The sequence below is a fragment of the Eschrichtius robustus genome, chromosome 2 (genome assembly GCF_028021215.1).
Source record: "Eschrichtius robustus isolate mEscRob2 chromosome 2, mEscRob2.pri, whole genome shotgun sequence".
Taxonomy (NCBI): Eukaryota; Metazoa; Chordata; class Mammalia; order Artiodactyla; family Eschrichtiidae; genus Eschrichtius; species Eschrichtius robustus.
The window spans coordinates 454,228-515,606 of record NC_090825.1 but is presented as its reverse complement, the minus strand read 5'-3'; the positions used below and the strand labels follow the sequence as shown (position 1 = coordinate 515,606).

Here is a 61,379-nt window from a genome sequence, read left to right as displayed (position 1 = left end):
TTCCTCAGGGAGAGGCTTGCTGGCTTAGCGCCAGGGCTATTTATAGCTGGTGATGTTGCTGTGAGGCCAGAGGAGCACGTACAGGAGACGCCATCTGGGGCTACTGGGGCCATGAGGCACGGCCCCCTCTGCACCTTGAAGTATCAGGTCCTCCCTGGGTCGGGAGGTCCGTGCCCTGGGCCCAACCTGGCACCATCTGGAAACCACCCCAGACTGAGGGTGCTGGGCACTGTGCAGAGGCCACCTGAGCCCAAAGCCCTGGACCAGGCAGATGCTGGGATTAGGCAGGAGAATCGACACACGCCCAACTCCCTACTGCTTCAGCAGCAGGTGTTTCCTGGGAAGGAAGGTGGGGAGCTGCCTGGGGGGGGGGGACCCAGCGGCATCTGGGGCTCAGACGTGGTCTCCGGCGCCCCGTGTGGGCTCGCCCCACTCTTCAGCCCCTCCTGGGGAGACCAGCCTCCTCTTTGGGTGGGGAGGTAACCATGGTGTCACAACCCGTGGAATCCCCAAACTCGGCACCCCCAGGCCACAGCATCCGCGCCACGAGCCCCAGCTCAGCAGAGCCTCTTCAGAGGGGGAACGCCCTCAGCGGCATCCACATGGCACTTCCTGGAAATGGCTTTGATTGGCCCTGCTGGGGTGACAGGGGAGGGTGCGGGTTCTGTGATCTGCAGCCCCCAAGAAGGGCATGTGGGGGAAGGGCAGCTCCCCACAGGGACGTGGCATGCTGTCTCCAAATCTCGTTTGCTGACAGGGAAGCAAGACTGTTCTCAGCTTGCAGATTTCCCCTTTAACTGTACAGGATGTGCAGTGACATGCAGTGAAGCTCAATTGTAATTTAATGTCTAAATGTCCAAATGTAAGACCTTCTTGGGTGAAGAAATGTAAAACGTCTTTCACGGGGTGTGAGGAAACGATGGTGTTCTGACTTTGGTACGAAACCCAAGTGTCTTCTGCGACCCCCACTAGCAGGGGGGTGTGAGCTCACCTCGGAGGAGCGCGTTCACGCCCACTTTTCCTTTTCGTAATTAGATTTGTGAAGAGGAAGGACTGGTCCTTACCTTTTTTCAAGCGTAAAAGTTAAGAACACCTGGAGCCCTTTCCTGCCCATCGCCTTGTGTCCCGCAGCACAGTGTCCCCCTGTGTCCCCAGCGTGTCCCATGTCCAATTGTCCCAGCACAATCTCCCCTCTTTGGGCCACGTTCCCAAGGTCTCATCCTGTAACCCTGTTGCACCCATCTGTTCAACAGACAGCAGGTGCCAGGTGAGCCCGGCCAGGTCAGCCCTGGGAAGCTCTCGCTCCAGCGGGAATGTCACAAAGGCCAGCATCCTCCGGGGGCCTCGTTCACGCCTCCCACTCCCACTGCCTCTGGGTGCGGGGGGCCATGGCCTCGGAGCCTGGGAGGAGCCGCCAGCACCAAGCTGCCTTCCTGGGAAGGCGGTTCCCGCAGCGCATCTGGGCCTCGTCTCCCCCGCCCTGGCTCTGCTGGCTGTTCGGCCCCCAGGCCTCCAGATGTCCCGAGGCTGCTCCTTCGTCCTCCTGCCAGGGGTTGTGGCTGCCCCCCCCCCAGCCCGTTCCTGGGGAGGGGCTCTGCTTTTGCTGTGGTTTTACTACCTGAGCCTGTTTCCCCACCTCTCCGGTTTAGTGTTCAACCTTCCTCCCTCCGAGCACGTGCCCTGCCACGCTGGCGCATTTCGGGCAGTGCCGCGTGGAGCCGGTGCACGCTCCGTTCCGTGAACCCGTCACCATCCGCTGATGTCTTGTGTGGGCCCCGGGCCTTGGGGTTATTTCCACGCTCTGGCGTGGCTGCCTGGAGCCCCCCCTGCGTGTTCCTCGGAGAACACGTGCGAATGTTTCTGCTGGGCCCTCGGCGCCCCGTCCCCCTCCAGCCGTAGCCGATGGTACCGGCGGCTCCCCGGGGTCGAAGCCCCTTGGCGGCCGCGCTCCACAGCCGCCGGCAGCGGGCAGGGCGCAGTGGCCTCTTGGCGGGTGGCCGTCTGGAGGGTGCGTGCCAGAGCCTGCGTTTCCGGCCGAGGTAACGAAGCCCGGCGTCCCCGCCAGTGACTGGGAGTCTGGATGTGCTGGGCCTCCTCGAGTCCCTTGCCCATTTCTCTGGAGCTGTCTTTTTCTGGTTGATCCACAGGGTTCCTTCTAGATTCTGGAGACAGCAATGTGTGTTGCATGTAAGAGACACCTTCTCTACCCCGCAGCTGTCTTTTCACTCCTTAACGATATCTTTTGATGAATGGAAGTTCTGAGTTTTAATCTGGTGCCATTTAAGAATCTTTTCCTTTAGGGGTAGTGGTTTTTGTGTCCTGTGTAGAGAGTCTTTCCCACCCAGGACATCAGATGCTCTCACGCATCCCCTTCCTGAGGCTTAATGATTTTGCCTTTCCTGCTTCAATCTGTTCCTGAATTAATTTCCATTTTTCTCCGTGTGTCTGTTCAGTCAGCCCGTCTCCTTTTGTTGAAAAAGTTTTCTTCCCCGCTTTTCCTGCAGGACCACCTTTGTGGTCCACACTGTCTCTGCACATGTGCGGGTGGATTGGGGGCTCTCTTCTGCCCGGTGGTTTATTTTCTGTCCTTGTACCAGGACCACACACCACACCACACTGGCTTCATTTCCAGAACTTTCCATCAAGTCTCGAAACCGCTGGGCAAATCCTCCACCTGTTCTTCCTTCAAGATCGCTGGTTAATTCATGGTTCTTTGCCTTTTCGTGTATATTTTACATTCAGCTTGTCTCACTACCCAGACATAAAAAGTGTTAGAATTTTTATTTGGATTAAATTAAAACTGTGGATGAATTTAGGGGTAATTGACATCTTTGTATTTCAGACTTAATCCATGTTCATAATATCACTATTCTTTCAATAATGCTTCATAGTCTCTGTGTCGACGGTCTTGCACATCTTTCGTTAAATTTATTCCTAGGTAATTCATATTTCCTCACTTTTTTTAAAATGGTATATTTCTAAATACCTTTTATTGTCTGGTTTTGCTGCTACATGGAAATAGAATAGATTTTTGTATGTTGACCATGTATCCAGAAACCTTGCTAAACTCACGCTGATTCTAGTAGTTTTCCTGGGATCCCTTTGGATTTTGTATGTACACAGTCATAGAAACTGCAAATAATGCCAGTTTTATTTCTTCCTTTCTATGTTTATATCATATTTATTTCCTTTCCTTATCTTACCACACTGACACAGTGAGTAGAAGTGTTGATAGCAGACAAGCGTCTTTCTCTTACTCCAGTTTGAAAAGAAAAATTTTCAATATTCAAAGTGTGATGATTTTGTAGCTTTTTGTAGGTACCCATTATCAAATTAAGGAACTTATTTCCTTTTCTAATTTGCTAAGAGTTTTTACGGTGAATAAATGCTGAAATCCATCAAATGCTTTGGCTGCAAGATGATAATATGATTTTGGTTCTGTATTGTGTTATGTGATGAATTATATTAAGTTAATGTTAAATGAACCTTGCATTCCTGGCATAAACCAAACTTGATTGTAAGGTATTGATCCTTTTTATCTATTACTGGATTCAGTTTGTTAATATTTTGTTTAGGGTTTTTGTATCTGTGTTTGTAAGTGAGATTGGCATAAATTTTTCTTTTCTTGTAACGCCCTTATCAGGTTTTGCTACCAGGATTATTTTAGCCAGAATGAGTCGGGGTGGGGTGTTTCATCTTTTACTCTTCTCTGGAAGAATTTGTGTAAGACTGACATTATTTTTTCTTTCAGTATAAGGAAGAATCTGCTGGTAAAGTCTTTCAGGCCTGGAGTTTTCTTTGTGAGAAGGGTTTTAAATAAGAATTCAAATCCTCAATAATTATAAGAATTAATAATAAATACAAGAGCAATTATAAGAATATATTTCTTCTTGTTACTGTTTGGTAAAATGGCTTTTGTTTTGTTTTTAGGAATTTGTCTATTTCATTTAAATCATCAAACATGTTGGTCTAAAATTGTTTATAATATTCTCTTATTACATTTTAATCCTTTAATATCTGTAGAGCTTGTAGGGATGTCCTCATTTTCCATTCTGGTATTGGATATTTGGACCTTCTCTATTTTTTACTTGATTAACGTCCCCAGTGTTTGTCAATTTTATCAGTGTTTTCAAGGCATTAACTTTTGATGTCGTTGGTCCTCTGTATTATAGATTTGTTTTCTAATTTATTAATTTTTACTTTTATCTTCATTGCTTCTAACGCCTTTGTCCTTAATTTGCTGAGGGTTTTTTCCTAACTTCTTAGATGGCAGCTTACCTCACATATGATGGTGTACCCACATACGATTTTCCTATGTGTGTACACCATACACATGCACACATGTATGTACGTGTGTGCACACACACACGTTGCCACCACATCTAGCTGTTTTCTGTTGGGTATTTCTGATCCACGAGTTCTATAATCTGCTCTGCTGTGAAACCCATCCACTGAGTTCTAAATTTTAGTTATTGTGCTTTTTAGGGCTAGAATTTCTAAGGTGTTCTTTTTGCAGATCTGCTTCCTGCATTCTCACAGCTCCCGTTCTTTGCTGGAATTCCTCATCTTGTCCCTTTTCTTCTTTGCACACGGTGCACGTAGTTACTTCAGACTCAACGTCTGATCGAGCTCCCGGAACTGGAACCTCTAGTCGTTTCTGCTTCCTGTTGTTTCTGCGAGTTCTTGGCACTTGTTCCCCCTCTTGGGCCTGGTTTTTTTTTTACCATGTGTGGATATTGTGTTTTTCCCTCTCCGATGGTCGTCTCCTCCTCAGGAGTGCTTCTGTGTGACCTGCCGGTGTTTGGGGCGCCCGCGATCCAAATCCCCGCATCCACGCTGGGGGTTGAGAGGAGCCGACCTGGCCGCCCGCCCCTGCCAGACTCCCGGGCGCCGTCCGCCACCCCCAGGGCAGGGCTGGTCTGTTCAGGGTCCCCTGCCCTCCAGGGTGGGAGGCCTGGGGCTTTTCAGTCCCCGTGGTTGGTGGGAAGCCTCCCAGCCATCTGGCGGAGGGGGAGTGAGGGCTGGGCTGCAAACCGCTTCGGAGACCCTCGGGCTGCCTCTGGGTTTGCGCTTCGCACCTGTGCCGGCTGCTTTCCTCTTCGGCTGCTTTGGGGCAGGAGAGGCTTTGCGGCCTGCGGGCGACACTGTCCCCCACCTGCCAGCCGTCAGACCCAGGCAGCGGCCCTTCCCCGCAGGCCCCTCTGCTCCTCCTGGCCCTGCAGTTGGCTTCCCCGCCCCGCCCGCCCTCCCCGGGCCCCGGGCTGCCCTCCACGCTGTGGGGTCCGTGGGGCCTCGGGCGGCCTGAGAGGCCTGGCCCCAGGACCTGCCGTGCGGGCACATGGTGGCCGCAGGGCGCCTGCCGTCGGGGAGAGGCCAGGCCATCCGCGGGCAGCTCCACGTTCCTGGAGCCAACAGACTTCCTGTTGAGGGTCTCACGTGCACGCCAACTCGAGGCCAGACCCTGTCTGCGGGGAGGGTCCTCTGCCCGCTCTCGCCTCTGGGTTCTGTGCCGCCGCCCAGGCTTCACTCCTCTGGGCCTTTGCAGGCGCTTTTCTCTGGGGCAGGGACCCCTTTCTGGTGTCCCTGCTGTGTGCGGGTCCTGGGGCTGCTGTGACAAAGGACCACAGACTTTTGACTGAAAACTACAGAAACGTGTCCTCTCCCAGTTCTGAGGCCAGACTCCCAGTCCGAGATTGAGGTGCCGCAGGGCCGCGCTCCCTCCAGAGGCACCAGGGAGGGTCACTCCTGCCTCTTCCAGCTCCCGGGGCTCCGGGCATCCCTGGGCTTGTGGCCACATCCTTCCCGTCTTGGCCTCCGTCTTCACGTGGCTTCTCTGTGTCTGTGTGTCTCCTCTTCCGTCCCTTGTAAGGACACCTGTCAGTGGACTTAGGGCCACCCTGGTCCAGAGTGGACCCATCTCGAGATCCTTAGCTTGATGACGTCTGCAGAGACCCTTCTTCCAAACAAGGTTCCTCCACCTTGCGAGGACGTGGACACACCTGACTCGGGGCCACCATTCACCCACTACACGTGCCCTGCACAGGGCCCGCCCGACCCCAGGTTGGCTGACGTGCCCTGCACAGGGCCCGCCCGACCCCAGGTTGGCTGCAGATGCCGTGTTCTTGGATTTTGTAAGAAACATGCTGACAAACAGTAGAGACCGGCTCTGGGACCGGGGGACTGGGGCCCAGGATATGGTTCCTGGGAGGCCAAGGGGTCCCAACAGAGTGAGTCCCCCCAAAGCCCCCAGCTTCGTGGTGACCCAGAGAAGTTCCTGCTGTCCACATCAGTTCTTCTGAGGGGCAGGGGTGGCAAACCTGTCCTGGCCCCTTCCTCCCGCCGTGCCCGTCCCCTCCCCCGCCTGCCCCACCAGCAGGAGCCCCCAGGCCCGAGGGTGCGGCTCCCACGGTGATCTCACTGCAGGGCAGCGCGGGACGCAGGATGGCCACGGCCCCCAGGAGGGCACCCTCAGCTACCCACTTTCTTCTCTCTCATCCCAGAGAAACCGCGTTTGACTTGGGCGCAGGGGACAGTGTGGGCTGTGACTGGTTCCCAGGCTGCCCCGAGGGATGGCCTAGCCTCAGTGCAGGAGGTCCCAACCCCACGGGCCGTTCCGGGCCTACGGCCTGAAGCATGTGACCCGGGACCTGCGTGGCACCCTGCTCGGACGGTGCGGCCGCTCGTCGCGTCCCGTCGGGGCCCCTGCAGGGACGGGAAGGGGGCAGGGCTGCATCCACGCCCGACACTCCCGGGGCCGCCTGCTCTGCGGGGCCGGCGCTCAGAGGCCACTCTGTGCCCGCCTGGGAGGCTGCCGCTGCCTGGGACGAGTGGTCATTCACATCGAGTGTCAGGCCGCCGAGGAGTGGTGGCCGTATTATGATTAAAATGTGAACAGTTGCCAAAGGGCTGTGTTGTGTTCCAATGGACGCTGAAATAAGGAGCCAGAGCTGCGGGCCGGGGAGCAGGCCGGGCCAGAGGCTGTGCAGGCCCGGACGCCTCTGTTCCCCTCGGGCTGTTCACTCGGAGGCTGTGCCTTTTCCAGGGGCTGTGCCGAGGGCGAAGCTGGACCCCGACCCTGGGGGCCTGAGCCCTGGTGGACGGAGGGGAGGAGGGGGAGGCGACGGCATCCATCCCCCCGGCTGCTGGCCGCTTGGTCTTTTGCACTTTCTGTCCTAACCCTCACCCCGCCCACCTCATCTTGGCTGCAGGGGTACAGCGCGCCCACCCGGCAGGGGTCAAGGAGGTTCTCCCCGGGCCCAGCTGACCAGGCGCCCTGGCCTCCTGTGCGGCCCCGGAGCAGCTGTGCTTGGGGCCTACTTGGGACTGCTGCTGTTATTCCCCCGCCCCTCCGTCCGCATCAGTCCTGGGACCGGCCCCGGTGGGCTGAGCCATCCAAAGGGGCTGGGCCGCCCTGGGAAGCGCCTGCTCCCGCTGCACTTCTCCCCTCCTTCCCGCGCTTGGCACAGAGCCTCTGGGCTGCCTCTGCGCGTCCAGCAGCATCCGGCGAGGGGCATTCTGTGGCCAGGCCCTACACGGCCGAGGTCAGGTGCGCTCAGCAGACTGTCAGCCCGGTCGGCCTCAGGCACTCCATCGAGGTCCAAGGAGGGCTAGTTTGTCAGATGCTCGGGAACCTGGCATTTCCAGGGCCCCTGCGGTTCTTGCGCAGAAGCGAGGTCTCAGCTGGACCCCGGGCCTTGGGGGCACATCCGCGGGCGCAGCCACGGCCCAGGGACTTGGGCTCTCGGCCCTGGTGGAGGGTGCCGCCCCTGGGCCCAGCTTGGTGTAGACATCTGGAGGGCGCTGGCACCACGCCGGCCCTGAGAGCGCAGGAGGGCGGCACGTGGGGTGGGCCGACGGGGCTGAGGACCAGGGACGCCTGAGCAGGAGCTCGAGAGCCCAGGGCTCCCACCCCGGCTCGCGGCTCCAGAAGATTCCTTCCGGCATCCGCTGTCCCGGGAGCCCTTTCCCACCTGCGGGCCGGTCTCCCGGTCCCGAGCAGCCTCTAGGACGAGGTCGGTGACAAGAACCCCCGTCAAGCTCTAGCGCGTCGTCAGCGACACCCCAGTGCGCCCCGGAGGCCACAGCGCGCTGAGGCCTCTGGATGCCCCAGCTCCCCGACCCTCCAAGTAGGGGGCTCGCCAGTGGGGCCGCTGTGTTGCGGGGAGGTTCCGGACTTGGGGTGCGATGCCCGGTGACCCGGCAGAGCCCGTGCTAGGGTCCGGGCGCCATGGCCAGGCCATGACCCGCGTTGCCCCCGTGCCGCCGGCCCAGCTCGCTCGGCGTGAGGTGGAGCCGGCTTCCGAGTTTCAGGAGGTTTGGCGTCAAGGAGGCCGGCGGGACGGGCCTGAGGCCTGAGCAGCGCCCCTTCAGGGCCTGGGAGGAGAGGGGTCAGACCCAGTGTTTCCCAGACGGGCCCCAGGAGGCGGGGGTGGGGATGTCACACGGCCCCCAGGCGGGTGCTGGGAGCGTGTGGCGTGGCAGGGCTGGGGGCGGGGGGTCCCCTGTGCGGGTCCCAGCTCCCAGACATGCGCATCTTCTGGCCCCCATCCTGCCCCCCCGAGGCACGCCATCCCCGACCCCCCACCCCAGGGCCGGCAGCTTTCCCAGGCCTCCCTCCAGCGAGCCTTGGCTATCCTGGTGCACTCAGCACCCGCCCGGGGCTTCGGGCCCAGAGGACCCAGGAGGTGGAAGGGGCCCCGGGGGCTGAAGGCACCTGGATCCCAAGGGGCAAGATGCTTGAGGCCTGGTCCGATCGCAGGAAGTGCCTGCAGCTAGGGTGTAGATTATGGGCAGTATGAGGAGGGGCATTGGGAATGAGGGGCTGAGAGCTGGTTTGGGGGAGTCGGGGTGGAGGTGCGGTCACACCTGCGGAAGCAGGAACACGCACTCCACCTTTAATCTCAGTGCAAACCTGCGTTCTGCTGGAGGAAGGGGAACCAGGAGAGGCAGGGTTGCTGTCGCCTTTAAAACAACACCTGGCCCAGCTCACATGCACACCTGGCCCAGCTCACATGCACACCTGGCTCAACTCACATACACACCTGGCTCTGCTCACATACACACCTGGCTCAGCTCACATGCACACCTGGCCCAGCTCACATTTACACCTGGCTCAGCTCACATGCACACCTGGCTCAGCTCACATGCACACCTGGCCCAGCTCACAGACATACCTGGCCCAGCTCACATGCACACCTGGCCAAGCTCACATGCACACCTGGCCCAGCCCACAGGCACACCTGGCCCAGCTCACATTTACACCTGGCTCAGCTCACATGCACACCTGGCTCAGCTCACATGCACACCTGGCTCTGCTCACATACATACCTGGCCCAGCTCACAGACACACCTGGCCCAGCTCACATTTACACCTGGCCCAGCTCACATGCACACCTGGCCCAGCTCACATGCACACCTGGCCCAGCTCACAGACACACCTGGCCCAGCTCACATGCACACCTGGCTAAGCTCACATGCACACCTGGTTCTGCTCACGTACATACCTGGCACAGCTCACGTGCACACCTGGCCCAGCTCACAGACACACCTGGCCCAGCTCACATTTACACCTGGCTCAGCTCACATGCACACCTGGCTCTGCTCACATACATACCTGGCCCAGCTCACAGACACACCTGGCCCAGCTCACATTTACACCTGGCTCAGCTCACACACACACCTGGCTCAGCTCACATGCACACCTGGCCCTGTTCACGTGCACACATGGCCCTGTTCATGTGCACACGTGTCCCAGCTCACAGACACACCAGGCCCAGCTCACATACACACCTGGCCCAGCTCACATGCACACCTGGCCCAGCCCACATACACACCTGGCCCAGCTCACATTTACACCTGGCTCAGCTCACATGCATACCTGGCTCTGCTCACATACACACCTGGCTCTGCTCACATGCACACCTGGCTCAGCTCACATGCACACCTGGCCCAGCTCACATGCACACCTGGCCCAGCTCACAGGCACACCTGGTCCAGCTCACAGACACACCTGGCCCAGCTCACATGCACACCTGGCCCAGCTCACAGGCACACCTGGCCCAGCTCACAGGCACACCTGGCTCAGCTCACAGGCACACCTGGCCCTGCTCACATGCACACCTGGCCCAGCTCACAGACACACCTGGCCCTGCTCACAGGCACACCTGGCCCAGCTCACAGGCACACCTGGCTCAGCTCACAGACACACCTGGCTCAGCTCACATGCACACCTGGCCCTGCTCACATGCACACCTGGCCCAGCTCACAGGCACACCTGGCTCAGCTCACAGGCACACCTGGCTCAGCTCACATGCACACCTGGCCCAGTTCACAGGCACACATGGCCTTGTTGTAGGCACATCGCTAACATGGATTCCCAGCCCTCCTGGCTGGGGGCACTGTGTGCTGATGTCACGCAGAAGCTGTGACTGTGGCATATAATGGTCTGTCCTGTGTCACCTTTTCTATAGGTTTTGCTTCAGGTAGTCACGTCTTAAGGGCATTGCCAGGGAGAATCGTTCTGGAGACATAGGCCTCGTGGCACCTTTTTGGGGCACGGACAGCCTGTGAGGGGCTGGTGGGCCAGGGGATCACGTGGTGTCTGAAGACAGCTGGGCCCCCGTGGTGGGGTGGTCCCTGGAGCCTGGTGGACACTCCGGGGCAGGTGTCCGCAGGTCCGCTCGTCCTGCATCTCCTTCCACTCTGGTCTGTGAGTCCACCTTGCAGCTGCCCTGCCGTCTCCAAACCCTCATTTGAAAATGCAAATCCGGTAATGCAGTCCATCCCCACACCCGCCGTGAATCCCTCATCAGTTCCCAACTCCGGAGCCCGCGGGGTCAGCCGTGCCTCAGCAGGGCCTGGCCAGGTGGCACTCACACAGTTGCCTCCACCTCACCTGCCCACCTGCTCCTCCTACCCCTGGCCCTGGCCCCACACCGGGACCAGCTGCTGACAAGCCTCACGTGGAGGGAGCAGGGACGGAGGCCGCTGGGCCTCCAGTTTGCCGCGTCCACAGCCAGCCACAGCGACACCTGGTCACGAGGTGCAGGCCCACACGTGGATGCTGTTCGTCCTCGATGGCTCCAACATCGGCTGTGTTATTTCCGCTCCCCCCCACCGTCCTGCTTCTCCCCACAACAGGACGTCACCTTGGAGCGCTTCCCATCTGCATGTAGGGTCTCACTCCTGTTGCTTTTGTTAAAGTAATTTTCAGGTTACTTTATTAAGCTACAAACGTGGAGCCCAGGATGGAGAGCTGGGTCCTGGGGCTCATCACCACAGCCGCAGTCACGTCCACCCTGCCCTGAGCCCCCGGGTCCTGGACCATCCTTGCCAGGCACCGTGCCTTCTTGAGCTGCGCTGCCTTTTCTGTTTGGGGAGCTTGTAGGTCCTGAGTTCAGCAGGGCCCCGCTCGGGACCCCCACGATGCCGGGTTGCCTGCTTCCCCCCGCCAACCACGAGCCGTGACCCTGGGGGTGGGCGTCGGTGCTCAGCTCCCGGCTCCCCCGAGCTGCTGGAGGTGGCGGTGTCTTCTCAGCCCCGTGGGGACCCGGGCCCAGCTTTGGGCATTCACTGGGCTCCTGACGCCATCAGCCAACCCCCCAACATGACCCCCCCTCACCCTGGGCCCGGGCCGCAGCCCTGCTCGGCCCTCGGAGTCTCCACAGACCCCGGCTCTCGCCTGGGGCTTCCCTCTCCTACTAGCAGTCTGTTCGGCCCCCTGGGTGGGGGGCACCCTGGTCAGCAGACTGGGCCCTGAGGTGGGCGCAGCAGCGTGACAGGTTCTGGATCCCTTCCCCGAGGATGGTGTCACCCCACTGACGCCCGGGAAGGAGTCACTCGGGGAGTCCCCAGAGCAGGAGGGGCCCCGAGTCCCCCAGGAGGCTGGCCTCGTGCTCCCCCGTGCTGGAGGCTTTGACTGTCGGGGACTTGGCGGCCAGGGCGCCGGGGCTGGAGGGGCCCCGCCGCGTCCTGCAGCAGATGGACACTTTGTCCCGGGGTCGCACAGTCGCTGGCGGGCCACAGCCCCTGTCCACGGGCAGGGGGGGCCTTGGGCAGCTGCCCGCAGAAGCAGGTGACCTCTTGTTGCTTCCTCCCAGTAGCATGGCTGACAGCAGGCCCAAGCCCCCCAAGCCCGCCAACAAGACGCCCCCCAAGTCCCCAGGGGACCCCGCGAAGGACAAGGCAGCCAAGAGGCTGTCACTGGAGTCGGAGGGTGCCAGCGAGGGGGCGGCCGCCGCGGGCCCGGAGCTCAGCGCCCTGGAGGAGGCCTTCCGGAGGTTTGCGGTGCACGGGGACACCAGGGCCACCGGGAAGGAGATGCATGGCAAGAACTGGTCCAAGCTGTGCAGGGACTGCCAGGTGATCGACGGCAGGAACGTGACCGTCACCGACGTGGACATCGTCTTCAGCAAGATCAAGTACGTGTGCGCCTGGGACCAGGGGGGTGGGAGCGGGGCTCTGCGTTCTCTCGGGCGGCCAGGAGGCGATGCTTCGGGACGCCGTCCCCACCTGGAAGACAATGCCCGGGAGTTTGAACCAGAACATGCCCCCGTGGGGCCGGGAGCCCAGGTCAGGGACGCTGCTGCAGCCGCCTGCCGCGGCCTGAGGGGTCTCAGGTGGCAGAGCCTGGCCCGTGGGGGGCTGCTGGGGGCAGGGGGCACAAGTCCGGGAGGTGGGCGTCTGTGGCGCCGCTCCCTTCAGCTCTGGGGGACGTTCGCGTGTGAAGAAGAGCGGGGATGACGAACGGTGGCACCGTGTGCTTCTCCGTGTGCATGTCTGCACGCGTGTGCACACGGGCTCGGGCGTGTGGTCCGGGCATCGATATGCCCCCTCCCCCTTCTCCTGCCTTTCACACCCCGTGACCACACCTGAGAACAGCAACAGCGTCCCCGAGGCATCACACAGACACGCACACACGTGAACGTGCACGCACACACATGTAGAACTCAGGTCTCCACTCTGCTGGTCACGGCTCACCCGGAGCACGGATGCCCTGGACAGGCCTTGGAGACCCCGTGTGCAGGAAGCACGGGCAGTGGAGGCACACGGGCCCTTCTGCCCCCCGGGAAAGGGAGCCCCATCTAGTCCCGGTCCCGCTCTGGAGGGCAGGACACTGCTCAGACACTCAGGGAGGAGGCTTGGCCCCTGGCGCCCAGGCACTACGGGGGCCCCACCTCAGAGCCCGGCTGCTCTGGGGCCCAGGGTCTCTGCCTCGGCTTGCTGGGCGCGGGCCATCGTGGGAAGTGGGCAGCTGCAGCCCCGGCCCGGCGAGGGGTCGTGGTCAAGACACAGTCAAGACCAGCCTGTGGCTACTGGACCTGAACTCCCTGGGGGGTCCCTGTGACCTGTGTCCCACTTGGGAGAGCCTGTTCTGGGGGAGGGCCCCCCAGACCTCCCAGCTGTGCAGGGGGGGACCTTGCCTTGGGAACGGAGAGGAAGGCAGTGCTCCCCGGGGGGCCCTGGGGGGCTGGTGCCCTGAGTCGGGTCGTGGGGTCCTGCAGGACAGGCTGGGAGCCACCCCTGGGGGACCAGGTCTGAGGAGTGTGGGGCGCGGTGGGGACGTGCGCGGCCCGGGGTGCGGGTCATGGGACGGCGGCTGCTCCAGGTGGCAGCCACGGCAGAAGTGCCTCAGCTCGTGGGAGCCGTGGGCGCGGAACCACACGGGTCGCTGACTGCCGACGGCTGTTTCTGTTTGGGGCGGTTGCCATGACTCTGCAGCCCTGCCGCCAGCCCCGTATCTGCAGCCTCTGTTTAGGCCCGTCGTCATGGCAGCGCTTGTTTGTTTGGATGTTACTATGTGTTAAGTTTTAAACAAGCTTCTTGCAGCTCTTCCCCAGGCCTTGATTGAAGACTGCTGTCTCCGGCACCCCCCCACCCCCCCGGCCCCAGGGCCGAAGGAATTAACTCAGGACCCCGTTCCCATAAGCAGGAGTGTCACCCCAACACTCCCGCCAGGGGTCTGTGGGCCACAGGGTCCCTTGCGTGTGTGCCCAGGTGGGAAGGCCGGGGAGGCGGAGGGGGGCTCTGCTGGCCCTTCCTGGCCCCCACTCGCTGGCTTTCTGGCCAATGGTGGCGTTTCCTGTGACTCTGGAGCCCTGTTTGGGCTGCAGGTTAGGAGGACGCAGGTTGGGCGGGGGACGCGGCCCATTTTTGCCACACGGGCCGCAGAGGGAACTGTCTGAAGCACAGAGCTTGGCGCATCGGTGCAGAGACCCAGGCCGGGCGGGATGCCCGCGGGAGCGGCGGGCAGCAGGCAAGGCCGGGTGCGCTGTGCAGTCCCGGACACGCCAGCGGCGCCCAGCCCTGCCCTGCCCTTCCCTGCAGGCTGGTGGGTGAGGCTGCGGCATTCGGGGCCCTGATCCCAGCATGTGCTTCCAGCTGTGGCGTTGGGGGTCTCACAGTGTCCTCCGCGGGGGCCTCTCTTGGTCCCCCGAGGCTGTGCAGGGCATCCAGCGGCTTCTGTCCTGGCCTCCTTGGGGCCTGCCTGGTGTGTCTACAGAGGGCCAAGGCTTCGGGGGGGCAGGAATCGGGCAATTCCGCCCATGCTGGCTCCTCATCCCATTGATATCGGTGTTGGACGCCAGTGCATGCAGGTCTTTTGATGACCTCCCCCAAACACCCAGAAGTGGTTTCAGTGACCTCAGGTGCATCTGTCCCCAGAACCCATCCCTGAGCCTCCAGCCTGCGTTAGGCCCTCGCGAAGTCAGGAGGAACGTAGGGCGCTCTTTCCTGCCTGGGGAGTGGCTGACTGCTGGGGCCACAGCTGCCCTTCAGGCGGCCGGCCTGGAGGCCGCCAGACCTGGGTTTGAGCAGCCTCATTCCAGGTTGCCAGCAGCGTGGTCGCTGGGGCCCAGGAGCAGGGGGCTGGCGTCTGCCCGCTCCCAAGGCCTGGAACCAGACGTGTGGGCAGCTGCCACATCACACTGCATCCTCACACGGCATCCAGGTCCTCCAGACAGCGCTCCCGTGGCAACCCGCACAGCCCTGCTGGCCCAGGGTCTGATGGGAATATCCCGGAGGCTCCCTCCTCTGACCCTCGTTGGTGCCTTAGTCTCCCCCTCCAGATCCCACTTCCTGCTCTCTGGACGGGTCACCCAGGTCCCAGCTTCTGCTGCTCAGGGGAGCCTGGGAGTCGGCTTTCTCCAGCCCCCAAGCGGCATGTTATCTGTGGTCCAGAGGGGGCCCCTTGCTCTGTCCTAGGACATGTTAGCCAAAGTCCAGCGGCCTTCATGACGCTGGCCCTGGAGACACAGACCTCTGTCCTCAGAGGGCTGCGCTGGCCACCCCCCCCCCCGCCCCCCGCCCAGATCCCTGGCCACCGAGTGTCCCTGGTGACCTTCGGGAGTGGCCGGGCTCAGCCCTCTGCCTGCCCTGCTTTGGGCCTGGAGGTCTGGGGACGCAGGGCCTGGGAAGCACAAGCCACGGGGCCGCGTGTGTGACCAGTGACCCCATTACTGCTGGACCAGCTTTCCAGCAGAACAACAGCCTTCTGAGCAGGGCGCTGGTTGGCCCCAGTGCTGAGCCGGGAGGAGGGGGGTTTGGCGGGGGGACCCCCTCCGGTTCTGTGCACTCCTGAGAACAGGCTCCCTGTGTGTGGGGAGCCGTGTAAAGTGATCACGTGTCTCCAGGGAAGAGGCTGGCAGTGTCATTCGAGAACTCCCCAGGCACTGCTCTCAGCGGGGACCGGGGGCCCCCTGGGGAAAGCTCCCTGCCAGCCCAGACCAGGCTCCGAGACCCTGCCTGGCGGTCACGGTGGGGACACGTGGGGACACCCGGCCCCACCAGGTGGAGCAGGCAGGTCAGCGCCCTGGGCCCGCACGTCCACTCCATCTGAATGCAGCCTCTGACGGAGGCCGCGTCGGCCACGCCCCCGCCCCCAGCCCGAGTGACTCACGCTGGTGGCGCCTGGTGCCCCAGCGGCCGGTCACCAGGCTGGCAGTCAGGCCTGGCGTCCGTGAATAGAGACGGGAGCGCCTTGGACAACCCAGGACAAACAAGTGGGGCCCCGGGGCCGTCGCGGGTCAGCAACCAGCAGGGATGGCAGGTTCCCCGCCCCAACAAGGCCCGGACCACGCTGCCCGGGACAGCTGGGCCAAGGGATCCCCCCAGCCCGGCCCACGGACCTCAGAGCCGCTGTGGTGTCGCAGCCAGGCTTTGAGGGGTGGAACCCACCCCCGGACACGGGGGCTCTGATGAGGCCTGCGGTCCAGGTGCCCCTCCCGACAGCCGTCCAGGCCTCTCGGGCTCCGCTCACCATCCGCCCACGTGGCTTTGCTGGCGGCATGACTCGGTCGTCCTCCCCATGGCCCCTGGGGCTGTGTCCTCCCTCCACTGTCTCCCTGGGGTGAGCGGTCAGCAGGTCCCGTGTCCTCAGACTCACGTGTCAAGTGCCTGTGAGTCCCGGCATGCGCAGGGGACGTCCTGAGGCGTGTTTATCGCTTACCGCTGGGCTGAGTTCTGGTGACTGAACAGAACCACGAATAGGAGAGCGACACCCACGCACAGGTTTACGTGCGAGTGAGACCCAGGAGGGGTCGCAGGGCTGTGCGTGGGCTGCCAGCCCACCTTCTGGGGGGTGCTGCCACGTGCACCCTGCCACACCGTGGTGTCCTTTTATCTGGTTTACTTACTTCCGCTGTCCCAGTGGGTGTGCGGCGGGGCCGTATCCCAGTTCAACCTGATTTCCCTGGTGCCCGGTGATGTGGAGCGTCCTTCACGGGCTGGTTTGCACTTGTAGATCTTTGACAAAGTGTCCGGTTGAAGTATTTTGCCCAACTTTTTACACTGGGTTTTTTCTTGCTGTTGAGGTGTAAGAGTTCTTTGCGTATTTCAGATACAAGTCCTTTATCAGATTTTCTCGTCTGTGGCTTGTCTTTTACTTCTCTTAACAGTATCTTTTGAAGAGCATGGTTTTAAAAATTTTGGTCAAGTCCAATTCATTGTTTTTCTTTTACGGACTGTTTGTTTTTGGGGGGTCGTTCCTGAGAAAATCTTTGCCTAAGCCAAGGTCACGAAGAGTTTCATCTGGATGCTCATCCGGAAGTTGGATGGTTCGGGGTCTATGATATCAACGTAGGACTGTGGTCCAGTTGAGTTAATCTTGTAGACGGCGTGGGGCACAGGCCAGGTCCTTTCCTCTGCGCACAGCCTCCGGCCGCTGAAAGGGCAGTTCCACCTCCGCTCACTGGCTTTCGCAACCTTGTCAAAAACCCTTACATGTGGCCTGTTTGACTGTCCTGTGGCCGCCCTGCGGCCGTCCCTGTGGCTTTGCGGCCGGTGCTGACGTGAGGGCAGCCCCTTCCCACTTTGCTCTCGCCTCTCCAGCCGGTCCCCTGGGTGCCGGCGGCCGCGCTGTCTCGAGCCCTTGGCTTCTGCAGGCAGCCTTTCTATTGGTCCCCGGGGCACCTCCCCCCACCTCCTCTTACTGTAGAACATTGAAAACCTCACTGGATGGATTAGCTGGGAAAGATCCAAAGTGGCAAAAGTGTTTTTCAGTTAAAATTCGTAGAGACCAAGAGCCAGTCTAGAGCCATTTTGAAATTGCGAGAATGGACTTCCCTGGTGGCACAGTGGTTGTGAATCCGCCTGCCAATGCAGGGGACATGGGTTCGAGCCCTGGTCCGGGAAGATCCCACATGCCACAGAGCAGCTGAGCCCGTGCGCCACAACTACAGAGCCCACGCGCCTGGAGCCCGTGCTCCACGATGGGGGAGGCCACCGCAATGAGAAGCCCACGCACCTCAACCAAGAGTAGCCCCCGCTTGCCACCGCAACTAGAGAAAGCCCATGCGAAGCAACTCAGCCAAAAAGGGAGGAAGGCAGGAAGGGAGGAAGGGAGGGAGGGAGGGAGGGAGGGAGGGAGGGAGGAGAAAGAAATTGCGAGAATGACCTACCAGGTCCCGGGCAGCCGTGGGATGCGTCTGGGTAAGGAGCTGCTCCTGGGTCCCGGCTGTGCCCCAGTCCGCCCGGTGCTGGTCAGGCCCCGGCTACGGGGAGGCGGCCCCCAATCCTGTCCCCGAGTGGGGACCGTGCCCCCACCCACTGGCGACCCCGCGCAGGCCGGTGGCCCCAGCCAGGACTGCAGCTGCCTCTGTGCCGTGGGATCTGACGTGCTTTTCACAGACTTTCCCTCTGACAGAGGCCACACACTCGCCCGCTTTAGAACCAGACAAGGATGTGTTTTGATGTCCAGGCGTTCACAAAAGACGTGCTTCCTTTCAACTTTGTTCCAAGACGATTTATGTTTGCTGCCATTGCCGATGGCAACCGACCGTTGGGTGCAACGCTGCAGACCAGGGCGGGGCAGGGGCACGTTCTGTGTTTCAACGGCAGACTCGCTCTGGGCTGTGGGAAGGAGGTGGGGTGAGGGTCCCCCGATGACACCGGGGCCCAGCCCAGTGGCTGCTCGGCGCCCCCTCCCCGTGGGGGGTGCCTGGGCCCGGTGGGCGCCCCCTGAGCCCCCTCTCCCTGCAGGGGCAAGTCCTGCAGGACCATCTCATTCGAGCAGTTCAAGGAAGCGCTGGAGGAGCTGGCCAAGAAGAGATTCAAAGACAAGAGCGGTGAGGCGGCCGTCCGAGAGGTGCACAGGCTCGTCGAGGGCAAGGCCCCCATCATCTCGGGGGTGACGGTGAGTGCGGCGGGCGGGTCTCGGGAGGGAGGCAGAAGCGTGGCTCCCGGGCGCCGGCGGCCCCCGTCCACGGTCCGGGCCCCTGGGCTGGACTTCCCTAACCTCGTTCCCCGCTCTCTTGCAGAAAGCCATCTCCTCGCCCACCGTGTCGCGGCTCACGGACACCACCAAGTTCACGGGCTCCCACAAGGAGCGCTTCGACCCGTCGGGCAGGGGCAAGGGCAGGGCGGGCCGCGTGGACCTGGTGGACGAATCGGGCTATGTGCCGGGCTACAAGCATGCGGGCACCTACGACCAGAAGGTGCAGGGGGGCAAGTAGCCGGCGGGGACTTCTCCCGTCGCCTGGTCCCCCCGCCGCCTCACACTTCGTTACATTCCTGTGCTTGCAGGCAGAACTCGGACCCGGGGCTGGGCGGCCGCGGAGGCCCCAGGCCTCCCTCCCGCCCGGGCCCGCACTCCCCTCCACCCCAGCTTTGGCCCCGACTCACCTTTCCTAACACACCTGCCTCGTCCCCCCCAGGAAGTGGGCAGATGGCCCTTTCCAAAGTGTCTCCCGGGGCCAGACCACACCGGCCACTGGTTTGCAGCATAGGGGGCGTTTTAAAGGAGCTGGGGGGCAGACCCTGTCGGCGCGGTGCTGACCCGCAAGCGCCAAGGCACCAACCAGCAGCACCGATAAAGCAGAGGGAGCCCCGGACAGGGCGCCGCGGGGCCCGGAGAGCACCACGCAGGTGTGGGAGGCGGGGCGCACCGTGCACGCTTGCACACCCAGGCACACACGAACGCACGCACGTACCCACACTACGCGCACGCACGCGCACTACGCACCCACGCACGCACCCGCACGCACGCACACGCGCTCAGACGCACAAACCGACCGCCAGCTCTGCGCTGAGGGTGGGCGCCGAGCTGAGGGCTGCCGTGCACAGGCAGACGCATCCTCTGTCGACCGAAGTGACTCGAAGCGTGACGTCACGAGATTTAAAAAATGGAAACTAAGGGCAATTCATTTCGCTTCTCTGAGAAGAAATAGGAAACGGTGATGCATGTTTATTCTCAGAACGCCTCAGGGAAGACTCAGAATATCCCGTCTCTGTGACTCCCCCCCAGCGGCCCGTGTCCTCCCCGCCCCGAGCCGGGAAGACCCCGGGGGCCCTGGGCTAGAGGCTGCGGGTGGCCCGACGGCGCTCTCCTTGCTCCTCTGGCCGCTGTGGTTCCTCTGGCCTCTCTGGAGCCTCCGTGAGCGGCCTTCCCTGTCCTCCCCGCTCAGGAGTGTAGAAACCGCAGGGCAGGACCAGGCCAGGGGAGGGCCCGGGGCCGGCAGCATCTGCGGGGTTTGGTTTCTCTGAGACGCCAGAGGGGGGGCCTCCTGCTGTCACAGTGGGCCCTTGGCAGTGTGTCCCTTGGCATGGGCATGGCCACAGCCTGGCGTGTAACCCTCTGGACCCTGTGGTCTTGGTTCCGGTCCCGGGGAAAGCCCATGGCAGCCCCCGGGGAATGCTTCCCGGGAACCCAACCGCCCTGCCGCTATCTGTCCTGTGTCCAGGGCAGCAGGCCGGTTAGGGGCACCGCTCCATGGACACACGGCCTGGCCCGCGGCACAGGTGGCCGTGAGAAAGGCCAGCACTGCCACGGCAGGCACGTTGGACCCTGCCCGCCCATACAGAGGGGCTCAGGCCAGCGCTCCTAGCCAACACAGCCCCTCGCACGGGGGGCTCCCCCTGGGATGGCGGTGGCCTCTGCGGGCAGCTTCGTCTTGAGGCCTGGCACCTCACCGCACGATCACCCAGGAAGTGATGGAGCACAGGCGTCCAGGGCTCACTGCGAAGATGTGAATCACTGCCGTCTAGAAAGCTGCTAAAACTTGGGGCTCCGAAGCTGCCCGGCCAGGCCTCCAATCCGCCACCAGGAAACAGGCCCGAGGGCTGGGGGAAGGCAGGCAGGAGGCCGACCCTGGCCCTGGGCTCCTCTCCTCCCTCCAGAGGCAAGAGTCAGCTGGGGAATCGCGTCTGCAGACAACTCTGAACGTGCAGAGTGTTTCTGGGCACTAAGCGGATCACAGATGGGAAAGCCCGTGCTCCAGGGCCGGCCGGTTCCTCTCCGCGGACTCGGGACAGGACTCCTCCCCAGACCCATCCTCTGCCCAGACGCTGCGGGTCTCCGCCTGCCCAACGGCCCGGCGCCCCGCACGGCCGTCCCGCAGCAGGACGCGGGAGTCCAGCCCTCCCGGCCGGCCAGGGGCTGGCCTGCCCGGGAGCGCACGGGAGGCGGTCTGAGCAGAAGAAACCACGCCAGTGGCGTCCTGGGACGCTTCCTCACGCTGCCCCCCGCCCCGGGGCTGGCCTGTGGGGCCAACACCACCCGCCGCAGGAAACCCATCTTCCCGATGGTTACAGCAGCACCCCCTCCTGGGGCTGAGGGAAGTCTGGCGCACACAGCTGCCCCCCCGTGGCCATCCCTGCCCCGGCCCTGCGCTCGCGGGCTCCCGAGCTGCCGAGGCCAAGGCGTCTGGGTGGGTCTCAGGTGTCCCCAGCCCGCCTGAGGCTTCCTTCCCAAAGGGTAGCTCTGGAAACACATCTCCCCGCTCAGGGCAGGAGGAAGCGGTGGCCCCCTCCCCGTCGGCTCCGTCACGGCATCTGTGTGTAGCCCAAACACAGCACGTGGCTCGGGCTCCAAGCTCTGCACAGACACACGTGCCTCCCTCAGGCTCTGGATGCCGTGGACAGGCAGGTGTGCGTCTTCGCTGCATGTTCTATGCAACACCCATTCGCTTCTACTAACTGTGGTTAACTAGAAACTACATGTCTCTCTGTGAATGAAGGAAACTGCACAGCAAGCCCACCGGGAAGCAGGGACCCGTGGTCAGGGTGCACCATGTTGACGGCACCGAGCGCCAGGACAGCAGAGCGAGCGTTTGAGAACACTGATGGCGCCACAGTACTTATTTATTTCTATTTAATGCTCTAGGATAAGCAACTAGGCGGTGGTCAGTTCACCAAAATTGAAGTTCAAATTACGTTAAGTTTAAAATTATAGGAAGAGATCTATATTTATACTGGAGTATTTTTACACCTCGAGTATCCTCAGTCTTAAGGTTCGAGGCCGATGAAAATTACAGTCAGGAAGAGGCACGTGGAGCTCCAGAGGCATCGCCTCCTGTCTACGCTGCACTACGTCCACGCCCCAGTGGCCGAGAGCTCGGGGCAGGCCGCGGCGTCCCTCTGAAGCACCGAGCGGAAGAGGCTCACACACCCGAAGCCTGGGCCTGCTCACCACCGGCTGTCACGAATCAAGTTTTACCGGCACACAGCCCTGCGGCGCACTGCGCAACGCCCGTGGCTGCTTCTGTGGCCACGCCGGCGGCAGGGAGAAGACAAGTCACAGACACCGTGGCCCACGGACCCTGCACCAGCCACCGCCTGGGCCTTGAGGGGAGGCTGCTGGTGCTGCCCCCACCCCGAGGACCCAGCAGGCTCCCTCCTCTGGGAGTGTTCCCGCACGAGCTGGCACACCCCGTCCCACAGTGCACGCAGGTGGGGACACCACTGTCACCTGTTGCGTCCACTCAGGTTGACAGTTCAGCTGTACTGTGAAGTCACGACGAGGCTAGAATGTCCTTAGAACTCTGACCCTGAGTAGCTTCCCTCCGCTGACTGACTACTGAGCGCTCCGTGAAATCCCGTGGCTCGGGTGTGGCTTTCGTCCGTGGGAGTGGAGAGTGTGGCCAGTGGTGGCCCCGGGCACTCCCGGGAGGTGGTCGCCCTGCACTTTGAGATGCTTTAGTTAACTTTCTGTCTTCCCCAAACCAAGCCAAACAACAAAGGAAATGCACATAACTCAAACTTGAAAGGGATCATATGCTACTAGTTTGTACTAAGTTTTTTTCAGGAAAGGGAAATAAATGTATATATAGATGCGATCTATTTTTGCACTGTTTTCTTACTGTTAGGGAGTGATGAGGGCATCACTTTGCAGTGTGATGGGACAAGCAGTGTGGACGTCACGGGTGCTCTGACTCAGAACCACACTCACCAGGAACTCTGGGGGCGTCTGTAGGGCCGAGGCGTGGTGTCACCTGCCAGTCGCGGCCCAAGGCCTGGCTTGCAAACCTGTGGTGAAACAGCCCCTGTCTGTCTGCACACCTCCTCGTGTGTTCCGTTGTTAACACTGTGTCAGATTGGGAAAGTGACAAATAAAGGTGTTGAATCGTGGGTCTGTGGTCCTCAAAAGTGCGCTGTGTGCAAGGGCAGTCGCGTGGGCACTACGGTAACACGGACGTGCCCGGGGGGGCCGCAGCTTACGGGAGCGCCAGCCGCCCACCAGGTGCGAGGCCTGGAGTGGGATCTGGACACAAGCCCCATCACGAACGCCCACAGCAGCCCTGAAAACGGGGATGACGCCATCAAAACTGACATAAAATAAGGACGTTTTTAGACCGTGATGGGGAGACTCGTGCCAGTAGGTGAGAAAGGAAATTGTAAACGCAGAGAGTGATTAGAGACAGAGAGTCTGAGATGTGAGAGAGAAGTGGGCAAACAATAAATAACTACAGGTAGTGACTGTATTTCATTTAAACAAAATATTTCATTAAGGCACCTGAAAACCATGACATGTAAGCCAGAAGGGGTGCACAGGGAGTCACGTGCTCATGGCTCATGTACGATGTCAGGAGTGCTGATCAAATAAACACAAACTGTGCTGTGATACCACACCAGGAACAGGGCACATAGCCTCCAAACTTGTAGAGGTGAAAATGTGAATGATAGAAAATTATCTAAAAACGGCAACACTAGACAGGAAAAAAAATCATACAAGTAGAACAAATAGCACAAAATGAGATGGCAGATTTAAACTAAATGTATCAATTACATTAGCTGATAAAGCAAGAGAAACACAGAAGAATTGCTAACAGCTCCACCGCCAGGATGAGGAATGACCAAGGAGAGCGAGTGGGGCCGGGCAGCAGCGTGGAGGCGGTCAGCCGTCCACGGTGGGTACCACCCCGAGGCACCCAGGAGGAGGCAGGAGTGGAGGCCTCGGGGCCACCGCCAAGCTGGCCCAGGATCTCGGTCAGCGGCCTGTTGGGGGCACCCCCGGGCCCTGCTGGGGTCACCTGGTCACTGACTGGGGCCGCCTGGACGAGGTCAGGCGCTGCATCCCGTCCCCTGAACAGCAAGGTCTTGCGTGAAGGGACACACCTGCCCCTACATCTCTGCCACAGGGACACAACTTCAAATGCTGAAACTATTAAAATGTCATTAAAAGATTGAGTGTCATGCCAAAAGCCCTGAAAATTAGGCCATAAGAACAAATTCCTAGAGATAACATAACTTATGAGAACTAACTCAAGAAGAACGGGGAAGCCCGCACAGGCCTGGCCAGGTGAGTACCAACGGCGGTGGAGAAGCCCAAAGTCCAGGGGCTGGGCAACAAGGCGTGCATCTCACTCACACGGAGCCCAGCTGGGGCCCGGGGGGAGGGGTGCCACTGGGGCGGCCACCAGCTCTTCTCTGCTGGGCCCTGAAGACATGCCTCCTTCACTTGCAGAATTGGTCACATGGCCCCAAACCAGCTATAGGGGAGGCACATGGACGGCCCCTGAGAACCCGTTCTGCGGCATTGCCGAACCATAATTCAACTGAATCAAGTCAAAAGTCTCCCCACAAGATGTGAACTGGTACAGTCGCTATGGAGAATAGTATGGAGGTTCCTTAAAAAACTAAAAATAGAACTACCTACCATATGACCCAGCAATCCCACTACTGGGTATATACCCTAAGAAAACCATAATTCAAAAAGAGTCATGTACCACAATGTTCAATGCAGCTCTATTTACAATAGCCAGGACATGGAAGCAAACTAAATGTCCATCAACAGAGAAATAGATAAAGAAGATGTGGCACATATACATAATGGAATATTCAGCCATAAAAAGAGATTGAAATAATGACATTTGCAGCAACATGGATGGACCTAGAGATTGTCATACTAAGTGAAGTTAAGTCAGAGAAAGATAAATATGATATCACTTATATGTGGAATTAAAAAAAATGATACAAATGAACTTTTTTGCAAAACAGAAACAGACTCACAGACACCAAAAACAAACTTGTGGTTACCAAAGGGGAATGGTAGAGGGGAGGGATAAATTTGGAGTTTGGGATTAACAGATAAACATTACCTATATATAAAATAAACAACAAGGTCCTATTGTGTAGCACAGGGAACTCTACTCAATATCCTGTGATAAACCATAATGGAAAAGAATATGAAAAAGTACATATATATATATATATATATATATATATATATCTGAACCACTTTGCTGTACAGCAAAAACTAACATAACATTGTAAATCAACTAAATGAAAAATAAATAAAACTTTTAAAAAATTTCCCCACAAAGAACACTGCAGGCACAAATGACTCCATGGGCAAGTCCCGCCAAACATTCAGGGAAGAAACAATCTTATACAAATTCTCCTGGGAATAGAGGACAGGTAGATGCAAATACCAACAAGGACAGCATCACAAAGGCAAATGTCACCCTGGAGACGGACGTACCACATCTTCTCAGAGCCACACTCACGCTGTGCCGGCCGCGTGGGGGGCCTGTCTGGGACCGCGCTCACAGGTCACTCGACCCTCACGGTGGCCTGCGAGGCAGGCCCTGCAAACCAGGACACGGAGGCCCAGAGAATCTCACTGCCCAGGGGGACATGAAGTGGCACACCTGGAACACAAAATCCTACACAAAACATCCACAAACCACGTACAACAACATGTCTGTAAGGAAAGCCCATCATCACTAAGTTGTGCTTATTCCAGAAATTTACTGCAGTTAACCATATTAATAGAACAAGGGAGAAAAATCATATGGTCATCTCAATAGTGGCAGAAAAGTGTCTTATTCATCCATTCATGATGACAAATTCTTAGCAAATTAACAACAGAAGGAGCAAGGCCACCTACCAAAAAACCGATTGCAAATTTAGTGGTGAAGTGGTAAAAGCTCCCCTTTGATTTAATACCCAGAACAAGACAGATGCCCGCTCTACTACCACGTATAATCCACAATTATATTAGACGTGCCAGCCAGCACAGAAGAGCAAAACTCAAAACAAAACCGAAAAGAAAACATAAAGTAAAAACCCAGAGTAAAGGAATGGAACGGAGAAAAGAAAAGCCATTACTCACAGAAGGCGTGACTGTACTAGAAAGTCTAGCACAGCTACAGGCAAATTACTACGAGTTTAACAAGATCTCTGAATGTAAAATTAATGTACAAAAAATCAATTCTATTTCCATAAAATACAAACAAACACATTTCAAAAATACATCTTTTAGATATGGCATCACAAAATAAGGAAAACCTAGGAATAAACATAAAAGATGCATAAGACCTCCATGGAGAAAATTATAGAACTATAATTAACGTACATTAAAGGAGATCTAATAAGTGGACACAGATACTACAGTCACAGCTTGTAAGACCCAATATTTACCTATGTCAACTCTTCCCAAACCGACCGACGCAATCCCAAACAAAATCCCAACTTAACCAGCTAATTCTAAAGCTTATGCAATTCAAAGGGTCAAAAGTAGCCCAAACATCCCGACATGGGGTGGGAGGTCTTGACCTACGGAGTCTGGTGCTGCACAGGGACGGACCGGACACCAGCGGGGGGAACAGACACACGAATCACTTATGACCAACGAGTCTTGTGAATGGATGACGCTGGGCAACTGGACCTACACGTGAAAACCCCGGAACTGGGTCCTTAACCCTCACAACGTGCACAGAAGTCAATTCCAGGTAGAATATGTATCTAATACTCAAAACAGACAAAACTATATGCTCTTTTAGAAGATACATGGAATATTTTATGACCACAAACAGAAAAATCATCATGAAAAAGACTGATAAATTGCATCCTATTAAAGTTTAAATTGGGACTTCCCTGGCAGTCCAGCGGTTAAGACTTTGACTTCCAATGCAGGGGGTGTGGGTTCGATCCCTGGTCGGGGAGCTAAGATCCCACAATGCCTCGCGGCCAAAAAACCAGAAGCAATACTGTAACAAATTCAATAAAGACGTTAAAAATGGTCCACATCAAAAAAAAAAAAAAAAACTTTAAAAAAAAGTTTAAAATTTCTCATCAAAACACACCATTAAAATGTGGAAAGACAAGAAAAAGCTATTTTCAAACATAATCCACAAAGTACTAGCATCCAGAACTATAAATAACTTCTACAAGTTAAGAGACAGGCTATCCGGTAGGAGACTAGGGAAAAGCCTTGACCCGCACCTTGGCAAGCCAGGTGCTCACCCTGGCCGACAGGGCAGCAGATGCAGGACTCGCTAGGAGGCAGACTTCTAGAAGCCTGACTGAAAGTGTGGGGCACGAGGGCCAGCAGGTGTCCCCACACACCTGCCAGCGGCAGTGTTAGCTGGTGTCACCACTTTGCAAACAGTTCCAGATGATCTGTAGTAAAGCTACCCAGAATATGGTTAAGCAGTTAAATGAAACATGAACATAATGGGAAATAAAACCTTTATAAAAAAGGTTTTCTTTCCTTTTTGTAAAAAAGGACCAAATGGAATTTTAGAACGAAGAAATATACAATTTCTAAAATTAAAAATTCAGTCTACAAGCCCAACAGCAGATCAGGCGCATGGAGGAGAGAGCAGTAAACTCCGTGACGGGACAACAAAGACCACCCAACCGAAGCTCCTAGAGAACTAAGGAGGAAAAGACCCAAGATTAGGGAAAGGGGGGGCCAGACCCAGGGGCTGACGTGGCGTCACTGGAGTGCCAGGGGGGAGAGGATGGGAGAGGCGGGTCGGGTCAAGGGAGAAATAACAGGAAATTGTGGCCCAAACTTTCCACATTTGACGAAAAATACAAACTCGGGTCCAAAAAGCTCAACGTAACCCAAACGACAAACATAAAGTAACAGCACGGCGACAATCTTCTACAAGCTGAAAACGGATTCATGAGAAAATCTTTAAATAAAAAAAAAAAAAAATCTGATGATGAAACACCCACCCCCCATACCGACTTCCCTGTGAAGTTACAAAAACACAACGCGACCTGAAGGCAAGCCTCCTCCTGAGCCCCAGGACCCACGCCAGCCCCTGCTCTCCACCTGCAGCTCTGCTCCCTAAGTCCACCGCACGGCACTCTCAACGGTCACTTCGCTTCACCAAAGAAAGCACGTATTACCTAAGATATAACGTTTCCAATCTAAAAATCTAATCTTATGCCCTGTTAGGACATAATTTTCAGAAATGAACTGCAAACCAAGGAGAGCGGGGCTTGGGCGGGTATTTCTCCTGTGGGTGTTAATGCCACAAACATTATTCTTCACAGCTCTAAGTGCTACTTGTATTTAGTCTCAGATCTTGCAGTTCCTGCTCATCAACCATGCTGCACAGCTTATTTCATAAAAGAAAACGCGCTCAGTTATAATTAACGAGCCACTTTTTAGAACAATGTATTAGTTTATTAAATAAGGGTTGCTTGTTACACAATAAATTATTTTCTTTAACCATCCTACAGAGCTGCTTTCTTGCACGTTAGGCAGAAAAATACAGCATCTTCTTTGTCTCAAGATATCTGATGAAAAAGTAATGACCTGTTTGTCTCGAGACATGTAAAGGGCTTGGATGAGCCTGCCTCCTCAGGACACTTTGGAGCCCGCAGCGCAGGCCCCGAAGACAGGCGCCCGCAGAGAGGCGCGCTCAGGGTGCGGGCGCGGGCGGGTGGCTGGGCAACGGGGCCGTGGTCTTCTTGAGCTGCCTGTAGCTCCAGCGCAGCTGCTCCGCCTCGGCCTGGTGCTGCGCCCGCGCCCGGCCCAGCTCCCGAAGCAGGTGCTCGTTGGTGCTGACCAGGGACCTGGAGACGAGGCGGGGGACGGCGCTCAGCCCCGGGCCCCGTCCCCGCCCCGGGGGCCCTCCCGCTTGCCCTGCTGCCGCCCCTCGCCTGGCGGGGCTGCGTCTCCCCGGCCCCGGCCCGGCAGGCGCCCCGCTGGCGCGGGAGCTGAAGGGGCGGGGAGGCCCCTCGACGCTCTGACAAGAACACTCCATCTTCACGGCGAGAAAACAGTGTTCCAGTTCTAGAGAAGGTCCAAGGATGGAAACAGTTCTAACTCGCAGTCAAATGCACTTCCGACACGGACACAGCACAATGGGAAAGTCCTGGGTTTTTTACTGCTGTGACCGTTTTTAACTCTGGAGGAATCTCAGCAGGAAAGGGGGGCTGCACGTTGCCGACCCCGTCTCCAAGCTGCCAGCTCACCAAGCTGGCACTGACTGAGGGGCCTCCATGGCACCGCGAGCCACAGATAGCGCGGGGCCCCGTTCTCCACGACGCTGGCCACCCCAGCGACAAGCCCCGTGTGCCGGGACACCGGGAGAGCCACGGGCCAGGCGGAGGCTCAGCACTGACCCGCCTGCTGCTCCGAGAGGCGCCGCGGCCCTGCTGTGCCCACACCGAGCCCACGGAGCCCACCCGCCCGCGGCCTGCCTGCCCTCCCCACGGGGCTTGTGCTGGGACGGGCCCAGGGGCCTGTGGCCTCCAATCGCCACCAGGTCACAGCCGGCTCCGGCTGTGGCAGGGCAGGTGTGGTGACCTCGCCCGACAGTGAGAAGGGGGCAGGGGGAGAACAGAGGAAAAGGGAGGGTGGGGCGGGAGTGCTGCCCTCAGGCCTGCCCCCCACTGCCGCCGGCTTCCCCTCCGCAGCCCCACCTGCTTGCCAGCACGCAGGTCTCTTCACAAAATCTGAGCCAGGGGCAAAGGTGGAATCCTCACGTTTCTACGAGAACAGCCGAGAACCACACCGAGGGGGCACGCGCAGGCCTCCAGGACACTGCACCACCTCTCCCTCGCCCCTCGTCCCCCCCTTAACACCTCGCAGGAAGCTGCAGCAGGAAGGACCTCGCTGCTCAGTAAGACGGGGACGCTCACACAAGCTCCAAGTCAACCCAGCGACACGCGTGGGCTCAGGACCACCGGCCCGCTGCCCCGGGCAGGCACCTGTGGCTCTCCTGCAGCATCTGGGTGAGCTCGTGGATCCGGTCGTAGTGCTCCAGATGCTGCTTCAGTTCCACAATCTCACCGGAGAGCCGCTCCACACTTGTCTGAAGTCCTGATGGGAAAGAAGTAGCGATAGTCAGTGAAATGCGCTCCCACATTTTTTTAAAATTTTATTTATTTATTTATTTAGTTAGTTTTGGCTGCGTTGGGTCTTTGTTGCTGTGTGCAGGCTTTTCTCTAGTTGCGGCGAGCAGGGGCGACTCTTCGTTGCGGTGCGCAGGCTTCTCACTGCGGTGGCTTCTCTTGTTGCGGAGCACCGGCTCTAGGCGTGCGGGCTTCAGTAGTTGTGGCTCGCGGGTTCTAGAGCTCAGGCTCAGTAGTTGTGGCGCATGGGCTTAGCTGCTCCGCAGCATGCGGGATCTTCCCAGACCAGGGATTGAACCCGTGTCCCCTGCATTGGCAGGCAGGTTAAGTGGATTCTTAACCACTGCGCCACCAGGGAAGTCCCAACACTCCCACATTCTGGATACTAGAATGATTCTAGAGTTTAAAGCGCACCTGGGAAACACGGGAAAAGGTCATCAGGGTGAGCAAAGCAGCCCCCTCTCCACCTGCAATCGTCCCACCCAGGGCCCAGCGCCGGCCCCTGCTGTTGGGGATGAAGCCCCGGGACTCTGCCCTCCGGGCACCCCTGAGGGGCGCGTGCGGCGTGGAGCAGAGACAGGTGGAGGTGGGCCTGGCGCCAGCCGGAGGTCCTAGGCTGGATCTGCTGCTGGACAGCTGGGCCTTCAGGAAGAAGACCCTGGCAGCCGACACGACTGGGGTGAAAGGCTGAGGGGACGGTTACCGAGCGGCGGGCCCCGGAGGGTCTCGGCTGTGACTGTGCTCACGCCCTGAGATACTTACCACCCTGTCCTTTAGGAAGAAGTTTCAGGCCCCTAAGAGGTCAGACTGGAGCAGACACTCAGGCTGAAGCCCCTGTGGGACCCCACGTCACCTCACATTACCCCAGAGCAGGCTGCACCCCACCTTGAAATCCCAAGGGCACTTTTGCAAAACTGGCAAAATAGAATCCAAGACAGTGAAGAGGGAAACAAAAATGACCTGGGTCTGGAAGGAGCCGTAACCAAGGAGAAGGACGCCCCGGGGAGGGCCCCGTGGCCTTTCAGCAGCTCAGAGAGACGGTCCTGGCACGCGTGCCTGCCCTGGCAGGGCTGGGGGCTCTGACCCCGCTTCACTGCACTTGCTGAGTCTGAATCCTGTGAAATCCTCACTCTTACACATACAAGTAAACCATGAACTCACCAGTGATCTGCAAGTTCAGTGTGGATGGAGTGTCAGTGTTTCTCACTTCTTTTTTCACGCTGAACAGAAGAGACTTCAAGCTACTGCTTTCCTCCAGAGTTCTGTCCAGATGCTGCCTCAGGTGATCCTGCAGACACAGAGCAACGCATGCCAAACAGACGAGTCAAACTCTGTGCAGACTGCATCGCTACAAAGATGGCATCTGGGGCCCGTCTGTCTGGATCCAAATGGTCCCAAACTGCACACTGTAAGGGGAAGGGGTGCCACTACTCATCTGCCCAAACCCCCAAATCCACGGTCCTCTGTTTCCGGGTTGACAGGCCTGCTATGCCCATGGGGACGACGCACTGCCCAGTGACCAGGCAGGCTGGGGCTGCAGCCCTTCCTGGATGCAAGAGCCATTTGTGTGCAGACACCCAGAGGATGCCAGTACCACTTCACTATTTTTCATTTATGCCTCTGAAAATGAAGCTTTGTGTAGGATCTCTGTCTTGATAAGACGATAAGCACCAGACACTTCAGACACTTGTCTCCCAGCAACCCCGTGGCTACTTTCACTCCCATTTTACAAACGGGGGGACTGAGCACAGAGGGTGCTCACGCCCGGGGAGAAGACCCGTCCCCGCCACACACAACACACAGAAGCCACCACGTGGCACCCTGCTCACCAGCTGCCGCATCGCGAGGACTTGCGGGGCTGCCTGGAATGGCCGTGGAGGGCCTGCACCCTGCTAAGCCTTCAGAGGAGACCACAGCCCCGAGTGACAGCCTGACAGCAACTTCAGGAGGCCCCAGGACACACGGCTCAGCTGCCCTGGGCTCTGACTACAGAGACTGCACAGGGTAAGCGTGTGCTGTTTGAGGTGTGACTGGGGGTAACTTGTTATGCAGCAACAGACAACCTAACACAGGGGGTTGGTTCAGTACCTGCTGCCATCCCTACAGCCCACCCTCTTAACCACGGGACAGAAGCCAAAAAGCTTCTACACAGCAAAGGAAACCATCAACAAAATGAAAAGGCAGCCTACGGATTGGGAGAAAATATTTGCAAACCATTTCTCTGATAAGGGGTTAATATCCAAAATACATAAAGAACTCACACAACAGTGAAAAAAACAATCTGATTTAAAAATGGGCAGAGGACCTGAACAGACATTTTTTCAAAGAAGACATACAGATGGCCAACAGGCGCATAAAAAGGTGCTCAACCTCACTAGTCATCAGGGAAATGCAGTTCAAAAGCACAGTGAGGTGTCACCACACCTGTCAGAATGGCTTCATCAAAAAGACAAGCGATAACAAGTGCTGCCACGGGTGTGGAGAAAAGGGAACCCTCGTGCGCTGTTGGTAGGAATGTAAATTGGTGCAGCCACTACGGAGAACAGTATGGAGGTTCCTCAGACAATTAAAAACAGAGCTACCAGATCCAGCAATTCCACTTCTGGGTACTTATCTGAAGAAAACAAAAACACTAATTTGAAAAGATATGTGCACCCCCCCCATGTTCATAGCAGCATTACTTACAATAGCCAAGATATGGAGCAACCTAAGTGCCCACCAATAGATGAATGGATAAAGAAGATGTGCTATATGTATACGATGAGAAAGACAAGTACCATATGATCTCAGTCATATGTGGAATCTAAAACAAACAAACAAAGTGAAGCTCACATACAGAGAACTTGGTGCCTGCCAGAAGCAGAGGTTAGGGGTGGGAGAAGTGGGTGAACCGTTCCTGCTTTTTAGTTTAAATCAATTGAATTTTTAAAAAAAGTCTACTGCAAATAAAAGGGAGAGGTTGTTAATTAGATAAAAAACACAAGACCCAAGTGTATGCTGCCTACAAGGAGCCCACTTTAAATACAAGCACACCAATAAATTAAAAGGACAGAAAAAGATACACTATAGCAACACTAATGGAAGAAAGCTGCGGTGGCTACGCTCACGTCAGACAAAGCAGAATAAGAGAGAGAAAGAGCAGGTACAAAGGGGAAAAGCACGAGAGGAAGCATCACACATTCAGGGGACTGACAGGGGTTAATGGCAGGCAGGGTGTCAGGTGACGGCAGTTGCGTGGAGGGAAAGGCAGAGAACAGGCCAGGAGGTGCACCAACACGGGACGGCAACACCGGGAGGACCACTCCCTGGAAACGCCGACACCACTGAGCACACAGGTGTCACCTGAGCAGCCCCCGAGAGATCAGGGCACAGGCGTGGGCCCATCACATGGCACAGGAGTGACCAGATTCACACCGGGCAGCCTAACTCCACGGCCCACACACTCAACCCTGACGACATACGAGCTTGACCAAAAAGAACAATTATACTATATGAATCAAATTTACTTATTTTGGCAAACAAACAAACAAACAAACAAACAAATAAATAAATAAAAATAAAAAGAAAGGACACTCTAAATAGTTTCCATACAATTAAACTGAACCATAATGATCAGTGAGGTAAAAACCTCAACATGCTGAATGCACGATGGTCTTTAAGTAAAAATTATACATGTTTAAGGTGCCCCTTCGATGGTCTGATGTGCATGTACATAGTGATGACCACAGTCAAGGTAATACACACATCTTCTCTTCACAGAGTAACCATTTCTTTGGTGATGAGAACACGGGAAATCTGTTCTCTCAGCAGATTTCCAGATTCAGTGCGGTCTTATTAGCTGTGATCATCAGGCACGCTTTAGAGCCCTAGACTTAGTCACCTGCAGAACTGCCACTCTGTGCCCTGGACCGCCATCTCCCCACCCCCCCCCCACCCCCCACCTCCCCACCGCTGGTGACCGCCCTTCTACTCCCTGCTTCTATGAACTCAACTCTTAGATTCCATATATGAGATCATGGAGTTTGTTTTCTTTCCACGTCTGACTTATTTCACTTAGCATAACGCCCTCGAGGTCTATGGGCGAGCAACGTTTGCCACATTGTTGCAAATGGCAGGATTTCCTTCTTTTGAAAGCTGTGTAATGTCCCACTGTACACATACACCGCGTCTTCTTTACCCACTCATCCGCTGAAGGACACTTAGGTTGCTTCCACATCTTGGTTCCTGTGAATAACACTGCAGTGAACATGGCAGTACATGTATCTCTTCCAGATCCTGATTTCACTTCCTTTGGATAAATACGCAGAAGTGGGATTGCTGGATCATATGCTAGTTCTACTGTAGATTTTTTGAGGACCCTCCGTACTGTTCTCCAGAGCGGCTGCACCAACTTACATTCCCGCCAACAGTGCACGAGGGTTCCCTTCTCTCCACATCCTCCACTTGTTATCTCTTGTCTTTCTGATGACAGCCATTCTGCAGGTGTGAAGTGATAGCTCACTCTGGTTTTGATTTGCATTTCCCTGATGATTAGTAATACTGAGCATCCTTTTCACATGTCTGTTGACCATCTGTATGTCGTCTTTTTAGGTCCTCTGCCCATTTTTTAATTGGGTTTCTTTTTTTTTTTTCTATTGAGTTGTATGAATTCTTTATATATTCTGGATATTAACCCCTCATCGGATAAATGGTTTGCAAATATTTTCTCCCAATCCATAGGCTACCTTTTCATTTTGGTGATGGTTTCCTTTGCTCTGCAGAAACTTTTAGTTTGAGGTAGTCCCACTAGTTTATTTTTGCTTTTGTTGCCTTTGCTTTTGGTGTTACATCCAAAAAATCACTGCCAAGGCCACGTCAAGGAGCTTTTTTCCCGTTTTCTTCTAGGAGGTTTTTTTTTTTTTTTTTTTTTTTTTTTGGGCGCACCACACAGCATGCGGGATCTTAGTTCCCCGACCAGGGATCAAACCCACGCCCCCTGCAGTGGAAGCACAGAGTCCTAACCACTGGACCACCAGGGAAGCCCCTTCTAGGAGTTTTAGTTTCAAGTCTTATATTTAAATTTTTTATCCACTCTGAGTTGAATTTTGTGTGTGCTGTAAGATAAGGGTCCAAGTTCATTCTTTTGCCTGTGAACATCCAGTTTTCCCAACACCATTTACTGAAGAGATTATCCTTTCACCATGGTGTATTCTTGGTGCCCTTGTCAAAAATTAGTTGACCGGGCTTCCCTGGTGGCGCAGTGGTTGAGAGTCTGCCTGCCGATGCAGGGGACGCGGGTTCGAGCCCTGGTCTGGGAAGATCCCACAGGCCGCGGAGCAATTGGGCCTGTGAGCCACAACTACTGAGCCTGCATGTCTGGAGCTTGTGCTCCGCAACAAGAGAGGCCGCAACAGTGAGAGGCCCGCGCACAGCGATGAAGAGTGGCCCCCGCTCGCCGCAACTGGAGAAAGCCCTTGCACAGAAACTAAGACTCAACACAGCCAAAAATAAATAAATAAATAAATTTTAAAAAAAAATTAGTTGACCATATATGCGTGGGTTTATTTTTGGGTTCTCTATTCTGTTCCAGTAATCTATGTCTGTTTTTATGCCAGGACCATACTGTTATGATTACTATAGCTTTGTAATATAATTTTAAATCAGAAAGTGATGCCTGAAACTCTGTTCTTTCTCAAGATCACTTTGGTGATTTGGGGTCTTTTGTGGAACTACAAAAAGAAGAATACAAATTAAAAGAAAAATAATTATACAAATTTTAGAATTGTTTTTTCTATTTCTGTGAAAGATGCCATTGGAATTTTTATAGGGCTTACACTGCGACTGTAGATGTCTTTGGGCAGTATGGACATTTTAACACTAACAACCTTCCACCCATGAACATGGGATATCCTTCCACTCATTTGTCTTCTTCAACTTCTTTTATCAATGTTTTATAGCTTTCAGTGTTAAGATCTTTAACCTTCTTGGTTAAATTTATTCCTAAGTATTTTATTCTTTTTGATGCTATAAATGGAATTGTTTTGGAACAATCATTGGTGTAAAGAAATAAGAATGATTTTTGTTATGCTGACTTTGTATCCTGCAACTTCACTGAATTTATTTGTTCTAATTTTCTTTTGTAAAGTCTTTAATGTTTTCTACATGAATGATCACATCATCTACAAATAGAGGTAACTTTACTCCTTCCTTTCCAATCTGGAGGCCTTTTGTTTCTTTTTCTCACCTGCTTGCTCTTGCTAGTACAGTTGATCCCTGAACAACGGCGGGTCAGGGGGCTGGGGTGCCGACTCTCCTTGCAGCTGAAAATCTGCATATAATTTATAGTCAGCCCTCCAAATCTGCAGTTCCGTGTCCGTGGATTCAACCAACTTCCAATTGTGTAGTACCATAGTATTTACTATTAAAAAAATCCACATATAAATGAACCCATGTAGTTCAAACCCACGTGTTCAAGGGTCAGCTGTACTTCCAGTGGAAGAGGAGCTGCAGAGTGGACACCCTGGTCTCATACTGGGTCTTAGAGGAAAAGCATTCAGTCTCCCCCACTGATCGTGAGGCGAGCCAAGGGCTTCTCACAAATGGCCTTTACTGTGTTGAGGAAATTTTCTTTTACGAATGGATGTTGAACTTTTTCAGATGCTCTATCTCCATCACTTGGGATGACTGTGTGGTCTTTATCTTTCCATGAGTTAATGTAGCATATTAATTTGTGTAGGTTAAACCAACCTTGCATTCCAGGGGACAATCCCTCTTGGTGATGATGTGTTGCTGAATTTGGTATACCAGTCTTCTGTTGAGGATTTTTACATCTATGTGCATCAGATAGTAGCCTGTAGTTTTCTTTTCTGTGGTGTCTTTGGCTTTGGTATCTGGGCAATGCTGGCTTTATGAAATTAGGTTTAAAGTATTCCCTCTATTTTTTTGTAAAAGTTTAAGAAGGATAAGTATTAATTCTTATTTGAATGTTTGATAGAATTCAGCCATGAAGCCATCTGGTCCTGGACTTTCCTTTATTAAGAGGTTGATTACTGTTCCATCTCATTTGTTATTGGTCTCTTAGGTTTTATTTCTTCTTGATACAGCCTTGGTAGGTTGTATGTTTCTAGGAATTTATCCATTTCTCCTAGGTTCTCCAATATGCTTGTATATAACCAGTCCTTGACTCTTTTTATTTCTGAGGCATCCGTTGTAATGCCTCCTCTTTCATTTTTGATTTTGAATCTCCTATCTTTCTTAGTCTAGCTAAGAGTTTATTGGTTTTGTATATTTTCAAAACCCAACTCAGTTTTGTTAATTTTTTTCCTGTTGTTTTTCTACTCTCTTATTTTTGTTATGATCTTTATTATTTCCTTCCTTCTGCTTACTTTGGATTCAGTTTGTTCTTTTCTCTAGTTCCTCTAGCTGTAAAGTTAGGTTGTTTGAGATTTTGAGATCTTTCTTCCTTTTTAGTGTAGGCATTTGTGAGTGATGGTCTCATGGTGAGGTTACAAAGGACGAGGGCAGCCTCAGCCAGGAAGTGGGCTCCACTGCCAGGTCCACACTGTGCTAGCTCTGGCTGCCCTTCAGTGCCACCTGGTGGCGGAATTCCCACAGGTCCAACAGGACACCTTGGTCTCATAGCTGGCTGGTGCAGACAGGACAGCAGCAGGGACCCCAGGTCACCCAGGTAACTGGAACCTCTCTCACCAGTGTTCTGGGGAGCCTGGGCCAGGGAACACTGGGGCCACAGAAACTCCACCTCCAGCCCAGCCTCACTCTCTCTTTTTCTCTCCCACTCGGCCTCTCTCAGAACAGAATGCAGCCGCCCAGGAGAGGCAGAGCTGGGACAAGTGGCAATGCTGCCATCTGCAATCACTGTCATGAGGGGTCCTGGAGTGACAGAGTCATGCTGCATCCCTGAAGGGCAGCTGGAGTCCCTGGGGGTGAGGAGAGCCTGGTTGGGGAGGGGGTTTGTATCCTGCAAGGGCAGGAAGGGGCCCCAGTGTTGTGCCCGACAGCTGTAAGGGGAAGCAGTGTTGAGAAGCTACCCTCATTCTGTGGCGTCAAAACTACATTTTGCTCCATCTGTGAACAAACGGAACTAACTCACCATCTCCCTCCGAGTGTCGCTGAGTTCCGACACCACCTCACTCATCTTCACACTATACTGCTGCTCTAGCTCACCAAGGCGACTCTGCAAAGACTTATTTTCCATAGTCAGGGAGCTAATTTCTTCATTCACACGTTGTTGAACTGTCCTGAGTGGCTGTGAACTCTCGGACAGATGACAAAATGTGTCTTGCCTGAGCTAGAAGTAAGAATCAAACATTATTACAACACTTATGTTGAAAGGATGAGTGTAAACAAAACATGTTCAATGCATTTTGAATAACACGGGCTACATGGCTCAGAAACACTGACTGGCATGGAGACTGGAAAAGGGACACGTACACCATTGAAATGACCTCATCAGGCCTCTTTATCCCCAGCCGTGGATGAGGACCAACAGGCAAAGAGCAACAGTTTTAGAGACCTAGAGAAAAGGGCCCTCAGGGAAAGGCCACCGTTAGGAAGGTCTGCTTGAACGCTCTCTTACACAGCACCGAGCTCCTGCTCCAGGCCTGGCCCTGCAGTGCGAACAGTCTGGCAGCTCCACGCCTGGGAAAGCACACAGTCCTGCTGCTAGCCCTGAGAGGGTGTAGGTTTATGGGGTCAGAATCCAGGGGCGCCAGCTTCTCAGGGCATCCTGATTCCAGATGGAGAAGCTGAGGGGCCAAGACACTGAGTGGAAGGCCTCTGGTGCAGCTAAGCTGGGAGATCCAGGCAGAGCTCAGGGTCTGCTGGAAGGAGAGAGCTGGCAGGTCCCTGCTGCCCCTGGGACACGTGAGGCCGCAATCAGGCTGAGGGGAAAGAGAAGGTGGCCCTGGGGACACAGCATGTCCCCATCTCACACCCCGACTCTGGATGTGGGGTCCCCTGTGTGCCCCTGTACCCATGCACCAGGCAGAAGAAAACCCAAGTCCTCTCTGGGGAGGGGCCATCTTCCTGGGCCTCAAGTCATTTCCACCAAAAGGTCAGCAAATCCAGGGCCCTGCATTCAGTCAAATGGTCAGAGGGTTCGGAGAAGACAGCAGCAGCATTTTAGTCTCTCCAAATCCCCACATAAAAACAGAGCAAGGAGAAGCAAACACCCAGGAAGAGCAATGCCAACACCACTGGCTGATGACACACCTCCAGGAAGCCCGGAGCGCCGGCAGGTGGGAAACGACAGCCACAGGCCGCGCGGAGTCCTCCGTGTCTGCCACCTCCCGAGAACCCAGACGCTGTGGACAGGACCATCAGGACAGTCCCCGCAGCGCAGCGAGGCAGTGAGGCCGGTGAGGCGGTCCAGCGAGACGCGGGGACCAGCGCCCAGCAGTGGGGCGCAAGCACCTGCCCGCAGAGCCCTGGGCCGGCTCACGAGGAACGCTTCACTGCTGCGCCGGGGCCTGCAGCCACCCCAGTGCCTGTCCTCCACCAGGCCGAGGAGCGCCACCTCCAGGGCGGCCTTCTTCCCGGGCGGCATGGCCAAGTGCAGTTTGGTACACACCTGCACGGAAACAAACCACGACCTTGGCTTTTTCTGCGCCTGAAACCAGTGGGCGTGATGCAGCAGTAGGCGTGCGCGTCACACTGACGCCTCATCCCGCCACCTGCGAGCACGATGAACGCTTCACACACCGCAAACCCGCAGGGGCGGCACATGGGACTCACCTCCCCGCCCCCCGCACGTGTGTCCACATCCGTGGGGCGGGGACAACATCTCACACCGGGAGGAGCGGCGAAACTGTCACCCGAGTGTAACAGTCAGGAGACCAGTCGGTTCCCAGGGGCAGCTGTCCTGGGCCCTCCTGAACCAGGCCCAGCGACTCTCGGAGGGAGGAGACTAGTCTCGGCCTGAACGGTCACTGGAGCCCAGCGGGCCCCCAGTGCAGCGCAGCGACACAGGACTAGCGGGAGGGCTGGCCGGGACGGTGCAGGCACAAGCTGCTGAGCAGAGCCACCCCGGCTCCACCCCGGCCCGACCACGCCAGCACCACAGAGTCCCCGGCACTCACGGCGACGCTCTCGTTTCTTCCGTTCAGAAATTATTTCACCAATTTTAAGGGATTAGTGCAGAAAGGGGGACGGCTCCTGCCCACTTTCTGAGTGTCTAGGGAACAACTCCTGGGTCCGGGATTTAGGGAGTAAATGCCAGCAGTGCCAGAGCTGGGGACGAGGCCCCGCCGCCCTTCGCAGCCCGGGGCTCCCCACTGTTACACAAATAAAGGGCTTTTCTCCTAAAGACCGTCTGGAACAGCCAGCGAGACCCTGAAGGGAGTGTGGGAGCAACCTGGGCCACTTGAGCCGGGACAGACCCTCACTCCTGGCATCACTGCCCACCCACGGGAGCCCCCGGAGCACCGGGAAACACATGCCCGCAGAGGGGACACTGCTCTGCCCGAGGTCACACCAAGGGCGGGGCAGCCGTCTCCTGGGAGCGGTCAGCGTGGGAACCCTGAGGCCGGCCGCTGGCCCCCAAGAACCGAGGCTGAGAGCCGCCATCAGCACAAACACCTCCGTCAGAAGCTGCACCTGCACCAGGCGCGGGAGACAGAGCCGAGGTCCCCAGGGTGGTCAGGCTTCTGCCTTCCACCCGGCAGAAGGGTCGTGCCCTCTCCAAGAGGACGACCACCACAGGGTCACAGCACTCAGAGGAGGGGGCACCGCAGGCAGCGCCCCTCCTGCAAAGCCCCAACCCCACAGCAAGACCCAGTCCCTCAGGCGAGGCGCTGCCCGGGGTGACATCCGTCTGGGGACAGGGAAGGCCCAGGCACATTCCCAACTCAAGCAAATCCTCATTTTCCATCCTTCACTCAATCCAGTGAGAGACTAAAGAGGCAAGCAGACAGCGGCCAGACCAGCCATGAAAGCAGAGCTCGGCCCCGCGGCCTGCGGCGGCCACCCTGGAAGCCACCCACCACCTACGATGAGCCCAGCATCCCTGATTCTACTGTCTCCAGCTCAGGACCAACCACAGGGGGCCAGGCGCTCCCCTCACCAACCTCGTGGGACGCCCCCTTCCAGCCCCACCCCCCAGCCTCCCCGGGCCGCAGCCCCCATCAGGGCACCTGCGCCCCTCTCTGCTGGGACGCTCTCCCCCACCGCCCGCCTGGGAGTGACGTGGCAGGGCCAACCCCCTGCCCCGCGAGCTCGGAGGGCAAGCCACCCACTGTCTGCTGGGTGGTCTTCACTGGTGTCTCAAACTTTGAGAATGTCTCAGTCTCCAACTGGGCCAGTGACAAGGGCGACAAAGCACCGTCCACAACCGCTCTGGGTGACTCTGGGGGAGAACTTCCACTCCCGAACGAGGACGTGTCCTTCGAGAACCAAAGGACGCACGCCCAGGACTCCCGCTCCCGAGAGCGCCGTGGATGGCTCCAGCCGGCGGGGCGAGGAGGCTGCGTAGGCCGGCAGCCCCCCTGGGGTGACACTTCCACCTCGAGGCCCTTCGCACCGCGGGAGAGGCGCGGAGCCCGGAAGCACGCTTCTAACAAAACGGAGCGGTGACAGCGCTGCGGAGCAGTTCACCTAAGAGCTACGTTCACCGCGGGGTCGTGGTTAGCGCCGAGGATGGAAGACGCGGCCTGACAGAGGACGGCGGCCCCTCGGCCTCCACACCTGGCTCACCTCACTCACGCTGCGCGGCCTCCGCTGCTCGGGCCCCAAGGCCACCGCGTGGGAACAGGGCCCCGCGCTCCAGCCCTCCGGACCGCTCTGCCAGCTCAGACTCTCCTCCAGGCAGCGCAGACGCTCCTGGTCCGCAGGTGCCTGGAACCTCCCGCCAGGCACCCTTCGCTTCCTGTACTTTTCCAGAGCAGGCAAGGGATTTGACCCCTTTTGCGTCAATAAACTTGACTTCTGAGAAGAGGGGGCTGAGTCCTCAGTGTCCGTGGAGTCTGCAACAGAGAAGGGGCAGAGCCCTCACCACCAGGCACCCTGGGCTCAGGGACCGGCACTGCAATTTAAACAGCTGTGTGCACATGCATGCGTGTGTGTGCCCGTGAGCATATGTGCAGGCATGCGTGTGCCTGTGTACGGATGCACGTGCACACACAAATATGCAAAATCCACCGAAGAGTGACAAAACCGAGGCAGTAACTTTGACCAATGAATCGACTACTTATTGTATGTCCTCTCACCAAAACTATGTATAACAAAGATAAGTCAAGTGGGTAACAAGATCTGGAAGTTACAGTGGATTTAATAACTTGTTCCTACCGGAGACGCTGTCGACGCGTCGGATCTAAGACCCTCCCTGCCCAGCTGCTGAGCCACTTCCCGGGCACCGCGGGGCCCGGCACCCCACAGCCCAGGGCCCTCCTCCCAGGGCAGGCTCTCCTCTTGAGGCCCCTCAGCCCGAGCCCTGGACCCTCCTGCACGTGGACTCTGCAGGCACGCGGGCTCAAATCTGCCCCAAAAGGCTGCCCTCTGGCCAGGCCTCCCCTCAGGGCTCCGTGAACAGAGCCACACCCAGGGCGTCCCCAGCAAACTCGGGCCGCGAGTGCTCGTGACCTGAGCGGACGGACACCACTGTCATGTGGCTGCCCAAGTCAGAGACCACCCGGACAGCCCTCCCCCCAGTTCCCTGTCCATCACCATACGTCACCAAGTCCACCCAACCGGCGCCAGCAGGCCACCTCTGCCCCTTGCCGGGACGGGTCTGCCGCACCCACTCAGACGGACCCACCGCCCGCCCTCCACAACTCAAATGCCCACCGGCCACTCCATGCCGTCCCCTGCCCCCAGCCCGGGGACCTGGCCCCCACCCACGCAGCACCGCGCTCCCTCACCTTGACCTGCGACCTGTGCCCTTCCTGCCCCCACCTCCAGCCCAGGGCCTCCACACGAGCCCACCCCCCAGACGACACACAGCTGAGCCTGGCCACCAGGACCCAGCAGAGCAAGCCACGCTGGGACTGGGGGCCGGCCCACAGCAGCACAGTCTGAATGCTTCAAAACCCTCCAGGACGCAGACGACGGGAGGACCCAGAAACAGTTCCAGCTCACAGGCGCCTGAGACACGACGCTAATATACGCCACGTGCACCGGACAGGATCCGGGACCCGAACACGCATCCACGCATCCCCATGCACACATACATGTGTGGATCCGTGTGTAGGGACACACGCGTGCGGTCTCAGGCCACGGAGCAAATGTGGCTGGTGCCTCGATGCCACGGCCTGCTCTGCAGTGGCCACGGGGCACTGGGCAGCCACCACCACGCCCCACCAAAGTCCCCATGGGCTCACCTGCACGAGCCTCAGGCAGGGGCTAGGTTCGCTCACGCTGGGAGGCTTCTGACGCCTTTTCCATGTTCGTGCAAACAACACTCTCATTTAACTTATTTAATTTCCCTTGTCTTTCATTTTTTAAACTGTAACAGTAGCCACTGTCATAACCTGGGCCCATGTATGTATCCAGAAGAAACTGTGTGTGAGCGAGAGTGTATACTCACAGACCAGGAACCTAAACCACAGATGTTCTACAAATGTCAACTTCCCTTTATAGGGAAGATTCTTTCCTAAGACATCTTGGAGAGCTACGCGCACACACACGATGAAGAAAAGAGGAGAGAAGACGGCGAGGCTGGGCTCACCTGGACGTGGGGCCAAGTGCCGCGGGGGGAGCTCGCCGCAGCGCTGGTCCAGCGTCCTCGGCCCCGCACGGCCCCCGCTGGAGCCGCTCCTCCGCGTCTCAGGGCCCTTCCTCAGGGCGTCCCCGCACTGGTGCCGTGCTGACTCAGGACTCGACAGGGGCCGCGACTCTGCTGCATTAAAAAACATTTTAAAAGCTTTGTTGCAGGCTTCCAACAGTGTACCATATCTGTCAAGTATACTCCTTCCGTGGGGTAAACGGGAAAAGAAGGCTGAGCGGGTAACACAGCACCAGCCCACCCTGGTGGGAACCTGCAGTGGTCACCACCCGCAGCGCCCCAGGGGAGGGTGACCCAGCCCCACTCCGGAGAAACTGTTCGGCCGAGGAATCAAGGCAGACACGACGGTCAACAGAACCCAGAGACTCCAGCCCACTGAATTAACAAGGGCGCCAAGGTTATAAAATGAAGAAAAAGACAGTCTTTTCAACAAATGGCACTGGCACAACTGGACATACGTGGGGGGACAGGCGGGCAACTTGACCATCTCATACCACACCCAGCAGTTCACTCAAAAGAGCGGCTCTCAGACCTAAGCACTGACCCCCAGCACATGGACCGGTCCGTGGGAGAAACCCTCCACCAGCAGGGGCAGCACACCGAAAAGCACGACCATGAAGGAAAACATGATGAACTGGATTTCACTGAAATAACACTGCTCTTGGAAGCACTGTTTAGAAAACAAAAGGCAAGCCACAGCAGGGGCAGAAACTTGCAGTACGTATATCTGAGAAAGGGCTTGTGTTCAAACACCATGAAGAAGTCTTATGCTTCAACACCAAGAAAAGAAAAGGAGAGGGGAACAGACAGGAACAGAAATGCCACAGAAGAAGATGTGAGCGCATGAAGAGGCTGTCGTTGACTTGTTTTCAGGAAACACTAATTAAAACCATCAAGAGATACCACCACACACCCAGGACGGGAGCCAGCGTTAGAGAGACTGACAGTCCCAGGAGCTGGCAGGGATGCCAAGGCAGAGGTGGTCCTGCAGCAGGGAAGCCCCAGCCCGCTGCATCTTCATGGAAAGCCCTCAGGAACCCACAACTCAGAAGCAGCAGCAATGGAGCTGAAGCTCACACACAAGTCCTGGCGGAAGAGCCCCAGCAAAGGGCGTGAAGTTCACGTGCACGTCCTCATCAAGGCTCACGTCCTGACCAACGTGCAGCTGGAGCCGGGAGTCCCCTCGTGGCCGGCAGGGACTCACTCCCTCCAGCACAGGACGTTTCCTCCTTGTCTGCTTAGACATCTCACTTCTTCTCTATCCCTGTAACTGATCTGAGGAGGAACCTGATATAAACAGCCCTGCAACATGACTACATCCACCTCAAATACACTGACTTCTCCTTTTGTAATTCCATGATCCAAATTACTGACATTTACAAGTGCACAAGACTCCATGAAGATTCTACATTTAAAGGTAAGCTCTCTAAAAAAGGCCGCCGTGGACTCTGAAGCCAGCAGGCATCAACCTCCCAGAAAGGCTGCAGGCGCTGGCCCTCTCCGTGTAGCAGCAGCCTACCTTGGGAGCTCTGGAAGCTGGCCTCTTGCTCCTGCTGGCTGGAACTCATGCTCCCAGGAGGGTTGCTCAAGTCCCACTCACACTCGGCAATGAGGTTCAGGACCGCCTCATCATCCGCGTCCATGACCAAGCCCTTCTTGGCCGAGGGGTCAGTGCACTTGGCTCTGGAGTGATGCGGTCTGCAAAGAAAAGCAAACCCAGTGCTGGCACTGCAGCCCACAGAGCACTCCAGCCCATACAGACCCAGGGAGGGAGGCGCCTACACCACGAGCACGGCCACAAGGTCTCCGAGGAGGAGGAGCTGGTGTCTCTACCACAGTGAAGTTGGAGCGGACTCGGCCAGGACAACTGGTCACCACGCCAGGATTCATTCAAGGACAGAAGTCCCAAGAAGCTCCCCTGTGCTAGGATCTCCTAGCACATCCACAGTGCCATACGTGTGATCAAGAAAGCTCGAGGAGGACCTCCCTGGGGATCAGTGGCGAAGACTCCATGCTCCCAATGCAGGGGGTGAGGGTTCGATCCCTGGTCAGGGAACTAGATTCCCCCATGCCACATAGCGTGGCCAAAAAACAGAAAACAAACAAACAAAAAAGTAAGTTCAAGGATGTGGTGTTCCGAATTTCTATTTTCACATTAAGTGAAAATATTTCCCTACCAACTGAGATGTGAGGTTTTAGAATAGGACGTCCCTCCATACAGAGGTAAACACTCACAGGGAACCTCATTTCCAACAAAGGCAGCTTAAGAAATCACTCTTCAAGATAGAACTCAATCACATACTATGAATATTGATTTTATGACACCTTATCGTACTTTGAGAGATCAAGGAATGATATTCCTTATTTTCTCATACTGAAAGTGTTCCAGATCCCTGTAGAAAGAAGGGGACTTGGTTCTCCTTCGGGGTCTGACCACAGAAACCTGACAGTGGACACATGCAGCCTCTCTGGGTATCCACTGTCACCTCTGGATAATAGGACACTGCACCAGATCACCTAAACTCTGTGGTAACTTAGTCTTCAGATAATCAAGCACAGGTAAACTGCAAAACACTGCTGAAAGAAATTAAAGATGATATAAATAAATGGAAACACACCCCACGTTCACTGACTGGAAGACTTAACACTGTTAAAATGTCAATACTACCCAAAGCAATCTACGGAATCAGTGCAATCCTATCAAAATCCCAAAGACGTTTTTTGCAGAAACAGAAAAACTCATCCTAAAATGCGTCTGGAATCTCAAGGGACTCCAAATAGCCAAAACAACATTGAAAAAGAGCAAGCATTAGAACTAGACTCAGATACGGCAAACATGCTGGATGAAATCAGACTCCGATTTAAAACAACTATGAGTAATAATGCTAAAAGATCTAATGGAAAAAAGAGACAACATGAAAGAACGGATGGGAATGTAAACAGAGAGATGGAAATTCTAAGAAAGAAGCAAACAGACGCGTTAAGAGTCAAAAACACTGTAACAGAAAAGAACACCTCTGATGAGCTCTAGACTGGGCATGGCTGAGGAAGGGATCTCGGAACTCGAGAATATATCAACAGAAACCTCCAGAACTGAAAAGCGAAGATTAAAGAAGACTGAAAAAAACCAGAATAGAATACCCAAGAATCGTGGGACAACTACAAAAGGTGTAACATACACATTTGAGAATACCAGAAGGAGAAGAGAGAGGGGAACCAAAAAAATATTTGAAGACGACTTAAAATTTCCTTAAATTAATGTCAGACACCAAATCACAGAACCAGGAAGCTCAGAAAACAGTGGCAGAGTAAATGCCCAAAAAATTACAGCAAGGAATATATTCTACTGGAGAAAACCTAAGACAAAGAAAAACATCTTGAAATAGGCCAGAGGGGAAAACCATGCAAGCAAAAATAAGAGTAGAGTGAAATACTCAGTATGGAGACAAAAAAACTACCAACCTAGAATTCTGTACCCTGCAAAATTATCCTTCAAAAGTGAAGGAGAAATAAAGACTTTCTCAGATAAACAAAAACTGAGGGAATTTGTTGCCAGTAGACCTGCCTGGTAAGAAACATTAAAAGAAGTTCTTTAGAGAGAAAGAGAATGACACAGGTCAGAAACTCAAATCAGAGATGGAATAAGTGAAGGCAGAATAAAAACTTCTATTTTTCTTACAATCTAACAGGCAACAGTTTGTTTGAAATAATAGCAACAATGTACTCAATACATTATGTTCATGTATTACATGCAGGGCTATAGTTTGGGTATAAATGAAATGAATGACAGCAATGATACAAGGGACAGGAGGGAGGAATTAGGAATATTTTGTTATTATAAGGTACTTGCACGATCTGTGAAGTGGTATAGTGTCTGAAAGTGGTCTTGGATTACTTGTAAATGTATATAGGCAGACCTTGAAGATACTGAGGGTTCAGCTCTAGACCACCACAATAAAGCAAATATTGCAATACAGCAAGTCACACCATTTTCTTGGTTTCCCAGTGTATCTAAAAGTTATGTTTACACTGTACTGTAGTCTATTAAGCGAGCAATAGCATTATGTTAAAAACAATGTACTTACCTCAATTTAAAAATGCTTTATTGCTAAAAAATGCTAACCATCATCTGAGCCTTCAGCAAGTCATACGAGCAACATCAGAGATCACTGATCACAGATCACCACAATATAAAAAGATAAAAAAGTGCGAAATAGTGCAAGAATTACCATGTGACACAGAGACATGAAGTGAGCAAATACCATTGGAAGAACAGCACCAACAGATTTGCTTGACGTAGGGTTGCCACAAACCTGCAACCTGTAAAAACACAATATCCGCAAATCACAATAAAGCAAAGCACAAAAAACGAGGTCTGCCTGTCCTGTGTACTCCAGAGCAACCACTAAAAGTGAAAATATAAGTATAACTGATATGCTAAGGAAAGAAAATGGAATCATAAAATGATCATTTAAAATCACAAAAGGAAGGAAAAGATCAGAAGACAAAAATAGGAACAAAGAACAAGGGCAACAAGTAGAAACAGCGAACATGGCAGCTATTAATCCAACTGTATCAATAACCACTTTAAACATCAATGGTCTAAATGTACCAAGTGAAAGGCAGAGATTGTCAGCGTGGATCAAAATAAAAGGCCCAACTACACGTTACCTAAAGAAACCCACTTTAAATATAAAGACACATAGATTAAAAGTAAATGGATAGAGAAAAACAGACCATGCTGACACCAATCAAAAGAAAGCAGAAGTAGCTACATTACTTTCAGACAGAGCTGACTTCAGAGCAGGGAGAGTGATCTGGGATAAAGAGGGCCATGACGTGAGGACAAGTGGCCAGTTCTCCAAGAAGACATAACACCCCCTGACGTGTCTGCGCCTAATAAGACAGCATCAGACTACATGGTGCAAAAACTGATAGAACTCAAGGAGAAGTGGATGGATCCACTTCAACACCTCTCCTTCAGAAAGGGGTAGATCCAGCAGTCAGAAAGTCACTAAGGACATAGCTGAACTCAGCACCACCCATCATCTGGATGTAGTGACATCTACCTCATCCAAACAACAGGATACACATTCCTCCCAAGCTCACATGGAACATTCACCAAGATAGAGTCATTCTGGGCCATAAAACACACTTTTACACATTTAAAAGAAAACAAATCATGTGATATTTGTTCTCAGGACACAGTGGAATTAAACTAGTAATAAAATAAATAACAGAAAGATAACTGGGAAATCTCAAAAAACTTGGCGATTAAACAACGTATTTCCAAATAACACGAGTCAAAGAAATCTCAGAAGAAGTGTTTTGAACTAAAATATTTCAAAATAAAAATATTTTGAACTAAATTAAAAAGAAAATACATCTTATCAAAATTTGTGGGATGCAGTGAAAGCAATGCGTAGAAGGAAATTTGTAACACTGAATGTATATATTAGAACGCAGTAAGCTCCGAAATCAATAATCTAAGCTTCTAGCTTAGGACACTAAGAAAATAACAAATTAAATCCAAAGCAGGAGGAAGAAAAGAAATAATAAAAATTAGAGCAAAAATCAATGAAACTGAAAACGGGGAAAAAAAAAAAAAATCAACAAATCCAAAAGCTAGTTCTTTAAAAAGATCAACAAAATGGAAAAACCTCTATGCCACCAGGTTACCTAAGAAAAAAAAGCCACAAATTACTAATATCAGAATTAAAAGAAGGAACACAGCAGGAACTGTTCCGTGGACATCAAGAAGATAACAGAGGAACACTATGACACTCTATGCCCACAAATGTGATAACCTAGATGAAATGGAATGGTTCCTGGAAAGACACAATCTACCAAAACCGACACCAGGAAAAATGGATAATCTGAACAGACGGGTATTTATTACAGACCTTGAATCAATAGTTGATAGCCTCCTAAAACACCAGGTCCAGATGGATTCATTGGTGAATTCTACTGAACATTTAAGGAAGAAATTATACCAATTCTCTACAATCTTTTCCATAAGACAGAAGCAGAAACAGAGGGGATACACCCTAACTCATTCTATGAGGGCAGCATTATCTTAATACCAGAACCAGCAAAGACAATACAAGGAAACTATAGACCAGTTATCTCCCATGAACACGGATGCAAAAATCCCCAACAAAGTATCAGCAAATTGAGTCCAACAATGTATAAAAAGAAGTCTACACCACAGCCAAGTGGGATTTATTCCAGGTTTGCATAGCTGGCTCAATATTTGAAAAAAAATCAATGTAATCCATCACATCAACAGGCTCAAGAAGAAAAGTCATATGACCATATCAATAGACGCAGAAAAAGCATTTGACAAAATCCAATACCCATTCATGATAAAAGTGGTCAGTAAACTAGGAATCAAAGGGAACCTCCTCGACTTGATAAAGAACACCTATGAAAGCCCACAGCTAACATCACACCTGGTGGTGAGAAACCAGCTGCTATCCTGCTGAGATCAGGAACAAGGCAAGGATGTCCCCTCTACCCACTGCTTTTTAACATTGTACCGGAAGTCCAAGCTTACACAATAAGACAAGAAAAGGAAATAAAAGGTATACAGATTGGGAAGGAAGATATAAAACTATCTTTGTTCACAGATGACATACCAACCATCTATGTAGAAAATCTCAAAGAATCGACCAAAAAACAAACAAAAACTCCAGGAACTAATAAGTGACTATAGCAAGATTGTAAAATTCAAGATGTATGGGTCACATTGTGTCCCCTAAAAAAGAGATGCCAAAGTCCCAACACCCCATACTTAAGAACAAGACCTTATTTGGATATAGGGTCTTCACAGAGGTAATCGAGTTAAAAGGAGGAAATTATGGGGAGCCCTAACCAATACGACTGGTGTCCTTATAAAAAGGGGAAATGTGGACACCGGACAGGCACGCACAATGCGGAGTTCTGTGAAAAGACACAGAGAGAAGACAGCCATATGAAGAAAAGGATTGGAGGGAGGCATCTACAAGCCAAGGAACACCGAAGATTGCCAGCAAAGTACCAGGAGCTGGAGTCATAGAATGGATTCTCTCCCAGAGCCTCCAGAAGGAAGCAACCCTGCCAACACCTTGCTTTCAGACTTGTAGCCTAAGAACTGTAAGACAGTAAGTTTCTGTTATTTTAAGCCACCCTGTTTGTGGTACTTTGTCACCATCAGCTGTACACAAGTCAAATACCAGCAATGAACAACTGGAATTTGAAATTAAAAAACCTAAATTAGCCTCAAAAGAACATACTAAGGTATAAATCTAACAAAATATGTACAACATCTATATCAGGAAAATCACCAACCTCTGATAAGTGAAATCAAAGAAGAACTGAATAAATGGAGAGATATTCCATGTTCGTGGATATGAAGACTCAATAGTGTCAAGATGTCAGTTTCTTCCCAACTCAATCTGTAATTCAATGCAATCCCAATCAAAATCCCAGCAAGGTAGTTTGTGGATATTGACAAACTAATTCTAAAATTTATACGGAAAGGAAAAAGACCCAGAATTGGCAACTCAGTATTAAAGGAGGACAAAGTCAGAAGACTGACACCACGTGACTCACAAAACTCACGCAAATGCGGAAGGGGCTAGAAAGCTCTGTGGGGTCTCTTTCATAAGAGAACACCAATTCCATTCATGAGAACTCCACCTTCAGGACCTAATCACCTCTCATGGGCCCTATCTCCTAAACCCATCATGCCGGGGGTTAGGATTTCAGCATATGAATCTGGGGTACACAATACACAGACCATTCCGCAGGGTACCACGTGCAGCTGTCTACCCAGAAATTAGTCTGGTTTGAAATAGGGAAGTGAGGGGAGGGGAGCTCCAAGGGAGGCATCTGAGGGAAGAGGAGATTCTAGAGATTTGAAACTGATCTTAGAACAGAAGTTGGCAAAGTATGGCCCACAGGTCAAATCTGAGCCACTGCCTGTGTTTGTAAGTAAAGTTTTATTGGAACACAATCATTAGTTTATGTATCGCCTATAGCTGCTTTCATACTACAAAGGCAGGGTTTAGAAATTGAAGCACAGATCATATGGTCCACAGAGCTGAAAATATTCTCTCCAGCCCTTTACAAAAAAAAGTCGGTCGACGTCTACATTAGAGAAATTTACAGATGAGCTAAGGTATACAATGCAAGAGAAAGAAAACTATTAAAAGCCTCAAACAAATCAAAATGGTGTACAAGAAGGAGTATATACTCCTCGTACATCACAAGCAAGGTAAACACCATTGACTGACTTCTACCGTTTAGAATCAACCACACACATGAAGACTATATGCTTTCAGAACACATTTAAACACTACCCACCCCGACAATCTAAAGTTAGACATAAAGATGCAGACGGCAGGAGCTGGGAGGTGGTGAGAAGCCGGGCACTGGCTCCCACAGCCCAGCCAAAGCAGAGCGGGAGCCCTGGTCACAGAGCACTGAAAGAGAAGAGGGGAAGGAGCAGAGCCCAAGCACTAACACCACCAGGGTGGGGAAGAGGCGGCTCCGGCAGCTGTCAGATCTGCTCGAAGTGCTCACATCCAGAAACAGCAAAGGGTCTGCACTGTTTAGAGATCAGAAAGTAACTGAAACAGAACCTGGAAGCAGAAACAATTACAGAAGGGAAAGAGGCTGCCTCTGGGAGTGGACCAGGAGTAGAGAGAAAGGACTGTTGCTTCTCACCACAGGCCTTTCGTGCCACATATTTTACATCCATTACTTTAATAAACATTTTAAATATTTTTAAAAATACCATATAGAAAATGTGGACGACAGGAAGAGAGGCTGTCCCACAGTCTCCTTGATCGCCAGCTGGTATCCAGCGCTTCTCCCCACGCTCCCCTGGATGTCTGTCCTCTAAGTGGCAATCAGCACTTTAGTTAATACCACTCCTGTTCATACCTTTCGACTCTGAAAACAGCTGCGAAGCTCTGCGTTGAGTCCAGCAATTCCTCCGAAGCAAAATGCAGCCGGGATGCTTTCCGCTCACTCTCCCTCACAGGGCGGTCATCTAGGGAGAAGATGCCGCAGAGTATCTAGCAGAGCACGAGGCAGGTGGCAGGGCCCCAAACCAAACCCCGCGGTGTGCCCGCCGGCCTCCCCTCAGGACTAAAGGTGCCCCCTCGCCCAGCCAGCCACACATGGCGTGTGACCAGGACTGCCACACCTTGCTCTGGGGACCTTCCCTCCCCTCAGGGCTGACCCCGCCACAGCATCCCCCAGATCACTGGGCAGACCCAGTAAAGCAAGGCTGGGCTCTGGGGGCTACATCTGGCTTCCCAGAAATGCTGAGCACTGATTCCCAGAGGGCCGGCAGCTCGCACCAGGCTTGCACCTCAGACGCCCCGGAGGCAGGAAAGGAAACACACACGCAAGTTCTCACGCGGGCACGTCCTTCTCATCTCCTCTTAACGCACATCCTGGGTGCTGGGCGAGGTTCCCAAACCACACTGAGCACCCCTAGCAAGTGTCTGTGGGTGAGGAGCCTGAACACACTGGAGAGAAGACGCCCCGGCCGTGTGTTGGCGCCCAGGGTTTACATCCTCAGATCCTCAGGACCAGAACAGGAGACAGAGCCAAGTTTAAACTGTCCCCATGTGTGCCCTGGGCCCAAGAAGACCCCACTCATCCACAACTGCACCTCCTCAGAAGCACCTGAGGGGGGCTCCCCTCCCAAACGCCGGAGCTCGGCCCTCGGGAACTTGCCATGGCTGCCACAGAGCTCCTAGGAAGCACTTAGCCCACGGCACCCCGGGAGATGCACCAGCTCAGTGAGAAACGAGGGAACGAGGAGGTGCCCAGTACCCACTTCCACAGGTGTGGCCAGCACACAGCAGCCCCGCCCCGCACGTGGGACACCCCCAGCAGCCCCTCTGTCCTCTCAGGGACGCCATCCACCACACACCAGCCTGGGGCCTCCCGTCTCATGGCCTGGACGCTGCCTTCGTGCCGACAACACGTGACTCTACTTGCCCAGCCTGAACTTTGCTTCTGCAGTTCCACGTCCCTTACTCTGAGCATCCTTCTCTGGACGGTTCCACTCTAAATTCAAACTCAGTATGACTAAAATCAGATGCAAGCCCACCTTCTCCGCCAGACCACATGCTCTCCTTGCTGCGGCACTCTCCCAGACCCCCGGCCCAGGGCGCACCCAGATTGCTCTCGCGGCACCCTGCTGGGAGGGAGGGCCTTCCGAGAGCTCCGCACTCCCGCACTGACTGACTCCAATTCTGCTCCTTCCTCACGTCTGAAAGCACCTTTCACGTGTGGGAAGGCTCTCACAACCCCTTCTCTACACGAGCAGTCTAAGGCTGAATTGAAAACTTTCATCACAAACGGAAACAAATGATTTAGGGCTGAAGACTGCAAAACTTTCCATAAGGATTGTCATGCTTCTGAAAAAGAGTCAAATTCAATTGTTTATAGGATACTTAACAGTCAAATAAAAGTTAGAACACAAGCACTTAATCCTCCCAAATATCTAAAAATCAACATTAAATGTTGAAATTCTAAGTAGGTTTGAAACGAAACAGCGTGCCCCTGGGGGTCGGTGCCCCTAGGCCCAGGCAGGCACAGCCGAACGGTGCGGCCAGGCTCCCCAGAGCTCACGGCCCGCCAGGACCGGGGTCCAGGAGATAAGCCAACGCACACGCGCAGCTGGGGTGTTCATGAGAGAAGCTGTGTGCGGCTGAGAGGTGCCGCCAGTGGGGTGTCTACAGGCCCTGGTAGACCCTGAAAGGACAAGAGCCATGGTCTGCCCACCACGGAGCCCAGCATTTACCTGACAGGTGCTGCCATGATGTGGGTCTCATTTTGGTTTGGTAGCTCAGTGCCTGAGAGGTGGAGACGCCCCGAAAGCCCCCCAGCCTCCCCAGGCAGTCAAGGGCCCTCAGGATGGAGAACGCGCCATGATCACTGGGGGCACAGAAGGACCACCCTCCTCCAATCAGACACCGCTGCACCACTAATCAGCACTTCACACTCCGAGACTCTGAGCCCCTCCTTCCCCAGGGTTTCCAAGGCCAGCATGCCCTCGGGCTCACGCTCCAGCTCTCTCCCCGGGAAGTGCAACATGGGGGCGGGGCGGGGGGGGGCATTAGCAGTGCCCTGGCCACACTGCTCACAGCAATGTGCCTCCTGAGAGCCGGGACAGTGGGTGGGAAGACACTGTGGTTTCCCCAGCACAACCCTCCTGACTGGGCACGGCTGGTGGGCACCCTGGCCGCTCGGCCTGCGAGCCTGACCGATCCGCTTCTTTTACGGCTACGGGCCACTGAGCCAAGGTGGTGGCTGCGCCTGCCGACAGGACCTCGCACCCTCGTGCCTGTCACCTGGGGAGGGCGTGGCACAGCGAACTTCTCGCCCGTGTCCTCCCAGGTGGACGTAAGACCAGGCTGAACCCAGCTGTCCAGCTGAGCCTGAGACGACGCCCAGCAGCCCATGCCAGGAAACAGGGCACCAGCTGGAAAGCAGAGCCGGCCCATGCCTGCGCCCCTGGCCCAGCAGCCATCTGTGGCCGCAAGGAAGGGGCTCCCTGCCACCTTCCAGGCAGCTCTCCTGTGAGAGGAGGCAATGAGCCTCCCTTTCCAGAAGGGTCAACAGCGCCATCACCCCAAGAACACGAGACACCCATCGGGCAGCACCAAGCGAGGCCAGGGGCGCGGCTGGCCTACCCAGCTGCCGGAGGCGCGGGAGCGTGTGCACCACGGAGAGGCGGTAGTCGGGCTTGCTCTCCACCACAGGGTTCAGCCGGAAGTCCACCTCCGCGAGCTCCGTTAAGGAGCGGAGCCGGAAGACTTCCGCCAGCGAGGAGATGCGGTTGCGGTAGACGTTGAGGCGCTCCAGCGCCGCCAGGTACTCGATGCCCTGCCAGGACAAACGCGCCAAGACAGCCATTAACAGGAACCAGCCCCCAACCTAACAAGCGCGCACACGCGCCGTCCCCAGGAGAGCGAGGGGGAAAGGTCCGCTCAGCCACGGGGCGACGGCCGCGCGCCGACCGCGGGGAGAGGACGGCCGAGGCCTGCGAGGCCGCAGCCCGCGCCGAGCTGAGCGACCCGCACTAACCTCGCCCCCTCCGCACGCAGCCCTGGCAGCGCAAGTGCCGCTGCGCCCGTCTCACAGATGAGAGGACGGGGCTGAGCCATGAGCCAGCACCCGGGCAGCCTGGACCGGCCGGAACTCGCACGGGCTCTGAGCGGGCTCCCAAGCCCCGGGTCGGGGGCACTGAGAGGTCCTGCTCCAGGGCAGTGACGGCCCGCCTTCCTTCTCCCCACCCGAAGCCCTGGCAGTGTCGCAGGGCGGTCCCACTCGCCATCGCCTGGGTGACTTCCTACTCCCTCACGGGGACCAGCGCCTGCCGCGTCAGGCACGCAAGCCATTCGAGGGCCCGAGGCCGCCAAGAGTCAGATGTAAACAGATGTGAAGCTCAGTGTGGATGAAGAAAACGACAGCCGATACAGGATGAAGGGTGACTGGCACGCACACATTCGTCTTTCGGGCCTTATCTTATTTCCTTTACAGATACAACCGTCTTCATCAGAGAGCTGTGACTTCTTGTTAAAGTAGTTCGAAGACATAATGTGATGCGTAAGAAATCCAGCTCACAGCAAACACAAGAAAATCAGCACAAAACTTACAATCACTGTTAAGCGTATGGCTTACAAGTATTATAAGCATAGTCATAAAACAGACTGCCTTTTTTACCATAAATGTACTACCCACTGCTATTGAAAGCAATAAATTTTCTTTCAAGAAACAAACCTAAAACTTACCTCTAGACTAACCAAGGAGTTTCGTGAGAGATCTAGAGATTTTAGACCTGTTAAATTCATCAAAGAATTTCCTAGGTGAGTAATCTTTTCTTGGTAAGTTCCAGGAATAGATAATGACCAAAGTTCAGCTAAGAATAGAAAATTAAGAGATTTTAGCTTTATTATTTTATTGAAAATAAATTATTGCAATAATTTATTCTCCCTCCAAAACCCTCTCACCAGGAAACCCTCCTAAGGGGGTTCCCACTTCCACACCTGACTGCTCAGCCCCATTACCTGTGGGCCTCTGTGCAGGGATCGCAATCTGAAACCCATTCGGTAGCTGACCTGACCACCCGTGCTGTTACAGCTGAGGGCCAGCTGCACACGAGGTGCACTGAACACCTCTACGTGGCACACCCAGTAAGCAGCCGTTAGACAAACATCACTACAAAAGTAAGCTTCTGTAATGAAAAAGACACTGTGTCTGGATACACCAGTATCTTCCCAGGAACTTTTGTTTTAAAACACATCTTGATTACATATGAAACTGGTTTTTGGGCTTCTAGTTCCAGACAAGACAGAGGAGACACATTTCACCCTATTCCTCCCCATTTATTAGACCTAAAAACCCTGGACAAGAACACGGGAAGCAACTCTGAAGCGTGGCGACTCTGAAGCATGGGGACTGTCTAGGGACCTGAAGAAAATGGTCAAGCACTGAGGGTTGGTTTTGTTCTGTCTCCTATACATCCCAATCTGAGTGCAAGAGAAGCTGGCCACCCAGAAACACCCATGGACACCTACCAAAAGATACGGGTAAGCCTGCTGTCCGTGGTCAAAGTACCAGGAGGGATGGCCTTGCAGGACAGACTCCTGACAACCTCAGCCCCACTCCAGCCCAACGCCAAGGAAAAAAAAAAAAAAAACGTACCTCATACACCTGGCCTCGCACAGTGGCCAGCACCAGGACAGTGTGAGCGGACATGACTACTGCCCTGGACTGGCTGTAACGAGGCATCTGCAGATGCTATGTGTGTGACAGGGGCCTGGCCACCACCTCAGCAACAAGGCAGCACCCAGGCAGTGCCCGTACTGAGTATCAAGATTTAAATAGGAAGCAGAGTCCCAATCAAAATGGCCAATCAAAAATGATCAAGAACTAGGAAAATCTCAATCGGAATGAGAGAAAACAATCAATAGATACCAATAATGAGATGACAGAAATTAGAATTATCTAACAAGGATTTTAAAGCAACTGATATACAAATACTTCAATGAGCAATTATGAACATGATCGAAACAAATAAGAAAATAGGGATTCTTGACAAAGAAACAGACGATGTAAAGAAGAAACAAATAGAAATTTCAGAAATGAAAAATACAATAACTGAAAGAAACAAACAAAAAACCATGGGAGCAGCTCAGTAACAGAATGGAGATGACAGAGGAAAAAATTCAAAGAGAGAAAATGCAAAGATAAACTGAACAAAATTGTCCTATCTGACCACCAGAGAGAAAACAGACTTTAAAAGAATGAACAGAGCCTCAGGGGCCTGTGGAAGAAGAAAAAGCAATCTAACGTTCATGTCATTGGGGTCCCAGTGGAGATCCAATCAGAGTTTCAAGAAGAAGAGAAAAACAGTATGGCTAAAAATTAAAAATTTTAAGTTAAAGAAATAATGGCTGAAAACTTCCCAAATTTGGCAAAACACATAAACCTGCACGTTCAAGAAGTTGAGAAAACCCCAAACAGAATAAAGGCAAAAACTGACACATCACAATCAAACTTCTGAACACTAAAGACAATGAAAGAATCTTGAGAGCAACCAGAGAGAGAGGCATTACCCAGAAGGAGAAACAACTCCCATGGCAGGGAGTTACTCCTCAGAAACCATGGTGCTGAAACAAAAGAAGTGCTCTCACATTTTTCCATGGCTGAAAGAAAAGAACTTTAAACTCAGAAATCTATATCCACCAAAAACAGCCTTCAGGACTAAAGGTGAAATACAGATATTCTCAAATGAAGAAACACTAAGAGAATCTGTCACCAGCACACCTCCCTAAGATAAATGCTAAAGAAAGATCTTCAAACATTAAGGAAAGATAAAAGAAGGAAACCTGGGACATCAGGAATGAAGAAAGAATAATGAAACAGGTAAACATGTGGGTCAATGTTTCCTCCTAAGCTATTTAAACTGTTGGATGACTATAAAAAGAAAAGGTCATATCATTACTGTGGCTCTCAGGTATGCAGGGGAAATGTCTAGACAACTAAATTATAAAGTGGGAAGATAATGAAACCTAAATGGTGGTAAAATTTCTATATTCACCTGACGTGGTAAACCGTTCACACAAGTAGACTGTGTTAAATCACATACTATATACTGTAATTTGTAGAGCAACCACTAAAAAAGCTATACAAAGAGATATGTTCAGAAATATAATAGATAAATCAAAATTGAATACAAAAAATACTCAAGTAAACCACAGGAAGGCAGGAAATCGGAAACAAAAGAAGAAAAAACAAAGGGAACAAACAGAAAAAAAAATAAATGGCTCACTTAAGCTCTGCTGTATTAACACATTAAATGTAAATTGTCTAAATACACTATAAAAGATAGAGATTGGCACTGTAGATTAAAAATGATATACAGTATACACTGTCTACAAGAAACTCATTTCAAATATTATGATATAGGTAGGTTTCAAGGTGAAATAGCACATATATGGGTAAAGACATACCCTGCAAACACCAAACCAAAGAAAGCTGGAGTGGCTACACTAATATCAGATAAAGTGGATATCTCACTGTAGAAAATTATCAGGGATAAGGAGGAATAATACTACATATGTTACAAGGGTCACCCCCAACAAGAAGACATAAAAATTCTAAATATGTATGCACCAAATAGCACAGCTTTGGTGCATACATATTTAGGATCTTTAAGTGAAAAGAGAAATAGACACATCCACAATTAGAGTCAGGGGTCTCAATACCCCTCTTCTGATAATTAAGAGAATCACTAGACAGAAAATCAGCAAGGATACAAAAGAATTGAACAACGTCACAAGTCAACAAGATCAAACTGACATTTGAGTAACACTCCAGTCAATGACAGAGTACACATTCTTTCCAAGTGCACTTGGAACATTATAGACCAGATCTTGGGCCATAAAACAAACTTCAAATTTAAAACAATTAAGATCATACAGAGTATGTTTTCTGACCATAATGGAATCACACCAGAATCAATAACAAAAAGAAAAAAAATACCAAACAAACTAGGAAAACCTCCAATCACACAGAAATGAAAAGAACACACTTCTGAACAATCCATAGGTCAAAGAGGAAGTCAAGGGAAATAAACAAACACAGTGAACTAAATGAAAATGAAAATACAACATAACAAAACTTGTGGATTCAGCTAAAGTTGTGCTTAGAGGGAAACTTATAGCACTAAAATGTTTATATTATATTAAAAAAGGTCTCAAATCAGAAATCTAAACTTGCATCTCAAGAATCAAGAAAAAGAAGAGCAAAATAAATGCAAAGCAGCAGAAAGAAGAAAATTATACAGAATACAGAATCAATGAAATTTGAAACCAGAAAACCAATGGAGAAAAAACAAAAATGTTGGCTCATTGAAAAGATTAATGAAATTCACAAACCTCGAGAAAGACCAAGAAAGACAGCGATGACCAATAACATGGACCGGAAGAAGGGTATCACTACAGACCCCAGAGACATTAATAGGCTAATAAGGAAATACCACAGACTCTACACACATAAATCTAACAACTTAGATGAAATGAACCAGTTTCGCAAAACCCCAGACAACTATAACTCACCTAAGATGAAGGTGATGATACAAACAGTTCTATAACGACTAGAGAAACTGAATTTGTAATTTAAAAGCTTCAAATACAGAAATTTCCAGGCCCATAAGGTTTCACTGGAAAACTCCATCAAACAAAGAAGAATCGGCACCAGTTCCACACAAGCTCTTCTGGAAAACAGAAGGGGCAATTTACCAACTATTTCATGAGCTGGGCATTACGTGGATGACAAAACTAGACAAAAACAGGAAAACAGAAAACTAGCGACCCGTATCGCTCAGGACATGGGCCCACAGCTGCTCAGCACAGGAGGAGCAGGGCCCGGGACACCCTGGAGTCCTACAAAAGGAGGGCGCGCTCCTGCTCCAGACACGAAGGCGCTCCAAGCTCTTTCAGGAAATCAGCCTAACGCACCTTTTTATCGGGGAAAGAAAGCCCAAGTGACCTTATCAGTCAAGGCGGAAAGCACTGCCGCAAGGGCTCAGCAAACCCGGCCCGGAAGAGCTCCCCGCGGGCAGTCTGCGAGGGCGAGCTTGGCCCCCACCTCGCCGGGGACTCAGCTCGGAACCCCAGCCTCCCCCACTTCGGGCCCCCCCAGGCCTGCCCCCTCACACCCCACCGCTGCTCCGGGCTCCCCACCCGCTCCCGGCCTGCCTCGCAGCCCACCCCTCACCCTCGGCCCCCCAGGCCTGCGACCGTTCGGGAACCGCGGTCGCGCTTCGGCACCTCTGGCCCGACCGGTCCGCCGACACCTCGGCGTGAAGCTCGCGCCCCCGGCCAGCGCCGCCCGCCCGTCCGCCGCCCGCCGCCCGCCGCCCGCCGCCCGCCGCCCGCCGCCCGCCGCGCACCCAGGCCGCGGTGAGGCGCCAGCCCGGTCTTCCCCCTGATCTTCTCTTCACACAGAACCAGCCGCCCCGCCGGCGCCATTCTTTCAAACGGCGCACACCTGTCCGCGCCTGCGCGCTGTGGCTGCCGACGGCCGAGGCGCGGGGCCAGGATCCAGGGTGGGACGGGGGGGCGGGGGTCAGGGGGCGGGACGAGGCCGAGGGGCGGGGCGGGGCGGGACGAGGCCGAGGGGCGGGGCGGGACGAGGCCGAGGGGCGGGGCGGGGCGGGGCGGGGCGGGGCCAAGGACCTCTGCGGGGTGCGGGGTGTGGGGTGTGAGGACGTGAACGAAGCTGCCAAGCTGCCGGGAGGAAGCGTTAGGGGAAGTCGGTGCCCGCCCCAGGGCTTACC

At 54.0% G+C, this 61,379-nt stretch overlaps 2 protein-coding genes across 4 annotated transcripts; one reads left to right on the top strand and one right to left on the bottom strand.

Annotated features, from left to right (window-relative positions):
* The first annotated feature begins 12,099 nt into the window (after nucleotides 1-12,099).
* On the top strand, nucleotides 12,100-18,947 carry TPPP (tubulin polymerization promoting protein). The gene is made up of 3 exons (XM_068531756.1): nucleotides 12,100-12,419; nucleotides 18,475-18,628; nucleotides 18,753-18,947. The coding sequence occupies exons 1-3, from the start codon at nucleotides 12,103-12,105 to the stop codon at nucleotides 18,945-18,947; spliced, it is 666 nt and encodes a 221-aa protein (XP_068387857.1). The 5' UTR covers nucleotides 12,100-12,102.
* Nucleotides 18,948-28,160: 9,213 nt separating this feature from the next.
* Nucleotides 28,161-61,108, bottom strand: CEP72 (centrosomal protein 72). Of its 3 annotated transcripts, XM_068531736.1 has the most exons (10): nucleotides 60,993-61,090; nucleotides 56,326-56,372; nucleotides 55,225-55,417; nucleotides 52,454-52,562; nucleotides 45,045-45,223; nucleotides 43,469-43,639; nucleotides 41,500-41,768; nucleotides 30,973-31,099; nucleotides 29,668-29,779; nucleotides 28,161-28,527 (listed from the first exon to the last, which is right to left on the bottom strand). In XM_068531736.1, exons 1-10 carry the CDS (start codon nucleotides 61,069-61,071, stop codon nucleotides 28,374-28,376), a joined length of 1,440 nt encoding a protein of 479 aa, XP_068387837.1. In that variant the 5' UTR covers nucleotides 61,072-61,090; the 3' UTR covers nucleotides 28,161-28,373. The 3 variants fall into 3 exon arrangements, with proteins under 3 accessions (XP_068387837.1, XP_068387848.1, XP_068387842.1); XM_068531747.1 differs by lacking the exons at nucleotides 56,326-56,372; nucleotides 60,993-61,090 and adding an exon at nucleotides 61,091-61,108; XM_068531741.1 differs by lacking the exons at nucleotides 55,225-55,417; nucleotides 56,326-56,372.
* Nucleotides 61,109-61,379: the final 271 nt, after the last annotated feature.

Excerpts from the sequence above, each read along its gene's own strand:
- CEP72 (XM_068531736.1), bottom strand. The coding sequence starts at position 61,071 with ATGGCGCCGGCGGGGCGGCTGGTTCTGTGTGAAGAGAAGATCAGGGGG. Across the intron at positions 52,563-55,224 it reads CCCGCGCCTCCGGCAGCTGG|ATGACCGCCCTGTGAGGGAG; the intron begins GTAGGCCAGCCG and ends TCTTCTCCCTAG. Across the intron at positions 31,100-41,499 it reads GGCCGCGCAGCGTGAGTGAG|GATCACCTGAGGCAGCATCT; the intron begins GTGAGCCAGGTG and ends CTGTGTCTGCAG.
- TPPP (XM_068531756.1), top strand. The coding sequence starts at position 12,103 with ATGGCTGACAGCAGGCCCAAGCCCCCCAAGCCCGCCAACAAGACGCCC. Across the intron at positions 12,420-18,474 it reads ATCGTCTTCAGCAAGATCAA|GGGCAAGTCCTGCAGGACCA; the intron begins GTACGTGTGCGC and ends CTCTCCCTGCAG. Across the intron at positions 18,629-18,752 it reads CCATCATCTCGGGGGTGACG|AAAGCCATCTCCTCGCCCAC; the intron begins GTGAGTGCGGCG and ends GCTCTCTTGCAG.